Below are 57,549 nucleotides of genomic sequence, written 5' to 3' on the forward strand. Positions count from 1 at the left end.
GGTTCGTGCCTGGCTGTGGAAATCCGCTGTGGCGGCGGCGGTGGTTGTTACTTATGCATGCAAATTGAATCCAGTTGATTTCAGCACCTCCACCAACACCTCCAATGATTACAATCTCGTGCCTTGGCCCTACTGTACTCACGTAGTCGGCCGGAAAATTGAACCACCAGCAACAGCAGCACCGGAAACAGAATCCTTGACAACATGGTGATGATGATGATGCTGAGGCTGATGTCTGCCGTAGGTAGAGCCCAGATCCCGGATGAAGGTGTACGCTTACACACAGGAACGCTAGATTAGATGTGGTGCGGGATAGATAGGAAGTCGCAGAGTTCTTCCACCCTGCGAGTAGGATTCAATTAAAAACACCAGCTATCGGTCGGTTCACATCTCACAATCACTCTCGGCTTCATCAACGTACTACTCGATAGAACAGCCACACACGCATACACAGAGACACGCTAAACACTCGCTTTATCCTATAGTAAACACATCAACTAGTGAACACACTACTGCGCCTGCTACTTGGAAGACCAGGACCAGAAATACGGCAGACGACACCGCGCGCGCGTCCTCACCGCCTGCTGTTCTTCAGGTTTTGGGCAAGCAGGTTTTCAGGTCATCAGACTCTCCCCGGTCCATCGATACAACAAAACAGTGCCCCGAGAGTGCCTCCACCAGGCTAGGTCATTTTCCCGCACGCGATACGCATAATCGATACTGGCAGGCAGGTTCTGGCAAGGTCCCTGGGTCTGGGAATCCTGGGGGTTAGGATGCTCCCAACAACAACAAAAAAGCGTTTATCACATTAGCACGCCTCACAAACCACAGCTCCGACTAGTGCACTAAAGCCGTCGTCCACACGGGGTGGTGATAAATTTTCATCTTATCCTTGTGCACCGCGTTGCCGTTCCTCTTCAAGTGTGTGCTTTTTCATCGTTATCCTCCACTCTCACTCACACACGGCAGGCAACACCAAAGGAATGGGCCCGACCGCCCCACAAAACGTTTTGCACCGACGTTAACGCGAGCGACCGCTTCGCTACCCGTACGATTGCCGACTGTTCTTCTGCTCCGTTCGGGACCGACGATGAGTTCCCTCCCAGTGCTTTTGCTTTTGCTGACTAACTGAACATACTTCCGGTTTTCCGTTCGCACACAACCAATGTGAGGTGCGCTCTTGTAGTGGTGTAAAGGATGTAGTACATACACACACACACTCAGTACTCACTGGAGCAGGCTGCCACCAGCCAGAAACCATGCGTCTCCATCGCAACCGCGACCAGTGCCAATCGGGCGCGCGTGAGCACTCTTCCCCCACGGAGTGCGAGCAGCGAGCGGTGGTGAGCGACTCACACACAGCGACACTCACAGACCGGTACCGTGTCCGATAAGAGTTACAGTGCGTGATGCAAAAAAGTCCACAGTGGTGGACTTTTAATATTCCTCCAAAATTTTCTTTTGAATCTTAATTACAGCGCAGTATCAAAAGAGCAAACTGTTCTTCATTTATGCTATTTGATTTATTAACTTTGAAAACATTTTTTTATATAATACAATAGGCCTCTCAACACACTTTGTTTGTGTGTTTTGTTTCGTAAAGTACCTCGAAGAGGAGGAAAAAAGCACTATCTAAACAACCCATAAATAACAATTAAAAAAAAAAAACAACCTTCCGCTACTCCAAAAACAACATCGTTGCCGTAACAAACAAATCTACGCTAATTCTGCTGCCACATTGGAATCTAGCTCGTTTCTAGCTAATAATGTACGTCTGCCTCTGACTGGTTTGCGGTTATCACTATTAATATCTAAAGATCGCGCGTCCCTGCTACCCCTCCCTCCCTCCCACATTAAGCACACGTTTTGGAATATATATGTGTCGATTGTTGAGCGAATCATTTGTCACAGCAACCTACTGTGTCTCTCTGTTACTTTCTTACCCACTGAGTGAGTGGGTACACGTTAAAGTACATTCTACGGAACAAAAGGGATGTCAAAAGTAGCACCTTTTGAGAACGGGCTTTGTTTTGCCATACAAACTTTTTCCTGAGTAGCTTTCAACAACAGCAGCAACGATTTGCAAGTTCGTTGCAGCATCTAAGCTAGCTATAGCACCTGGGCACGCGCTTTGGCCATTGTGGCCCTGTCTTTTATCGCGACGAATGTGTACGGAACGTATCCGAAACTGGATTGTTAACGGGTTTAACAGACTAGTTGAAAGCAGGTCGACATACGCCTGCTCGTTGTATGTCGCCTTTGTGCCGGTCGATGCACCTAATCACCGCCGTTGCGAGTGAACCAACATCAGGAAGGTCGCGGCCAGGAACAGACCGGCCGGTATCGAGGCAAGCAAGCTGTAGCGTTCGTCTGCAAATTTAAAAGAAAGAATCCACAAATTAGTGACCACCATTGATGCCGAAAACTGCCCGCCAATTGTCCACTTACCCGTCATTGCTTCACTCTTCTTCGAAACTGCCCAGCCCAAACTTCGCTGAACTGCCATTTTCCACTTGGTGTACCGAGCGTTCCGTTCCTCCTCGGTGGTGGTTGGAAGGAATGTTTCATGGTGCGATTGAACACCTGCGTAGCCACTGCCAAAAGAACACAAAAAAACACACGCGCATAATGCCGCTCATTATCTAGCTCAAGTGTTGTTGCCAAAAAAGAAAGAAAGAGGGAAAACAGCAGCAACAAAGCACGCAACTATCGGGAAACTCAATAACAATTCCATCACTAAGGTTTTATCTTTATCGAGCAGTAGGCAGTGATGGTGGGAAAATAATTATTCCGCTTTACTTAGATAAACGCACACACACGCAGTCATTCACTTACCGGATTTCCGCCTCCAGCTTGTACAGATCCACCCCGTTCGCCTGTGCAGCGGCCATCGCCGTCCCGAGAGCAGCCGGTTCGTGCACCTCCGTCCTCACTGCCGGTTACAAACAAAATGATAGAGCGTTGAGCGATGGTAGTGCGCCGATCGTTCGTGGAGGGCGGCGGCACACGACAGATAATACGTAACAACCCGTCGTGTCCCGCGAGAGCTTGCTCGCTCGTCTACTTACACACAGGAATGCCGCTCAGATCCGCCTGCAGCTGCATTAGAAGGCTGTTGCTCGCCATGATACCGTCCGTGTGGAGCTTGTTAAGGTTTATGCTGTAAAATAGGCAACGAAAGGAACATTCATAAGACGGTGGTAATGCAGCACTTTGCTCCTCGAACGCACACACTTACCCGCAGTCCTTCTTCATCGCCTCGATAATGTCGCGCGTCTGGAAGCAGACCGCCTCCAAGGCGGCCCGCACGAAATGATGCTTGGTAGTGAAACTGGTCAAACCACAAAATATGCTGCAAATATGGGAACCACCGACCAAAGCAACCATCAGATATTGAGCGAATCGTGATCGTAATAATGAACGAGTATGAGAGAGTGAGCACTAGTAAAAAGTGGGCAGCACGAGCGACTGTGTACATGAAAGCTATCATTAAGCTGACTTAAGAAGAGCAAAAACAAAAATCCCCCACTACAACCCGACAAAGGGCACACAGCACGATCAAGTCGTGTAGAAAAACCCACGACTCAACACCCGTGGGGGGGAACCACACATACATAGGGGCTGTGGGGCCCTGTGCTAATCGATCGGCGTTGGTTTGGTGTGGTTTGGTCTCGTGACGGTTTCGTTTACGGAAGCACGAAACGTGTCTGGGGCTTGGCTTCGAAGCACCGAGCGCAACCTTTAGTAGCCAACCGCCCTCCCCTGTTGCACCTCCGGCGCTGTCACCAACGTTCGCTTTAAGATCGCTTTAACCTTAAGCAGGAATAAAAATAGTCAATCACGAAACGGGGAAAACATCACGCAATCCTGCGCTAGCGTCATCTCACCCTCATCGGACGTGCGCGACTACATCGTTAGCGCAAGGTTTTGTGTGCGCGATCGTTACAGTCTGTCGCTAACATACATTAAATTGTAACGAAATTCTTGCTTCTTCATGCGTCACATATTTTAATACACACAAAACCAAAAAAAATCCCCAAAAAAACGGTCTAACATCTTGCGCTTTTCCCAACGGTAATTATTATCTTCCGCGTGTCTTGCCCGCGGTATTGCTGGTGCTGCTATCTTAATAAGAGAGTGGTACCGCATTTACAACCTAACACTGTGGGCAATATATTGATGGTTCGTGCGATTGACACTTGACGGCGTCAATTTGCCAAGCCCAACATCACCCTCTCTCCTCCTTCTTCTTCCGGAGCTCATCATTCGCTTTTAATCTAACTCAACCTTTAATGCGCTTGATAACGGGGAACGTGAATTTATGAGTGGAACGTGGGGTGAGAACGAACGAACGGAAAAAAACAAAAAAAACAAACAAACAAAACGACACACGACGACACCTACCCTCGCGCGTCCTTTCGCCAGTAGGGGGCGTACAGGCCGGTGAATGCAGGTACAAAGTAGACATCGCCCGTCGATGACACGCTGCCAGCGATCTGCAAAAAAAGGGACAAAGTCGTTAGAAATCACACAAGTCGTAATTATTAGAGCACGAGGAGTGGAATATTTCATCAAACATTTTGCTAACACACGTACACAATTGTCTTACAAATAATAGGGAAAGATGCAAAACAGCGCACTGGTTTGCTATACGACCTATTGCACATTGTAAAGCTGTAATCACACTGATAACTCCCCGATAGAACGACATCAAAGGCACACCACAAATTACTTTACCAACGTCTTTTGATCTTGGTGCTGTACTCAGTGTACTCAGCACTAAATTAACATGGTCTAATAAGCGCTCGCTTCATCCATCTTGAAATTGTCTTTGTCACACTAATAAAGCACGATCGTTGGACGAACACCATCACCACCATCATCACCAGAACACCACCACTCACAGAAGCGTCGCCTACTGTTACTGCACCAACATCACTCGCGCGTCACACACTTACCTCTTCGGAATCTTTAATGTCCTTGATGATTTTCAGGTTGTCGCGCAGCCAGTTCATGGCCACGCCGGCGACCGCTACCGAACCTTCCAGCGCGTAGATCGGTGGCGCGTTTCGTCCCATCTGGTACGCCACCGTCGTCACCAGGCCGTGTGTGGATTGAACGCACTACAGAAGAAAAAAGGGAACGAAACCAACGTTATCACATTATCAGCCACACCTCAACCGTGGGACCAGCCATCGCAACCTACCCTAGTGCCCGTGTTGTACAGCAGAAAGCATCCCTTGCGGTACGTGTTCTTCGCCTGGCCCTCCTTCAAGCACCGCTGCCCGACCAAGCTCGCCTGCTGGTTGCCCAGGATCGCGCTGATCGGTATGCCGTCCAGCACGCTGCTATCCTTCACCTTGCCGTAAATCTCGGACGAGCTGCGTATCTCCGGCAGCATGTCCGGATGCACCGAGAACGTTTTTGTCAGCAGCGGATCCCAGTGCAGCGTCTCGATGTTCATCAGCAGCGTGCGCGACGCGTTCGTTACGTCCGTCACGAACGCGCCGCCCTGCGGCCCACCGGTCAGATTCCACACCAGCCACGTGTCGATCGTGCCGGCATAGCAGCGCCGCTCCCGGCACGCCTTCCGCACCGCCACCACGTTGTCCTTCAGCCAGTTCAGCTTGAGGGCGGAGAAGTACGGCGAGATCGGCAGCCCGGACAGCGCACGGAAGTGGTTGTGGTTTTGCTCCGGCAGGCGGGCCAACACCCGGTCCACCGTTTTGTCCGTGCGTATATCGTTCCATACTGCAACGAAAAGGGGGATTTGAAATGAAATCGTTGCTTTATTGGTGCGCCTTCCTTCGCCTCTTACCGATGGCATTGTAAAGCGGTTCGCCCGTGTTCTTGTCCCACACGACGGTCGTCTCGCGCTGGTTCGTGATACCGATGGCAGCGATATCCTTCACGAGAAAGCCGAGCTTTTCCACCTGATGGCATGCCTCGACCGCGCAGAGCCGTACCGCTTCCAACACCTCCACCGGGTTGTGCTCCGTCCAGCCATCGCGCGGCACTATCTGCGTAATGCGGATCTGGTGCGATGCAATCTCCTCGAACTCGGGCAATTTGAAGATCTGCAGAAGGAGGGGAAAGCAAATGTAATCGCAGAACGTGTCTCAAGAGATGTTGAATGGATTGAGGTTCGGCGCTCTTCTGCTTACCACAAATCGCACACTGTTGGTGCCCGCATCGATCACACCGATCAGCTTGCTGCGCTCCAAGGAGGCCATGCCGTCGTCGCTGTTTGTGTCCGAATCACTACTGTCTAGTGTGCCGCTTCTTTCGCCTTCTCTCTGTCTCTCTCTCTCTCTCTCTTTCTCTCGGTAGAGCTGTGTCTCGTCCGGTCGGTCACCTCGCACACCGTATCGGCAGTTCTAGCACACACAAACGCGTTATGTATCGACCACCGCTTCTGCTCGTCTGTGCGCACGTTGCATAATGTCACTCTCCGACGACGACGACGGCGACGTTGCTCCTCCGCGTGCTGCACGTGCCGTGTTGTGCCGAAGAACCCTGCCAAGAAGGTGTGTCTGTCGAGTGTAGGAAACTTATCATCACCTCGTCCACATTATCATGATGATGCACCGCACTGCTCAACCGAGGCGACCGTGCCGCATGTCCGCGCTAGACTGAGCTGAGTCAGCTTGCTCGCGAAAACGACATTCCTTCAGTGCAAAAACCGGCCGCGTAATCGAAACAAACACATGTCACCCGTACCTTCCCCTTCTACCGTCTGCACTGATCGGCCGTCGCACTAGCGGCAACCCAAATCCCAAACCGGCTTGGCGCGCTCAACCGAAGATCGTGACGGTTTTATCACCTTTCCTCCCCTCCCTAAGCAAACACTAACACACACACACAGTTTTGGCGGTGCGACGGTACAGACACACTGCAATGACGTGTTGACCACCACCGACATCACCGATTATCGCAGCAGCCGCCGTCGCCGGTTCCGGTTTTTGCCGCAATAATGCCGACGGCCAGACAAGCAGGCAGGCAGGCAGAGAGCGGGCGCCGGATCTCGGTTCCGGGCAAATTGGTTCGGGTTCCACCAGAATCGCACCACGCACGTTGACAGCCACGTTGAGAAAGCCGTGGAAAAGCCCGAAGAAAAACACGCACATACATCACACTCACTGACGCACGCATGTCAAGTACGGGCCAACACAACGGGCCAAGGGCCCGTGTTTGTATGGTGCGTTAAATCATTGAATTGTATTTTTCAATTGTGGAAAAAAAGGAAATAAGAAGAGAGTGATGCAAACAATGACGTGACTTTTTCATTGTTATTGGTAAGAAAAGTAACATTTGTTCTGCATCACTCAGATTTGCTGTACGCTTTACAGTTCAGCTGTACCTTCGACGTCACTGCGGTGGTGGTGCGGACCCAGCTGACAAAAGAAGGTTGTATGGCGCTGTTAAGGCCGTAACAAGACGTAAGCGTTGAAATCGAATCATTTTGATGCACGAAGCTTGAAACATTTTTTGATGAAAATAAATCAACATGATCATTGAGAGACCCACTTTTGAAATGGGAGCCAAACAAAAGCAACATTTTGTTATGGACCTGTCAATGCCTTAACAGCAGTCTGAACAGTGGCTTTGTACACTGGGCATACTACACACTTGCATACGTCATTTACACCGGCGCAAAACAAACACATCCAAAGCGAGGACGAGCCTCCAAAACGCAAATCGACGACGTGTGGCGAATCACGGCGGCCACTGAATTAAAAAGTAAAAAGCTCTCACAAGGGGGAGTGGTATGACCTAGTTCACGTCATACGAACATTCACTCACAGCGCTACTTTCTTGTCGAGGATGTCCAAAAAAAAGTGCACTATGCAGGTTTCAACCTTCTCTTCCACCCGGCTGTTACACGTGTTCTTTCGGTTTTGCATAAAAAAGGGGGCAAAGTTTACGCACGCGACGTGCCACCAGAGCTTAATGCCGGCACAGCTGCAAAGATAATGCAAGTTTTAAAATTCAACTCCCCACCGATAAGATAAGACGCAAACCAATCGGACACGCCTATATATATTGGCGCCGCATAGGAAATGGTACGGGGGCAAAGAGGGCAAAGTACACGCTTAATGACCGGATACGTCCCACTGAGACACACACACATACGCGCAGATTGTCGACGCCACTTTTCGACGGTTTAAATATTTACATACCGAAAGAGCTAATTAAATAACACGCACCACGGGTGGTCTCTGTCTGGCGTCTTATGCGACGATGGCGGCGACGGCGCTTCGTCGTATCGACAAGCCGGAGAGTAATGAGTTTAAATTGTAGCGATTACTTCGTCCCCAGCCGAACCGACACGCACGGGCGACACTCAACAACTGAAGGGAGTAGTAATCGAAGATTGGCTGTAAAGCTGGCCTAATCTTACACAGTGTGTGCTTGTCGACCTTGCCGTCGCTCGCCACATATTCCACCGGTGGTTTTGGGTGCGCGATAAAACATTGTACCCTGGGTATCGGTTTTGGTGCCCATCGGTCAAAGCGCGCGGCTGGCTAATGATGTGAAGGGATCGGCGTCGAGAACGATCACACACCAGGTACGCGTATCAAAGATGCCCTTGACGTCAGTATCAAAGTTCAAACTGCGTGTTCGCGGAAATTATCTCGGCCAACTTTGGGCCAACGCGCGGAACACGAAACCCATTAACACTTGCGCGCATCTTCCAGTTTCTTTTCTTGGGAGGAAAGAATGAAACAACTGAAACAACAGTAATATTCCTTTCCATTTGGCATTTTAGTGCCATAACGGGATTTTTTTTTTGTAATCGTCGTTGGTTTTTTTTTTTATTTTTATTTTCATCGCATTCCTGTTCCATCATTCTCATTCGGTATATGTACACGTTTTGCCTTACGGTATGTATCTAAAGGTATTTTTACTTTACACATAAATTATGGTGCATCTTTGTACTCAAAATGACTGGGTTTTTTTTAACTGTTGTTTGTTGGTTGTGTTTGTCGTTTTCGCTTGCTGTCCCCTAGTTTTGCTCGCTGCACACGCTACAGATTTACGATTTTTAGTAGATGTCTTCTTGGCGTCTTATATCGGGTTTGGGAGCGGATGGCCGCATCGATCGATCTTGTGCACTCTTGCTTAGTAGTGGTGGTGGTGGTGTTGTTTTTTTTTTTTTTTTTTGGGATCCTTTATGTGTCTACAATCTGTTACTAGCTATGAAACGGAGCTGGCGGAGGGTTACGACCGAACTGTCGCTAAAAACGTTCATAACGAAACGGGATGATCATTCTTCGCATTGGCAACACAGGTTGCTTGCTTACTCGGCAGCTACAAAAGGGGGGAAAGAAAACCGGGCATTTTGCGAGGAACGATGGATATCATTCCATCCTAAACACTACTACTTTTCCTACTCATAATCACTGCGCTATTTGGGATGGGGGGTTGTTTCCGCACACAACCGCACCATGATCACCTTTTGCCGTTTCTCTGAGCACTATATGTTGGGTACGCGTATGATCGTTTTTTTTTTTTCGTTTTTCTTCCTTTGATCATTATGATAACTACACTAAACCATAACGCACGCGTGCCTGTACGAGTTGTGTTGTCTGTGTGTTTTGTGTAAACCTAAAGGTTGATGGAACTTTTATTGCCTTTTCTACCACACTAGCACGTGTTGCTCCACGTGCGTATAAAAAACAGCATTTCCAGTTCCCTTTCCTAGCTTATGATTTTCATTCATTGCGAACATATTTGTGATTTCTATAAGTATTGTAAATGCTTTTGCCAGGAGATTGAAACACACTCCCCTCTTTTGCTTTCAACTTCGTTCAAGTAGCAACAACAAACCCTTACACACACACACACACCGACGACTACAAGTGGCAGTTTGATGATCGTTCAGCATGCTCACGGTGATCACGTGTGAGAGAGGTTCACTGTTACGTATATGTTTTGATTGCAACCTTGTTGATATTGGAACGCGTGGTTTGATGATTCTATCATTATTCTCTCTCTCTCTCTCTTATCCTTCCCTCCTTCGTATCAATGCTAAAATTTACGCACTACTACTAAAAGGATAGGCAGAAGAGATGGAGTGTTTGTTTCGCTTCTTTTCTTCTGTTGTGGTGTGTGAGTGGGTTTGTAATTGAGAATGATCATTCTTGGTGAGAGAGTTTGATTCAATGCATCCAGTGTATGTTGTAACAATGTAGCTCTCTCTCGACTGCCTTCTGCTTCCCAGTTTCGACTATTATCAGCAATGCATAGTAGCACACGGAGGAGGACGCACAAACACGCACACACACATACCGACACACCCTGAACGCAAAGTAGGAGCCGCCGAACAGAAGGCTAAACAATCTCAAACAACGATGCATGAAAACAATTTCCGAATAATTCTATATGTATATGTACAGATCAACAGCTCTTGCAGGTGAAGATAGTTGAATGATGTTGATTTTTTTTAGTGAAAATAAACATACAGTTTCAAGCTTCACGGGGCCGTATCGGAACACGTTCCACAGCGCACGGTGAAGGATTAAACTCAGGGGGTTTTGGTTTATCTCCTCTACCTAGGCCGGGGGGAGGGGGAGGGGGGGAGGGGGGTCGTTGATATAAAGCGATAAAGGTTTGCTTCAGAAGCACATCGGTAGGATTATTAGCGATAGTAGCGCTTCTACAGTAGTTGATCCTTGTCCTAGGCGCGATAGTAGTAGTGGTAGTAGTAGTAGTAGTAATAGAAGCAATAGTACTTGCACGCAACTAGTAGTGGTTGTGGTAGCCGAATATGCAAGAGCCTAAATATTACTCTGGCCAAGCACCTTATGCACCGTCCACACGCCGTGGAATATATCTCATATTTACATACAACACTCGCAAAATCAAATAGCAAAACTTTACAAACTGCTGCTGCCCTCGATTCGACCACTAACGACGCGTACCCCATCGTTCACGGCATAATGGTGGCAAATGATTTATCAACGTAACGTTTAACCAAAAAAAAAAAAAAACCTTCCGCCATACAGGCTTCCGTTGCCCTTTTTTCCGTAAGGTTCATTTTACGCGTGATTCTGTACGTTTGCGCTCCTCGAAAGATATACCTTTCTACCTACAACGATCCGTAACAGTAACAGTCAGAGACAATCGATAGAAAACGTAGTTCTCATGCACACGCAAACACACACACACACACACACACACACACACAAGCATATACAAAACTTTGTAAGATTGGATTGTGGGATCACAACGTCTGGCAACGCTAGAGCTTATCATCATTATCATCATCGAACAATAATAGGGACAAAACAAAACAGTTCCAAAAATCTTTGCTCATTATATAGTCCTACAGTAAGCACTAATTGCATGATTTCACTGTATTTTTACGCCTTACTTACGCCTACAAGAACTTGGTTTTGTGTTCGAGTTTTATGCCGGTTCTCGGTTCTACTACTTATGCCTAGGTTAGTGTAGCTGTATCTCTGCCGGATGTTGCTCGCAAACACGTTGCACATGTAAATTTAAACATGCGAGGACTCTAAGCCTGACCTCAATACGGAACATAATTGTTACGGTCCGGTTGTTACGGTATGCCCGAAAGAATCATTCCACGTCGCTGTACACAGAAATAGAACAACTTTGCGTGAGGTAAAGCAAGCAAAAAGTACACCATTTTCCAACACAAAACACAAAGTGAACGTGAAGCGTTGATTGAAATACGGTCAGTTAAATCATCGAACGGCCAGGGATATGGGCGATTGAATGACAGGAGGAAAGGAGACTCGTAAATATCAATCATGCGTAAAAATTGAAATCCAACGGTCAAAGTGATCGGCGCACAACACACGGACCAGCAGCACAACAACACGGGAAGATCGGCAGCACTAGCAAACCAGCGGCAACTATCCGTCGCAATGGCAGCCAGAATAACATCAGTAATAATATATACGATTAAAAATAAGTAATGTAGCTTGGCTAGTGGTGTGAGTGAATGTAAAGAGTTGCGCTGCTAATCTCTCTTGTCCAGGCATCGCGCCGTAGTAGTAGATACAATGGCCTGCCGAAGGCCATCGGACAACGAACCGACACGCGCTTTTCGCTGCTTTTGCTCCTTTTTTTACTGTTTCCCTACCATTTTCGATATAACTACACTATTTAATCCCTCGCACATCACATTCTTGCATATCGCGTTCTGCTGCCGTGCCTAGCGTGGCAGCAATGAACATTCGCTCCTCTTCTGACTGTCTCTCTCGCTCTCTCTCTCGGTTCACACTAAAATTGGAAGGCGCCTAAGTGGAGGGATGGAGGGAACGCTGCGCACCCAACACACAACTGTTTAATAGTGATAGTAGCGGAACCTTTGCAGGTACCCCCCTACCACGGATGGCTATCATCGGCTGTCCAGGCTGGCCGGTACCGGGCCGTTGGACACACTGCCGGCCGCACCGGCCATCGTCAACCCGTAGCTAATGGCCGTCGCTGACGGTGGTCCTCCCGCCGCCATTGGGCCGCCACGGTCCTTCTTCTCCCCGGGCGAGACGGTCTTCTTGCGCTTCGAGGAGTTTGTACCACTGTGGGAGGACTTTTTGCCGCTACTGCTAGAGGAGTTGGTGTTGCTGCTGATGGTGCTACCAGCGCCACCGGCACTACCACCACCACCACCACCACCGACGCCCGTCATGATGACCCCATTATTGCCCGCGAGCGCATTCGATGGTAGCAGCGGTAGCCCGCCAGCGACGGTCGCTTTCGGGCTTGCCGATCGGTGGTAGTGCAGATTGTTTTCATCATTTATAACCATCCCGGCGGCGACTAGGTTGCTACTGCTACTGTTATTGCTCGCAAGACCGCTTATTACTACATCGGGGGAAGGATAGGACGAGGGGGACGAGTTGCTGCTGGGTGGCATTTTCAGCATGCCGCCGGTGGTGGTGATCAACCGGCGGCTTTTGCTATTGTGACGCACCAGCCCGTTGCTGTTACTGACCGCGGACGGCTGGTGGTGCTGCTGCTGCTGATGTGACTGCATGCTGTACGCACTATTGGTGCTGTTGTTACCGGTCGCACCGCTCGGAAGCATGCGCTCCGAGCTGTTGCGACTGTACAGGGTGTTCTTGCCAACGATCTGCTGCTGCTGCTGCAGATGGTGGTGATGGTGCTGTTGCTGTTGTTGCTGATTCGGTGACGGTACGATGCGCCGATTGTTCATCTACCGAGAGGTAAAACAACATTGGGATCGTGCATCTTTGCGCAAATGCTTTATTATCGTATTGCGCGTGGCCGGCCGCTTGTTACTTACGTTGTTGTAGCTGATCACCTGTGGCGCATCGACGATACCGTTTGGGTCCGCCGACAGTTGCTGCTGCTGCTGCTGCTGGTGCTGATGCTGATGGTGCGTCATGTTTAGCATATTGTTCTCCTCTATTAGCAGATCGTGCGGATGGTGCGGGCCCGCCGTCGATATCATCATGATCGTAGCCGTGGGGCCTCCGTTCTGCTGCTGCTGCTGCTGCAGCTCGTGCAGCTCGATCGGTGGCGAACGGGTCGTGAGGCCGGCTGCCGACGCTGACGGCGAGATATCACGGCCGGTCGCCGACGGGAGACAGTGGAAATCCCCACTAGCGCCGCCCCCGTCGCTATCCATGCTTTCTTCCGACAGCTCCACGCTCGACGTACTGGGCCGCCTGTGAATCACCTGCCGCGGGTACTGCTGCTGGTGGATGTGATGGATGGCCTGTTGCTGAGGTAAGTGACGTGCCTGCTGCTGCTGCTGCTGCTGCTGTAGTGGAAGGTAATGGTCGCTCAGCAGTACCGTCGTTGTGGTAAGCGGCTGTTGTAAGCTCGGCTGCCGGATCAGCTTGTCCTCGAACGTATCCTTTATCCATTTGCGGTACTCGATCACTTCGTCCGTCACGCGAATTATTCGCCCCAGTATGCTTTGGCGGTTGCAGTCGTTCAGATTCTTGTCCAGCGGTAGCACCGCTTGGACCAGCACGATGTAAGCGTACTCGAACGCTTGCTTCACGTGTAACGCACCTGTACCGAAAACATGGAACAAATGGATATTAATAACAATTGGACAAACAAAAAATCGGACAAATAAAAAGCTAATTAAACAGTCCCCGGGAAGCCTACCATAGGAAGAACGTCCAATATCATTGCCCGGTGTTAGCGGATCCTCTATGCACAGCAAGCTTGGCCGATGCCCGTCAATCATTTCCCGCTGCAACTCTTCCTTCGGTATGTATCGTCCCGATTTTACACTAATGCCTGCAAAGCGAAGAAAAAGACCGTCCCCCATTAGCACCACACTCTGCCAATCTACAATCCCGGGGCCGTTTCCCATCACTTACCAATCTTCATGTAGTTAAACTTGCGACCGTACAGCTCGAAGAACTCGATCAGCAGCACGCCCAGATTGGAACAGGCGTTTGGCTTTTGGTGGTGCTGCTGCAGGAAGCTAATGCACATCAGTATCAGCGAGTAGGAGGAAATGCCACCGGTAAACACCTCGTTCAGGTCGCGCTGCAGCAGGAACTGCTTCAGCACCAGCACCAGCTTCTCCAGCACCGGATACTCGCGCTTGAAGCCTTTGATCAGCTTGGCCGACTGGACGCCCGACTCCATGTTGAAGGAAATGTCCACCTTGACCTGCGTCTGCCGGTCCGTCAGCTTCACGATCGGCACCGACGCCTTGTCGAGCACGCGGACCGAGTTCGGCTCCGCAATGCCCTGGCTGATCAGCTCCATCTCGAGCGTTCGCAGCGGCAGCATCGTCCATTGCCCGATCACAACCAAATCTGGAGGACGGGAGAGAGCGAGAGAGAGAGAAGCGCCGGTTGAATATGCCATTTTTTCAGTCTGCCACCACAATTGATGCGAAGACGGTACTTACCGATATCGCTGGTTGGTAGGTACAGCCCGGTACGGAACGAACCGAACATTTCCACCCTTGCCGATGGCCAGAGATTCTGCACGATCTTCTCTATCCGGCTGACCACCATGACGCGCAGCGCGTGCTCGGTTGGAGTGGCGATCATGTGCGCATAGAATTGCTCTATCTCCTGGTGCAGTCTGTGAGTTGGTAAAGGAAGAGACACAACACTTTTAGTAACATACGATCGTATTAAATAGTAAGAATTCGTACAAAGAAAACCGCATTCAAGCGTTATGTCACACATCTGCACAATCTCATCGGACGGCCTTGAAAAGAAAATTCCAAACTCTTCTCTGCTTACGTCTCGAGGTCACACACATATACACCCACTTGTTGATAAACGACCGGATGATGATGACCGCATTGTGCTCTGTCCACACACACACACACATGTGGGGAAGCAGCTCGTCTTTCGCATAACCGGAGCACACAGTTACGTTTACAATAAGAAAGCCGCACGCCTCGACACGTCGACGTGTGCAAAGAAAATGTCTGCTTCTTCCCATTATTGTAATACCGTACTGTTGTGGACCCAAAAACACGTGGGATTTGGGTAGCGGTGGTATGGGGGGGGGGGGGGGGATCGTTATTTAACACCGGATGATTCATAAACAAATGGCCAACACCAAATTCCCCGCGCGCATCCTTGGCGTATGGTTATGGACTTTTTAATTTTTTTTCTTGTTGTTGTGCCTGTATTTGGCCACCTGTTCAATGCTTGGAAAATGGAAAAATTCACCACAGCGAGTGATTCCTACAACGTTCCAAAACGGAGGGGAAAAGCAGAGAGAAAATCATCTCGATTTGGCCCTGGCAAGAAGCGCAGTTCGATTATCACGTGATCATCATCTTTTTGCAATATTTATTATGAAAGTTGAGATTAGCATATTAAGTCCAACTCATTCAGCCCAAACGAATGGTTCAAGCTTTATACTTTTAAAATGGCTTGAAAATTTTAATATCTTAATCTCAAAGCAATTTCGCCTATCGACTGGAATAGCGAATTAATTGTACAAAGGGGTGAGAGATTGATAACGATAACAACCCTTTTTCCTTACAAGCTTTATCAACGAAATTTGCGAACTTTCCAAAACGCAAACCCTCTAGTACCATACGACCTCGACAGTGATCGAGAGAGTGTTTGTGTGTGTGCGTTCCGACCACCTGTTGCAATAATTAATCGTGCACGGAATTTGCGGATCAATGATAGCAGCGCATAATCTTGCCCGAATGCCCAAGCAACCCAACGTACGAATGAAACGGGGGGAAGCGGAAGGATGGAGGAGAAGCAAGAGATTTCATTTCATTAGATCGTTTCAAATGCGATTGCTACAGCTCCAATCCAATCACGCGCTCCCGCGTATAGTAATGAATCTTTTAATCGAAGAAAATGGATATCGTCTTCGGTTCTGTTGTTTGCGTTGTTTGTTCATCTTTTTTCTTCGGCTGTGCGGCACTGTGTTCGGCTACATTCATTTCCTTTCCATTTGGTTGTTTGGGGGGGAAGAGGGTTTATAATTTTCCAATTTTACTCTTCTCGATTGATTGTTACCACTGTTTACAATCCACCCATAATAAGGCAAAAGCGCGCACATCAACTTGATCGCCATCCATTTGATCGCCTTCTCGATCCTATTTCGTGGAAAGATTCGTGTTAATGAAATACAGCTGAAACGATCTTTTTTTTTTTGTTTTCTTTACACAATTCATTATATACCACTCCCTCTCCTCGAAACACCACAATTCTCCTTCGCAATGGAGAAAGCGCAACTGGGCCCTCACACCCAAAAAACGAAAAACCATTTACGGTAAGCGTCTTCCGAACGTGACCGTTTCCCTGCCTTTCTCTTCCCCGATGTGCCACACACACACATACACAGCAGCACTAGCGATATAATAAAATTGCTATTTTGGTGAGGAAAACTAAGTTAATAAGTTACGGCGCTGCACCTTAAGCGCACAACACCAACAGGGTGTGATAATGGTTGAGCGCTGTGAACCCTCTTAAGCACACACACACACACAGACACAGACGTATTATAAAATAAAGTAGCGAACGCTTCAGTGATTAGAGACGACGGTACCGCGCAACTGCATAACTGGCTGCACCGGCGATGCGTTTCCGGCCGGACTCCAGCCAGAGCACAATAGCAGCGCAACGCGACACGCACGAAACATGCGCGGCGGCAGAGCACATGGTGAAAGGGTGCGCGCGCGCCGCCCATCGTCAGGCGCATTAACTAGCCGACCGAATTGGACGAATTATGTGCGCGATGGTGAATGGGGCTCCCGGCCATCTCCACCTCTACCACCACACACACACACATGTGCTCTGTTAGTCTGCGCGCATGCTTTGCTGCCCTTTTCCGGCACCTTGCAGCACGCGCGCTTTGAGGTGCGTTTCTCGTTTGGATTCACAATGATATCTCCTCGCCCGGGCTACAATTAGGGGTAAACCACCCTTTTTTCAACCCTTTTGTTGCCCAATTAACTCATGCTCAGTAAGTTTGTGGCAGTTGTGTGGCTTTCGTTTTCGAAGGGAGGAAAGAACCCGCGCAATCGACAAGCATGAGGCGACGCTTAAGCCATCTCCGTTCGTACGTTTCTTCGGGAGATCTCCCTAAAAATTAAAACAAAAAAATTATCAGCTTGGGAATTGACGAGAGCTAAAGTTCGATGAAACCCATCCGAGACGTAACAGTAATTGTGTGCATCATCTCTCGTCTGGGTTGTTTTACTTGTACAACTGTGTTACACCCCCCACCCCCCCACCCCCGTACAACGTACACTTTTTGCTGGCACAGGATGGCAAACAAATTAATTCTAGAACGGGCAATTAGAACCTGCAAACGAAACGGAATGAATTGTACACCTTCTGACAAATAAGGAAGAGCACATACAGAGCAAACCAAAATCGTGTTGTTTTCCAACAACTGACAAAACATTCATACACACACATACACAGACAGCACAAGCGCACAAGCTCCTCACTTCCGGTTACGCGTGAATAATGCGTGCACGAAACGCGAGCATAGAATACCCATAACGCTCCCTCTTCGCTAACAAGATCATGACGATCATTTGCCATTCTACATGACGGCCACACTCGCGTCACAGCATCGTGCCGATCTTTGGACAAACAACAACAACAACAACACTGTTTGAGCAAAAAGGTGAAATACAAGTAAAAACAGCGCACACAAACACACACATCCAACACTATGCAGTGCGCGAACAAACAACAACTGGATAAACAAAGTACACAGACACACGAATGTATGTCTGGGCTAGCTTCCCAGCAACCTCCAACCCATTCCTGGGGCCCTGGACGGACGGACGGATGGCTCCAGTAGCTCTCGTACATTCCGCACACATTTCCAACCCCTTGAGCAGGAGTAGGATGGTGGTTGATTAGTTGGTTGGTTGTTCTTACGTCTGCACTTGCCTGAACCACAACAAGGCTTCCCTTTGACGTACATTCGCCGTCCGCACGGACGCTTGCTTGGATTTGGGAGCCCTCCTGGTTGGGTGTTCGCTTTTTAAAACAACCCACCACACACACACAACCATCTGTTGCAATCGTAGCCTGCTAAGGTGCATTATTATTTTCACCGTCATCATTGACGCAAGGAAGAGGCGTTTGTTTGGGGCCAATGGTCCAATACGACAGCACTGCTATTTACTTTGCAGAAAATAACTACACACGCCGCAGGTTTGCAGGTTCTCACACACTGGGGCTTGCTACAACAATTGCAAATTACATCGACAATCATCGATGGGGAGTTTTTTTTTGCTTCTTTTTCTTCTTATTTTGGTGATGTTAATATTCAGAGAGGTTCAGGGAGATCGTCCGCTACGATCGGAGGATGAGATCAATCATCTGCATCCGTCGCACCGGGGGACGACACCTTTCGCGCATCACCAGCAACAAACGGGACAATGCTGCATTTAAAACAGATAAATTAATCTCGATTGCTTGAATGCATTATTGCATGTGGACGTCGTACGTAAACAAACAAACAAACACTCCGTACTTTACTATCGTTTCAAATCGTTAAAGAGCTTTTAACGCCCAGCAAAAAAAGGGCACCACACAATCATTCATAACACAACGGGGTTCATCTCCATTCATGATTACAGCAACCGAGCCCGCCGCCGACCATTCTAGCAACAATACTACACCACGTGACGTCACATTGTCATCCGGAAGCCTCTTCCCTCGCCTCGGCTACCGTGAGACGTCTCTGTGGCCGACACTTTCGCACAGCGATGTAGTAGTAGTAGTAGTAGCAGTAGGCCGTATCGTTTCCGGTTCATCAGCATGACAAGGACGGGCGGAACTGTCAAGAGCACGGTGAACGGTTTTTTTTTGGTTTTTGTTGCTTCTCAATAGACACGCAAACGTGCTGGCTATTATTACGGGCACGGGTCGGTACATGCGTTTTTCAAGTGTAAGCCAACACACACACTTGTTCGGGTTCGAGTAGCTCTTTGAGAAGGTTTTGATGTTTTGAATACAATTTTGAAAAATATGTCATCCGGAGTTAAATGTGTAATTAATTCTCCCTGAAGGTGGTGTGCTAAACCTCTGTTCGTTGTACGTCCGCCTGTCAGGTGTAACTTGTCGAGTTAATTGTGATTTTTGGTACGGTTCCTTTGCTTGCCAGTTTGCTATCGGTTTCAGCTATCGACCGATCAGTGCGTACAAGTGAGAAGAACACGCTCGACATAGTGGCAGGCACTCGACCCGCATGTGTTTTTTACACACCAGGGTGGAAGAAAATAGGTCAACACAGATTATGCGTTAATTCTTTGCTCCTTCTTTTGTAACATCATCTTCAAAACCAACACTGAGAGAGGGAGAGAAAGACAGGGAGCTAACATGGGCAGTTTAAATGTCTAACCGTGTCTCTTTCTGTTACATCCGACATTCATTTTGTCTGATGGCTGTTCCATGTTTTATTCTTCTATTTTATAAAAGGCAAGCGCAGGAACAGGAACAGGCAGTAGTGCGCTATATGAAAATGACCATGAAGTTTTGCCGATATCCTGCGATAATGTGGATTCAATGACAATGACGACGATATTTGCCTGACTGATTATCTGACCTGTTCGAGACCAACTCCCTAATAAAAGCGACATCCGCGACAGCTGAGGGTCACCGGACCCGATTTCTTCTGCAGCCCGAGTCGACATCCTTGACTTGCTAACTGGCTCTCGCCTGACGCGCGCGCGCGTTTGTGTGTGTGTGATTGGCCACCCCGCCCCATCATTGCACGTCACCGAAGGGAAAGGAAAGGCCATCGCACGGTGTACAGGTTTTTAAATATGAACTTATCGCTCGTACCGACCACTTTTAATGGAAGCCAATACACGAAAGGCAACGAAAAGTCGGGGGGTTGAAGAACTGTTCTGCTAAAGCGTTGATAACTTTTTGATGACATTGGCAAAACAACAGCCACTCCAGGGGAGGGTTCGGTTTTTCAGTATGTTTCAAAATCAGTTTTACAGCAATCTTATCGGCTTCTTGCTTGTTGCCCCGGCGTAAAGCAGTACCACATATTTGTGTTTCGATTTTTCTCTCCCTGCGCTACTCACTCTACTACGTCAGAGGGGAGCTTGTGTGTAATAGGGTAGCAGCAAACTACAGAGAGTAAGGTAAACTATAAGGTCAGCATTAGCTACCACATGCTAATGATAAGAGTGCACACACGAATGGGCACTGCTTTGCTCGAATTTCGAAACCGTTTGTACACTGTAACGTATGCTGCTGCTGCTGCTGCTGCTATCTCAGACCCATATCTAAGGTGTGTGCTTTGGTGAGAGGGGGTGGTCCGGACGGTCTTGCTGCCTGATTGTCAACTAAGCATCACATCCCGTGTAGGGAAAAAAGGGGGAAAGGTAGGGCAGTAGCAGTGTACAACCGGGCCCGGAAGCGCAACGCCACCAAACGGACGGAAGGTGCTAAAATGATCGACCAAAACATACACCCACCCACCCACCCACTCTTGTGCATAATCGACAGCGATACCGTGGTGTGTCGTCTGCCGCCAGCAAACCGACCGCGCGTAACAACGTTTGCGCACCCATCAGGCAAAGAAAAGAGTGAAACTAGAGCAAAGGAGCAGAGAGCGTTACCGGGTCACATACACACATTATACTCTTTCTCTATAGCCAGTGGCCACGGCCGCGCATCGTCAGTAATGAACAGCGAACAGGTTGTAAATCGCCAAACAGTGCGAACGTACGCCACGACCGACCGACCAACCGACCGACCGCGTTCTTCCCCGGCTGATTATAGAATCGCGCAAAATAATCCGCGTGCGCAGTGAGGTGTTGGGCGTGATACGCGGGGACCCCGGGGGGTGGTTGTTCGGTTGGTAATCTTTTACATATTTTTCTTCCCTGACCTCTTCTTGCGCGCTTTGCGGTATGCGGATGGTAGCAGCAGCAGCAGCAGCAGCACGAGACAAACCAGTCAGTCAACGACAACGCCAAGAAGATTGGGGTAGCAACAAGGGAATTTACAGCACGGATTGAATGAAACTCGCCTGTCCGTGTCGCGTGTGTGTGTGCGTGTTTCCTTTTTCTTCCGAGCGCCATCGAGCGGCAGCAGCAGAGCTTAATATTGGAAAACGAAAAAATCAAACTATATACATCTAGATGACATTTGCGGACAACAGTGCAAGGCGCAGGAGCCTTGAGCGGGTTGAACTTCAGGAAATGGATGGCGTGTGATTGAGTGAGGGCGATACTGACGTGCAATTATAATCTGCATGTTTTTTTGGGGGTAGTAATCGTTGGGATCGATCTTGTAGTGTCATACGTCACCAGTACAAATTATACACAGGGCCTTATTGTGTTGACTTTGTGCTTAAAATCGTTCCCAAACACGACTCTAAATATCAAAATTAACAATTCCGTACCTAAAGCTGAATCCTTTCCCCAACCAATAGGCCTCAAGCTACAACAAGCTACTAAGAAACGACACCCTCTGTGTCTTCCATTTACTCAAGCGATGTTGATACAACTGCATAAAAAAGAAGCGATGCAAGACAACAGTTTCAGCTGATACTGCCTTGTGGAGATGCTTTCGACCACAATTTGAACACACTACCCACTCTCCCACCCATTGATGACAATCGTACATTCAGTGTCACATGCAGCAGCAGAGATAGGCTCGCCCGTGTTATCAAGACACACACGCGGAAGGTGGTAGGTAGTAGATACAGCAGTAGTAGACGAAACGCAATGGGCTGGTGTAAAAGCATTACGCCAAATTTCCTACTCTCACACAAACACACACGGCGCCGGCCATTACACCACAGCGGGCAAAATTGTATAATAACAATCAGGTGTGTGTCTCTTATCGTGGGCCAGCGAGTAGTAAAACGCACACAACACCACACACACACGCACAGAGTTTTCGATCGTGAACCTCCGAAAACGGGAAGTGCGCACAAACTGGACGCTTGTCATTTGAACGTTCGCTTGCGCTTATCGAGTGCGCGCGTTCACGGGTTCGGAGGGTTCGGCGGACCTGCGTTCCAGTCCTTTCCAGCCACCTGGGGAAGAAGTGCAAATCATCACGCATCCTTTCCGACTTTCCTTACTGCGTCATCATTACTCTCCGGCCCCTCTTGTTTTCTGATTCTGTTTTGCACACTGTTTGCCGATAATCGTTTATCACCGATTGGTGGCGGTCGTTTACAGGCTGACACTTAATTGCGTTGTTTTTCGATGCCCACACTTTTACGCTAACCGAAAAACCACTTCCCGTGTTACCCAGTGTATCAAAACATCCGGCGACGAGAACGATAACAGCAACTCAGCTGATCGGGAATTGAACAGCCATCCTTAAAGTATCTTACTTCTTATTCTGCCACTACAATGTAACGAAAAAAAGATTAACCACCTTTTTTGTTTGGCTTTCCCATTGCGTGCTAAGGCCCGAAGAGCGGAGCAGATTCGTGAGCCGATGCTAGCGCGGCATATAAGAGGAGAGCAAGGCAAAAAAAAAACAACAAACCACCCATTCCTCGCGCAGTGCCGCGAGATACTTATGGTCGCGAACGAAGGTCATCGAGTTCCTTTTGTTTGTCTTTTTGGCCCCTTTTTCTGTTCGCTCGTTTTCGCCTCCCCTCCCCCTTCCTAAGCTCTCTATCTCTTTCCCATTTGCCATAGTTGTTCTGGAATATGCGCCTTTGGCTCGCGAAGTGTGGAAACAATCATCATTCGCCTGCCAGCGTCCGAAAAACTGCGCCGCAACTTTTTTCGACACTTTGTATCCGCGTTGCGCCATGTTCGCCATGTTTCGCGCGAGATGGCGTTGGTGTTGGTGTTGGTGTGCTGTGTTCTGCATCATCTCTTTGGGAATCATTGACACGTATGCAATTGCATACACGATCACTCTACTTGGGCGTGGTAAAGGTACGATCGATTGCAAATCGTCACCCCAACATTTGCTGATCTTCAAAGTAACAAATTTGTTTCAACCGCACTGAATTCGGTTAGATGACGGCTTCTAGCGCTGCCTAAAACGACAACAAAAGCTTAAAAGCAAATTTTTTAAAGCAAGAAAAACCCCAAACGCACCAAATATCAGCCCACCAACCGTCCTTCCGACTCCGATCGGGCGACTACTACTACTAAACGCGCCAAGATAAGATAAAAGCACGCTAACGTAATATGTATTATTGCCCCTCCCCCTCCCCCCTTGCTCTGCCCACCCCTCATCACCACTCACCCAATAATGCCTCGACCGTACTTAAAGTTGGGCGGACGCCAGGGACATCCACCGTGGACGCCGGTCAGCCGCTGCTGCTGCTTGTTCATGTTGAACGTGCTGGCCTTATTTTCCGTCATCATGCTGCCCAGTTTCTTGCGCACCGGGTTGTAGTTCTTCTCGCTGCTACTGACTAGACCACCGCCGGTTCCGGTTCCGCCGCCGCCACCGCCCGCCTTGGTGCAACCGTTGGTACCGCCGCCCGTCGTCAACTCGCCTCCGCCGTTCGTCGTACCATTGTTATTAGTATTGCTGCTAACGTGGTTATTACAGCTGCTGCTAGAATTACTATTATTATTATTATTGCTTCCCCCGTTGCCGTTGCCCGGGTTAGTCGGGGTGGTAGTGGTGGTGGTGGTGGCGCTGCCGCTATTACTTCCGTTCAGTACACTACTATTTGACAGTGCGGCGTTACTACTGCCACTGTTGACAGTTGCACCGGCGTTAGAGCCGTTGTTGTTGTTGTTGTTATTGTTCGTTTTCCCCGTGCCTTCGTTCACAGGGGACGGTTGTTGCTGGTGATTGCCGACACCGTTGTTGTTGTTGTTGTTCCCACTGTTACCGGTATTGCCCAGCGGCAGGTCGAATTGCTTCAGCTCACCGCGCGCGCCTCCCGGACCCTTCAGCCCTTCCTGGCCGTTATTGCTGCCCGGACCGTAGTTGGCGTGCAGTGGGCCGTACAGATCGGAATTGCTCTCCCAAATGCGCATCCAGGTGTGCTTTGCCGGACCGTCCTGTTCCTCCTGATACCAAGCCACAGCAGGGTCCATCGTGTGCGCAAATGGCTGTGCACTTTCGCTTCGCGTTTGCGCGACTTTGCGTGTGAACTGATCTTGCTTTATCGTACTACACACACGCACACCAGAGCGCTATCCCAAAACGGGGTTACACATTGACTTTGTGGAGCAAACACACACACACACAGTTTTCACGTGCACATACACAAACACACACACACTTTCAAACGCGTGAAAAAATGACACTTTACGTTGATGCGTTGTGGAAAACGACTTACGCTGCGCTTAAAACCGCACTACACACGTACACCACTTTGCAGTTCGCTACTTAAACACTACTGTAAAATCGATCTCCACTCGTGAAAACAAACAGGATATCCGGTTGAAGATCACACCCCACTACTGCCTAGTACACTATTAAAGGTAATGTTTTTACACTAAGTTAACCAACGAAGGATAACGCACGCGATATACACACTATTCTTATGCTGCTTGGAATCACTCGCTCGCTCGACACACGTGTGATGAGACTTGCCCACGACACGACACACAAACGAATTAGGTGGAGAAAAAATATGTTCGCTTATCACATGATTTTGAATATACGATTTTGACACGCCTTTTGCGTCACGGTAGAACCTTTTCTTACTTTTGAAGAGAAACCATCCAAAACGATGGCAAAGTTCCACTGCATCCAACTCTTTCACTGCACCTTTTTGCGCACAAAATATCACACACACACGACGTGCTTTCGTGCGTGCGTGCGTGCGTGTTTGCAGGCGCTATATTACACTATTCAAGGGCGGGAACGTTTTGGGAGGGGGTTGGTAAGCTAGCCCCGAATCGCGCCTCAATGATGATCTTGCTATCTCAACAGAGGACGAGATCACGCTTTAATTATGCCCGCGCACAGACACTCACACACTTTTTCCCTTTCTTGCACACACACACACGTGCTCACTGGGTCGACAATGCAAGGTCGATGAAGGGTTTTTGGCTGGGCCAGAGAGAGCTTTAGTGTGTCTGTCACTCTCTATCTCTCTCTTACTGCGGGCGCTTTTTTTTTTAATTCGTCTGGCTGGCAGTTTTGTTTAACCTTTACCACACACACTAAAGGGCACTCTACTACCCCCGTTTTTCCGTACGTTCGATCGTTCTTACGATTGGGCCACGAGACACGGCGCGTCAAAGGAGAAACAGAACCATCTCCCTGCAGGTGCGACAGCACACTAAGGCTGTACGTACGATTGCGTACGACGCGACCACGGCCGCCCTGTTGCGCTGCTTCCTCGCGCGCGCGACAGGTGCTGCCGCTGTGCTCGCTGCTGATGTGCGATGTGCGTGTATGCGCGTACGCCCCAACAACCCTCCAATGGAAAGGGTGGCAGCTCGCCCCCCGGTCGGTCAGTTGGGTTTTCCTAGGCGCCTTCGGCTTACTGCGCGCTGCTCAGTACGATATGTGTGTGTGTAACTGCGCTGTATTGCTGCGTTGCGCGCCTGTCGACGTGCTTGTGTTGGTGATGTGTTTTTCGAAGGGATTCCACACTCCCTCTCCCTTTCTATCTCTTTCTCTTGCAATGCACTCCCAAGATGATTGCACCGTCGTCTCGTGCACCGCTTTCAGGGTCGTTTCGTGTGTACACTACACCTCACTCTCGGTGCGCTTGCCTCGGACCAAATCCTTTCGGAAATGCGGGGGCGGGGGGAATGCACGTTTAGCACAAACGGTCCTCGCGCGATCAGCAGGCTCTTACGCACTTGGGGGGTGGGGAGCACCTTCTTTTCCCCTTTCTTCTGGTTGCCCCGTTGTCAGCACCACAGACGTCAGAGTTTACCTCGCTTGAGCGGTATCGGTATCTGAGGAGGAAAGAAAAGATGGCAAAGCATGAGACACGATTGTAGAGAACTAGAACTCCACACGGACCAGCGAGCACCGTCGCCGCCCCGTTGCATGAAAAGTGAATGTCGGTGGTAAAGAGATTCTTCATGTATCGGGGTGTGTGTGTGTGTGTGTGCTTGTGTGCAGCACAAATATGGGGAACAACTGCTGCCGGCATGATTTTCGGTCGGGTTAGTAGTTGGTTAATGCGGCGCTGTACACACTTGAACGATTCTGTTGCTGAGCGATCCGTGACAAACAGGTTCTACGCTTTTTCTCAATGCCAACTACTACTGCTGCTGCTGCTGCTCCTTCTCTACCAAAACCTTTCGGTGCTATATTTTGTGCATTGTTTCCCACCAACTTCTCCCCTCCGACAAACTGGTGTCAAATCCGAATCGAATTTGTTCATAACAAAGTTTTCTAACATTCGGCCATTTTTATCCACATGTCAGAATTAGACCGAAACCAACACTACTACAACCTCTACCCGGCACGTGCTCGCTCAGTAGCACACACTACCACTACTACACCACTACACGCACAGGGACTGCACCCCATGGCAGTGTGGTGTTCCACTTGCCGTAACACTTCGGTACGTGTCTAGACGGCGCTTGAGCTGCTTCTCGTGTTGGTGTGCGTGTGTGCGTGTGTGCGTGTGTGCGTGTGTGCGTGCACAGCAAGCAGCGAGATCAGCAAATCGCCTGGAAATTTCCGCTATCTCCCTTGCACACACACGCACGCACACCAGCAACAGCATCGAAAACGCACGTCGATGTCGTCGATCGTGGTGTGTCGTGCGGAGATTTCGGGAGCAGATTGCACATCCAAATGACAGCTAAATACAATTAGAGGAGAACAAAACCCGTCCTTGTATTAGCTGAATTACGCTCACGTTGACACTTGGCAGCCGGATTTTGGCCTCCGTTCCGTTCTACACACTCCTTTCTCCTTCCTCCTTCTTCTTCTTTCCTTTCACCCACAAACTGTTTGCTGCTGCTGCACCTCTTCATTGCCTTTTTCACACACACACACACACACACACACACACCTTCTTTTCAAAAACCTGGTTTGTTCTAAATGAAATGCACCGCTCCGGCACACAAAAGTACACTCTTTTCGTAATGCACAACTTGCGGTAGGTGTTAATTTCTTCCCCGTTCTGCTAGCTCCACATCGCAAGGCACAACGCGACGTGTAATGTTCGCCTAATCTCTCGGACAGCGCGGAGATAGAACACCACCACCACCCCTGCTGCAGCCACACACATACACGCACGCACACACACGTGAAGAAGAATCGACTAACGACAAAAAAGGAATACAATTGCGAAAATTTTCTCACCTCCACCCGCAGCTTCACCCTCTCTCTTTGCACCACTTCGCGAAATCACTAACACACACCCTCACACGCACTCCGTTCCGCTTATAAAGTCCTGCTCTGATTGTCTAATGTTAGAAATATCAGGTGGTAAAGATTCGGCCACACAGTGGGTGTAGAAGAAAAAAGAATCCACCGAATCCCCCGTTCCCAAAAACCGAACTTTTCTCTTCTTCTGTGTTGCCTTCTGACACACACACAGCGGGTCGGCTCTTTCCTTCCTGAAGTCTCCTCTCGCGGGTACACACGCTTGGCAGCCGTACCAGGCTGCTGTGAACTATTATTTCACACACGCCAGCCCAGCCGGAAACGCCAACAAAAGGGGATGGCCCTGCCGAATAACAGCCGCCGCCACCGCCGCCGATAGTATGCTTTTATCACGCCAGCCCAACCGCACACGGTGCCCGTTTTTTCCTGCTGGTATTTTATCACAAATTCGGTGCTACTTTGCGAAATGGTTTTACCATGCGACCCGATGGAAGGCGAAAAAATATGGCATGGCAGACGGGCACTTTCCTCAGAATGCGAGATCAAGGTTGCTGTGGGCTAAGGGATGACAAGGGAGCGCAGGTTTTGAAGGGCAGGGCTCGTGGCCGGTTTTAATGCTGCGCATAACAAATGGAATATTATTCTGAGTGAAGATTATGATACAAGCAGATCCATTTTTCATGCTCAGAAATCGTATTTTGCATGTGAATTTCAATTGATCCCAGCTTTTTGGCATGCCAAACAGAAACGTTCTCTTTGTTTGTCAGTTCCCCAGCCGGGCATAGCTGTCATGCAGCAACCTTGGCAACACGGAACGCCTTGCTAATGTCAAACCGAAGGTTTGGGCGGATTGTTTACAAAGAGAAAAGTTGTTTACGGAACCAGGCAAGCGGCATAAGCTTTACTTCTAATTTTTAGCAGCAAATACAGCCATTACCCTAACTAGCCTGTGCCGAATGGCTGCCACACGGGAACGCCGCTCAAATGCCGGCCGACGGATGGCCACCCTGCTGAACGAGGAGGAAGAGGACGAATTTTACAAAACTTCCTACGGCGGCTTCAGCGAGACGGCGGACGATGGCGACTACGTGTAGGTGAAGCCAAACGGCCAAAGCCAGTGTACAATGGTTCTCATTTGTCTTCATGCCCCCCTCTGTTTTTGCGCAGTCAAAAGAATGACGACGAGGAAGATATCGTCGATTCCGACTTCAGCATTGACGAAAACGATGAGCCCATTTCCGACGCGGAGGAGGAACCGGCGAAAGGTAGCAAACGCCGGAAGGTGGGCACGGTGACGAAGGCATATCGGGAACCGGCCCCCAAGAAGCAGGCCCCCGCCAAAGCGAAGGAACCGAAGGCAAAAGCCGAACGACAGTCGACGCTGCGCAAGCGGCCCAAGTTTACCGTGATCGACTCGGGGCGCAAATCGTTCCGCAAGTCGACGGCGGCCAAAACGGCCGCCACGCAGAGCCGGCTCAAGCAGCGGTTCGAGGCGGAACGGAAGCGGACGCGCGTCATCCGAACGGAGGAGTACATCCCGACGCAGGAGGAGCTGCTGGAGGAGGCGGAAATTACCGAGCGGGAAAATATTAAATCTTTGGGTAGGTTCAAAGAGCGAGTTTTCCGGTTCATTTTTTGTATAAAACTCTAAGCCTGGTGGCATGCTATTTTTAGAACGCTTCCGAAGGATGGAGCTAGAAAAGCAGAAAATTAGACCGACGAAAAAGAAGTTCACCGGACCGACGATTCGCTACTTCTCCACCGCCATGCCCATCATCGAGGAGGTGTACGATAGCAACACCGAGGTGGACCCACTCAGCATAAGCGACCCGAAGGAGGCGGAGGATACGAACGACAAAACGTAAGCTAGTTGGATCATCCCATCCCAAAAAATCACAAAATAATCCCGTTTTGCTCCCCCGCTGCAGCGCGAGAGAAAAGACTGTAAAACGAAGCAGAAGCAAGAAAACCACCCTGATGGAGGTAACCGGCCAGTACGAGCGCACGTTCATCACGTTCGAGAACGACATCGACAACAAGCTGTTCGAGTCGTACTTCCCCACGCCGGACGCGGCCCGCAAGCACCGGCAGATCTGTGCCGTCACGCGGCTACCGGCCCGCTACTACGACCCGATCACGCAGCTACCCTACCGCAACATGCAGGCGTTTAAAATCCTGCGCGAAGCGTACTACCAGCAGCTAGAGGAGCGCGGCAACACGGACAATCCGGACGTGGCGCGATGGTTGGAGTGGCGCAAAAAGATCAAGGAGTATCGGATGACCGCAATGAAGAAGCTGCAGCCTCCGAAACCTCCGACGACGGTGGCGGCGGCAGCGGCAACGACGGCGGTAAGTGCAACCGGGAGTGTGGGAAAATGAATCTTCTTTCCTTGTTTTTTTTTTTATTTTAGAGATAATTTTTAAAAACGAAAAACACCCGATGCGATAGTATAATAAAGTGGCTGTAACGAGAGAGAAACTGTACGCTTCACATTCACTAAGCTAAATTGGCAATTTATTTGTTTAAATATGTGTGTGTGCGGTGTGTTCCCCATTTTTCCAGGGGGCCTTTTGCGCCACTTACGATCGACGATATTAAAAAGCCACACAAAACCGAAAAACAAAACACACAATGCAACTATCACATTCACATCAGACTATCTCCTTTTGCCTAGGGTGCTGGCTGGTTGGCTGGCGTTCACTCTCTAGTGCGAATGGAGGGAGGGGTGAAACACCCACTCTGTCTACCCTCCACGAACCCTAGCCCTAGCCCTATCTCAACACTATCTATCTATTAATCAACGACACATCAACGGCAACAAGTTACACACAGGATAGGCGGTGTTTATATTGGTTGTTTTTGCTAGACAAAAGTGCTGCATGGGCTGTGTGCTGAATGCAGCTGCCCTTTTGGCGGCTTTAGCATTAAAATGCGCAAATATGTTTCTATGTTTTTTAAATATGGTATCATCATAGAGTCGGTCTGTGACAATCCTTTCCAAAGTTGATAGTTTGTTTTTACTTTTCATCAACAGCGCTAATAATACAATTCTTTTGGTTATGGCACATCTAAAACACATCTTCCTCCATCATGGCATTTTAAAACACGGTAATCATATAATGTGTAACACTTGTCCATTTGGTATATATAGTAATATATATAAAAAAAACAACACGAAAATCATTTCCCCATTATTCTACCCACAAAGTTAACTATTTGCTTCTGTTCTATTCCGGTGGCTGGGTGTAGTAGCTAGCTAGCTGCTAATCGATGTATGATTTCCTTTTATTTCTTGTTTTGGACTAAAAACTGGTGCCGTCTGGTGCAGTTTGAAAAGTCGTTTAGATGGATTTGTTTTTTTTCTGTTCTATTAAAACGCTCTATTTTCAATGCAACAACACATCAACTGGAGCGAGCGCGGGAGAGTTTGGACCTAGCCAAAAAAAAAGAATGGTAATAAATCATCCACAGAGAAAACAAGGTTTTCCCGTTTTGGACGGAAACCGAGACACACGGTTCAAATCAACAACAGCGTATGCGTAACAATTAACAGTAATTTCTAAACATTTGTTTGTAACATTGAGGAAAAATACTTATCAAACCAATATTTAGTCAAAACTCTCCAGTGATGTCCGCTATTTATCTCTCTCTCTCTCTCTCTCTCATTGTTTCAAGTGTTCCTGCTGAATTGATTGTTTTTGGTTCGGTTTATCTATTGCCTTTCTTCCGGTTGTCACTAACTCACTCCACAAAAAACTGCTACTATCTACTGTAAAAACAAACAAACCAACAACCACCAAAGACTTCATTACTACCAACCACAATTAACGGACAACAGATAGCGGCTAACACGTGCTCACCAACATCAACTCTAAGTATAACACACCCACCCTAAGATTTGTATATGTATAAATCTCGTACCTTGTACAAAATAACGCACGAAAAAACAAACCTATCAAACTTGTTGTTACATCGGAGGTGTTTCAATCTTATCATCGGAACAACATCTTCAGCCGGCGAGTCGAGTGTGTACTAAAAAAACCCTCCTGTGTACTGGCCTCCGTACACCACTCAATGCTCCATCGATGCTCTATCGGGTGGGATGTTATGGTATGATGGCAAACGGAGGGAAGTACCATTGGCTCTATCTATTTCCGTTACTATTGGTTATGTGTGTTGTTAGTTTCGTTAAAATCTAACCCTCGCTCGTCCCTATAAAAACCCGGCGGAAATCCAGCACCGGTTCTAAAATGTAACTAAGTAAAACCTTCGTTCGTTCCTCATTCGCTCTATAGTCGCGCCAAATGGCGCGATGGTGGACAAGGTTCTTTTTTTGCTATTTTATCATGTCGGTTATCGTTCGTTTTCGCATTTTGCAGTTGTTTAAAATACTGATTGAGTGTGTACTACTGTGTGTGTGTGTGTGTAACACTTCTCTAAACATCTGGCTATCAACATGAAATATGTTTTTCGTTACACTACACTAACCACTTAGTCAGGCGTTTTTAATACTGAATACAATACTTCCGGCGACATCCATACACTAAACAACGACGCTTTTACACAAACGCACGCACACACATTTGTTCTCTTTTTCCTACTTTTACTAACATTTCCTACACCACAAAAATCCAGTGTTCCAGTGTGTCCAAATTCTTCAAACAAACAACGCTTTTCTCCCAAAACTACAAAAAACGTTAACGTCGTGTCATTGAACGGTGTGGCGTTGTTCTAAGTGGACAGACGCCTACCGCTACTAACCCTATTTGGACGTACACTTTCGTCGCACAAAATGTGTCGTGTTGTAAGTAGTAGTATTGGTGGAGTCTGTAAGTGCATTGATTATTAAAAAGTTATTCGTTTCACTTTGTTAACGCTTGTGTGTTCATCAATCAATCTCTGTCCACTATTCGGTGTGTCGCCACTTACTCCTCTGCTTGGCTGGATAAAATTCCGAAGATATCGATCGTTAAGTAGAGAGTGAAAGAGTGCCCATAGTAAAACCAAAACAATTGGGCTGTCCACATCAAATGACAGGGTCCACATCCCTCGTACTTTTGTGGTGGGCTCAAAATGGGGTTGACGAATCACTTAAATCAGTGTATCTTCGTCCTGTGTTTCGAACAGCATCAGCAGCGAATGCTGGGACGAGGAGCGACCTCCCATCGCATTGCCGGAAAGGGAACCGTCCGGCGAGAGCAGCCCCGTCTGCAGGCTGTAATTGTCCCGGTAGCCGGACGTGGAAGACGTTTGCGATACCGAATCCCAGCTCAGATCGCCCAGCGTGGCGATCGCACGGTTCAGTGGCTCCACGTACGGCGGCTCATTAACGATCGGTGGCATTGCCGAAGGGGCACCACCACTGGCAGCGGCGGCCGGTAGGCCCGATCCTGGCACAACAGCAACTCCTGGCACTCCTCCCGCCCCCGGCGCCGTTGAACCACCGGCGCCAACCATCGCCAGCCCAGCGCCACCGGCAACGGTGGGAATGGCGTAGCTCGGTTCGCTGAAGTTGTTCGACCGCATGCCACGCCGATTGCGGAACGTTTTGCGGCTCTGGGCTCGTGACCGTTGCAGCCGGTGCTTGTTGTGGTTTTCGCCCGAACTGTCGTCCGCCAGGCTGTCGGGGGACAGGGGCGTGGTGGACGTTTCCCCAGACGACGTTTTAAACTCGACCGAGGAGACGAAGCGCAGTCGGGGTGGTTGCGTTTTGACGGACGCTTGCAGCGAGACGGAGTGGGATAGGTGGGGAATGCTACCACCGATGCCGGAACCTTCGCGACCTACTGGCGTTGCCGGCGGTTGCAGATCGACCGAGCCTGCGTCGGCCAGCGTGCAGGAGGTTAGCGTCAGGTCGGCACTTTGCGAGTCAGCAATCAGACCGCCGTCCCGGTTGTTGGTAGTGGTTGTGGTGGAGCTGGACAGAGACTCACCCTTCGGCGCTTGGAGTGTCTGCTGGGACAGGGTGTCGCTGGAGGTGCAGATACCGGTGCTGCTGCGGGCATCTTGCTGTTGCTGTTGCTGCTGCAGCGAGCCGGGGAATCCGCCCGGCGGCTGGACACCGGTCAGCATCGATATCAGCGATGGGCGCTGCTGATGACGTACGGGCTGTTGCTCGGGTGCCGGTGGGATATTGGGAATGTCTCGCTTGGACGTTTCCGTGGACATGTCGCGATCTGTGGAAGGGAGGACCGAAAAAGCAGGTGAGACACATGTGGTCATCTGGATAATGGGGCAATCATACCATATCGTCTTGCTTCAAGCTCTTCCCGGAGCTCACGCAACTCCCGCGACAGTTCCAGCAGGATGGCACCGCGTGACTTAGTCCCTCCGATGGGTTGAGTGCCGCGCATTCGCTCACGTATCAGGAACTGCATGTGCCGCTCGTGATCTCCAATCGGTGGTTGTGAGATCTGAAAAGAAGCGAATGGCATGAAAGATAACTCCCAAAAAACGGGACCAGGAAGCTCCCACTACCTTATGCATAATGAACGGCATCAGCACGATGTACAGCGGAGTGCGCTGCGTGACGACAAACTCCAGGAAACTCCACAGCTCCGGCGCAGCCTCATTCCGGCGGCCCAGATCGCGCATTACCCGCGCAATCCGTGGCCACTCGTTGGACAGTCGCGTCTCGAAGCAGATGCAAAGTACACGCAGCGCCAAAAATGTGGCCTGATACAGGGAGCTGGAGATCTTCGACGGTCGCTTCGCATCTCTGCTGCCAGTGAACGTTAAGGAACCGGCCCGCAAGTCCGCCCCGGTACGGTTTGTCTGCATGCCCATCTGCGTGGTTCGTCCAGCGACGGGGCTCATGGCGTTCAGCACAGCCGTCACGAGGAACGAAATGTCCGACTGTTTCAGCTCTCCCACGTCAAAGATACCGCGCCCACTGCACACCTTCAGACAGAGCGGCATCAGCAGATGCATCAGGAAGTTTTCCGCCTTCTCCTGCGACGGGAAATCGGCACTTCCGCCACAGATTTGCTCCAACCCGTGGGAGATGGAATCGATCGGGCTGACCACCTGCAGCGCGACCAGCCGCACCACGTTGGAGCAGAAAAAGGCGGGCGGACTTTTGGACATCAGGGCGGCACCCGCACCGGACACACCTTCCGGGAAGTTGCCCGGCTCGTTCACGATCAGGTTCTGCACGTTCGTGAGCAGGGCCTTCATTTCGCGCCAGTGCAGTATGTGCGGGTAGCGGATGATGGCTTCCGATACGCCCTTCAACAAACCGGCCGCTGCCTCCCAGTTGGTGTTCCGCCGGACAGACGACTTTTTCGAGATCTTCAGAAACACCTTGTCGAGCCGGCGCAGGATGGTTACGAGCGTCGGCTTCATGCCGTGATCGTCGGCCCACTCGGCACGCGGGAAGATGCACTGCATGTACCGCTGCAGGCCCCGGCAGGCCATCGACTCACGGTCGTACGGGGACACTTTCAGCAGGGAGTGGGCAATCTCTGCCAGCCGGACGTGACACTTGACGTCGAGCAGTTCCATCGGTTTCGGTTCGCCCTGCTTGCGCGCCAGCTCGGCTAGCCGGGTCGAGGCCTGGATGATAAACTCCCCAACCACCGAGAGCAGCACATCGCGCGGACGGCGGTATTCGCGGATCGTTTCCGAATCATCGACCGATTCGTTCAGCATCTTCGAGCGGCCTATGTCGCTGACGTACTTGGCGTGTGACTCGTCGTCATAATCGAGCCCTGGCGAGCAGGGCGGACCGCGGGAACAGTTGCGCTGGCTGGATCCTTTATGCTCCGGGCTGTTACGGAACGGTCCATTGTAGCTCCTGAAGAGTGAAGAGCGAGGATTAATATCAAGAAGCTTAAGCAAGCTGTAAGATACATACTTGGACAAACCTTCACAGTTGTGCACCATGGTGCGAATCGTTACGGCCAGCTGCAGTATGATATCCCGTTCGCACTTTCCCTCCAGCGGGATGTAGGACGAGGATTGGATCTGCTGCATGTAGCATGGCAAAATGGCTTCCAAAATGATCTGCAAATGATCGGTGGTAAGGTGGGTAAGGCGATGGCTTATAAGTAGTGTTGTAATTCATAAATCTTTTTTGAAAGATTCATTCATAAAAATCTTCAGTGATGGGTGATTTGAATCCCGATAGATTGATGAATCTTTTCATTTTCAGCTTTACATTATCCATTACACGTGTAGATGCAACCTTCAGACGAATGGACCCGCTTAATTATGAATATTTGGAGATTCATGGACCTTTAGGGAACCATGAGCATTTAAATATTCATGAATCTTCAGAACCTCATAAATCTTCAGATTCCTGAATCTCAAGGCATGAGTTTCACATTCATAGAAAGACTTTGAAGATTAATTCTGATTTATGATTATGAATCAGTGGTACCCATCCCTAGTTACTAATGAATTTCCCCTAGTCCCCTTAACGCATCTTCACTTACCAGCATCTGATATCCCCGGGTACTCTCCGCCGAATATGAAACAACCATCACGCAAAGCGTAATGCAATCCAGCACCGTCACCATCTCGTCCTCATCGTGGTAGCAAAAATCGATCGCTTTCAGTGGTTTCGGCTCTTTCACCAACTCCGCTATGTTCAGTGGATCCGGCGATGGCGTCTCCAGACTGAGCAGCAAATTGAACAAACAGCTCGACTGCACCTTGTGCGCCTCGCCGTACGTCCCATTCTCATCCGTATCGAGAATGGCCGACACCGAGCCGAACATTTGCAGTATAAAAGGCTTCCGGTTGAGCAGATAGAACTGCTTCACCGCATACTCGATCGTGGTGGTGACCAGCTTGTTCGTTTGGTGCAGCGAGTACACCTGCAGCATCGCCGGCATGATCATGAAGTATCCGTTGGTGGAGAAAATGTTCTTAAAGTTGGACGCCGCGTTAATGAACGTGGCCGTCACGTAGCGCATGATGCACGAGTCTTCCGAGTGGAGCAATGCCGCCCCGGACAGCACGTTCAGGAAGAGCTGAATGTCGGCGGAGTAGGCAAAGTTGCCGGCCATCGCTTCGAACATGCGCGCTATCAACCGTACCCACATGAACTTGTGCAGCACGTCCAGCCCGAGCAGCTCCTTGCCCAGCTCGCCGCCCTGGTGCAGATCGAGATCCACCTCCAGCGCTTTGCGCGGAAAGGAGGGCAGCTTCATGAGCTCTTCGTGCAGGAACACGACCCGCTGGACGACCATGTCCACGTTCTTCAGGATGGCCCAGGTCAGGTGGACCTTACCGATCTCGACAAACTTCTTGCACAGCTCCTGGCGCTGGAGCGCATTGAACGACTCCTCCGGTTTCATCTCCACCAGCCGCAGCTGGGGGTACTGGGAGCGCTTGAAGAAGTACAAATCGCGCACGTACCAGTTGGGGTTCAGTATCTGGTGGCTCTTGTAGTCGACCAGCACGTGCTGGGCGTGCTTTTTCTCGTCGATGCCGAAGAAATCGAGCGACTCGCTGAGCAGCTGCGAGAACTGCGTGTCTTCCTGCACCGGGAACTGGGACGGTATGCCGCCCTCATCTGTGGGAACAGAGGCAAGCCGATGGAGGATGAAGGGTAAAGATAACCTTTTATTGTGGATGGAGTGTCCTACCTTCTGGTCCATGTACGATGATTTTCTTCGCCGAAGGAACGTTGGCTGTCAGCAGGATCGATGCATCACACTGCTCTTTGCGCAGGATCTGCTTCAAATCCTTAAACATAATGCCGTGCACACTGTGCACGACCATCCACAGCACCGACAATGCAGATCCTACCAGCTAGAAAGCAAATGTTTGTATTTAGTGTGTTTCTTCGTTCAAAAAAATCCCCCTGAAACACTTACCTGCTGGCTGCATTCATGCGTCGAGCGTACGTAAAACATCACGTACCCGATGATGTAGTTATACAGGGCGAACGCTGCCTGCTGGGGCAAGCGCGGCACGAACCGTATCAGGTGCCGCAGCAGCTTAAACATCTGATCCTGATGATCGCGCGTCAACCGCTCGAGCACGTAGCGCAGAAACAGCGCCGAATCCTCTACCAAACAGATCCAGATGACCTGGTACGCCACCTCGTACACGGCGCAACCGTCCGAGTTGACTGCAGCATCATCCAAGCAGGCCACGATCTGCATCACGGACGAACACAGACAGGAGGGGAAGAGAGAATGGGCCGCGTGCATGTGAATGGCCGAACGGGTACCGTCCTCTTCCTCCTCGACGTGATCTTCCGCTGGACCATGATCGAGACCCGGCTCGTGCGCAGCCTGCTGCGTGATGGGAATCGTGGTGATCAAGAAACTTTGACGCTCCGAGCGTTGCTTGTCCTCCTGCTGCAGCATAGCGTGGCGTATTGCTTCCGTTTGCTGCTTCTTGCGCGTTTTGGTCGCTGTTACCAACGAACGCTACATTGGAAAGGAATGGAGGATCATGAAGATGTTCCACTTCTAAACAGACAGTTTTCGTTTACTTACGTGCCGCTCCTGGTTCAGTGTAACCTCCATGTCCTTGTTCTGCTGACGAGGCATCCAGGGCGGATCAACAACGGGCAGACTTTCGATGCCGATCTTAGGTGACGGCAGCGTAAACTCGATACCGGGCGGTGGCACCTTGAATGAGAGGTGTGCGCCCTCCTCCATACGTGGCCACACCTGGAAGCGGTTCTTCCACAGCACCTGGTAGCGCAGAATCGCCTGAATGCGAGTGTTGGGACACTTGTTCTTGAGCGATCGCTGCATAATGTCGGTGGCAGTGTTGGGCGCCTTCACCGAGGCCAGTATGAAGAGGGCGGCGGAAGCTGCCGACACTTCCTGATCGGTTTCGAGCAGCAGCTCCCAGGCAATCGGAATGACCTCCACGAACTGTTCCTCGGTCAGCACGGCCGCACCCTTGACGAGCGAAGCGATGGGAGCGTGAAAAACATCCCGAACCTGATTTTTGATGTACTTCAGCACCGGTGGATCCTCCTGGTGATGTTTCGGCTCGTGGATGAACGTGGAGTACTGGGAGGTGTTTGGTTCGGACTCGTCTTGCAGTATGATTCTATATTTTGAAAAGATAAGAGAGAGTGTGTGTTAGATGGGAGGTAAGACAGGGAGTTTTGTGGAGCATCAAACCTACCTATCACGCTTCGTTACGCTGTCCTTGCGCTTGGAGGGTGAAGTTTGGGACGAACTTTGGTCCGACACTTTGCGGCCCTGCTTGGACCGTTCGCGACGTGTTGTTCCCTTGGCGGACTCGCTTGGCTGGGCGTAGGTAACCGGTGTGACACCAAACTCGTCGCCATAGATCTGCAAAAAGTAATGAAAACACACGTTCAATAGAGTGTACAGGGAGTTTCCACAAAAGTGAGAATGCTAAAAAAGTTTCTCAGAGCTGCCTCCTGTGAGGATTGAACTCACGACCGCTGGTTTACGAGACCAGCGCTCTACCACTGAGCTAAAGAGGCCCGATGAGAGAGGCACACTCATTACGCTATATAAACACAGCTACGTGAGCGCATGCGTCATTCACGCTTGCATGCTTTCTGGTCTGTTTCTGATTCTTCCCCTGCGCTTTGTTTACAGCGGTACCCGACCACTGTAAACATTTCGGCAAATATAGGAAAGAGAAGGGGAAAAACAACCACATTGGGATTGCGGTGGACAAAACATTTAAAAAAAATATAAAATGCACTTCTTATGCTAAAAATAAATTTGTAACTTTACGAAAACACTTTTTACATGCAAAATATGCATAGCAGTAGATTGTTTTAAAATAAAAATAAATTACCTTGCGAATTGCTCGGATCAGCTTGGTTGCAGCACGCATATGCCGTCGGTAGCAGTACGGGTGGCAAAAGTTCTGATGGTCGCAGTAATAGTTGAACGAGCCGAGGAAGTTCGACACCGACTTTAGCCACGGCAAGTTCTTGGTCGTTTCATCCGAATCGTTTGAATCGCATGGAGACTCCGGCGGTTGATCGTCACTGTGGAGAGTGTGTGAAATACATCACAGTAAATTGCTTTACATTGCCCCAAGTAAAAAGATGACAAATGGCTCAACCCACCTCAGAATGCCTGGCGACTCTTCTCCACCACTGATTTGTCCCGGTTCGGAGTTGTCGCTTCTGTCGGAGAGTGAAGACACCTTGCGTTTCGATTGTATGGAGTCAGTACGTCTTACCGGGTCTAGAAAAAAGGGGAAGAAAATGAACAATTATCATCCCAAACCATACCAAACCCTGCCACTGTAATTCTTACATTCATTCTCCACTTCCTTCAGATCTTTGGCACCGCGGCGTAGCTTCAGCGAGCGTCGCTTGAACGAACCACCGGCCGGTGTAGCGGAAGTTCCACGGCGCAACAGAAAGTTTCTCGATGTAGCCAACGTACGCTTCTGACCTTCTGCAATGAGACGAACGGAACAAAAAAACGGACTCCCAGTTAACCATCTATCACACGGAACGACCGTTGCCAACCACATACGCTGAACATTTTCCTCGCCCTGAATGGTAAGTGTGGTGTTGCTACTGTTCTCGGACTCGTTGTCCGGTTCCTGCAGTACGAAGGAGATCTTACGCTCCGTCTGGCCCGCTATCGACTGCAGGCTCTGAGCAGACGTCTGCGAATGGCCGCCCATCGAGCTGAGTGCCATAGACCAACGGCGATTGGTTTCTCCACTGCAAGGACAAGCAAAGGGCGGGCGTTAGGTAAGTGAACAAAAACAAATTGAAGCTTCTATTCAGGTTGCATTTCCTTACCGGCACACTTTATCCCACGGTGTGTGCTTCTCTTTGGTGGACAGTCGCGATGCTTTCGGCAGCGTTTGGTATGTTTCCCTCAAGAACGCAGTGATCTCGAGCAACAGCACACAGGCAATCAGTTTCAGTGCCGGTGGACAATCATTTCCGTGGGGATTAACACTTGCTGCAATCGAAAGTCCCGCATGAAATGACTTGCTTGTTGCTGACAAGCTCCACTCCCAACACTTACTCTCATCAAGAAAGTCTTCCTCTTCATCCTGCTGCAGCAGCTGCTTCTGCTTTTCGGGATCGGATAAAGTGGCCGCCATCTGCTCCGAGGTTAGCTTATCGTTGTTGACCATCTCGTTCAGCCGAGCGCCCAATGCTTCACCCCACTGGTGGAACATTTTGCCGGCTGACCGTTGCAGCACGTGTGCACGACGCGTCCCGGCTGCCATTGCCGTTCTGGGGCCCATTGCCGGCCCCGAAGGACGAAAGGTTGGTAGGTTTTGCTTCATCCACGACGGCCACTGGCCCCGATTGCACAGATGCACAAAGTGGGCACACTCGATCAGGAATGCCGCTCGGGCAACGATCGGAGCTTGAGGCTGTGGAAGAGGTGAATTTGTGTTGCAGTTGACGACTTCTTCGATCGCAAACTTCTGCAACATCACTTACCAGATCAAGAAGTGCAGTGATCAGTGCAGGATCGGGAACGGAACCAGGAGCGCACACTTCCAGCAGCAATGCAAACCGAGCCATTCCTTCCCGTACCGGTGTTATCGGAATGAGACGACGCTCCTTCAGCACCACCACCTCCGACTCGCGTGGTCCATCACTGACGTCAAGCGAACTTCTTCTGCTAAAATCTGTGGAAAACGTACCAATGATGTTCGCACTCTTCCCTCAGACTTACACCACTCAAACCACAACTTACAACTACCGCCAACATCCTCGGTGCCGCCCGTTTTCTTCTTGCCCTTGCCGAGCCCCAACCGGTTGAGCCGTCGCTTTGCCTTCTGTATCGACCGCCCGATGCCCTCCGTCGCCCGGTTGCGCGTCTGAAAGTTAAGTGAACCCTTGCGCATGAAGTTTGCCATCGAGTCCGACCCGCTCGCTGCCAGTATGCCCGACTCCAGGTCCACGGACTCGCGGTCCTTCGAGCGGCGGAACCATCGCACGATCCCCGTCAGCCGGCCGACCGAGTTGCGCTCTGAGCTGGAAGTAGAGTCAGAAAGTAAAGCCCGCTCGCTGTGGCGAGGGGTAAGGGTGGGCCGCACTTGCGGCCCCTTACGGCGCAGATTGCTTAACGGGCTCTGGCTGGCCCGGCTCGGCTCCTCAAACCCTTCCGTCTCTAACAGCTGCAACAGGAAAGGAACGATCTACGTGTTTAAGCAATTTACTTATTGAGAGTCACGTACACCAAGAGGACATTTAGCTCTACTTACGACACACGTCGAGGAGGTGCTCTTCTTCTTGAACAGCAGCTTGCGCTGCGCCTTCTCATCCTGCTGTATCAGCTGGATGTCGTTGGTCGGCAGGTGACTGTGGGAAGAATCGTGGAGAAAATTAGAGATAGAGCAAGAGCTGTCCAAAACTCATCGTCTTACCGTATCACCCGCGTCGTCTGCATGTTAGGCGCTTGCTTGTGCGGACGGGGAGTTACAGCCAAGATGCCGCTCAGCGCTACCACGCGGAACGGACCGCCGTGAGCTCCCTTGACGTACGTGATCAGCTGCCGAACGTCGCAGTAGAGCGAAAGGTTGTCCTGGGACTTGAGCTCCTTGAGCGACTGCACCAGCCGGGTGGCGAGCGTCTTGAAGATGGCCCCGATCAGCTGGCTCTCGGTGCCGCCGGTCAGCCCGCTGCCGAAGTTGGTCGCGTACCCGCCCTGGCCGCCTGATATACCGCCAAAGTCAGCGTTGAACGATTTTATGCCAGATGATCTCTTATGGTCTGAATCAGGTGAAGATGAAACACATATACGTGCAAGCTTTTCTACTTCGGACCAAGCAACAGGAAACAGTGGTATATATGTGTGTGTGTAACATATTAGTGAGCGTGTGTGTGTCTGTGTGTTAGGCGGATCAAATACACGATCAAATACAACGATGAGTATGATAGGTGTGTGTCTGTGTATGTTGTGTCTGTGAATTAAGGACTAACGAAATGCGATAGTTTCGCGCTTGAAAAAACAACAGAAACGGCAAAATGGATGATACCCAATCAATACAGACCAGATCAAGTGGCTACACTCTTACAGGCAGCACGTATTTCGCTCCAAATGCTACTGCAGCACGCACAGGAAGCAACAGAGGTTTTAATGGTGGAGCGTTTACATACGGCATAAGCATTCGTTTGCGACGTTTTTTAAGGGTGAATTTCGTAAAAAGCAGATGACATTGGATGGAACTCGAGCTATAAAACAAGTAAAGTAACACACCTAGATAATAAAAAATGGTACAGTGGAGGCGACAGTGGAGAATGGGTGTGTGTGTACAAAATTACGAACGAATACTTTAGCAATGCAGCAAACGGTATGGAAAAGAAACCACACACGGTACAACTTTCTCAACCTTCTTATAACGGCAAGAAGTGTGTACGACATCGAGCAGGAAAGAAGCAAAGGCTGGCGTGGCGCCAAGAGTTCCAAAGGCACCTCTTGCGCACGTGTTCAACACAGTTAATCACAGGTGCTCACACTACTAGCTCTACTTACTCAACGGTGACAGCAGCGAGCTGGGATCCACGCAAAAGCCCAGATACGCGTGGAAGAAGTCGGTGATTTCGTGCATCGGCGACTCCTTGATGAAGGCGCGCAGATTCGCTTTCAGAATTTTGCCATTCTGGCGCAGCAGCCGCGAGAGGATCGAGTTGCAGGTGGTTCGCAACACTTCGGCCGGTGGGCCACGGTTGGCTGGAATGGAATGGGTGTGCAATATTAGCCGTGGAATTGTTCTGGAAATTGTTTGGGTTTAGTTCAGCTTGCATACCATCGTTACACCCATGCGGACAGCCCAGATGCATGAAGGCACGCTTCACGATACCGATCGCAAGCGAGTGTGCATGATCGCCAAACTTCAGCACGCCCAAATCTAGCAAGATCTCGCAAATGTTCAGGCCCGCTTCCAGGACGCGCAGAGTGCAGACGCTCGAGTCACGCTTGAACACGCAGTGTACGGCAAGCAGGACAACCTCGTAGTCAATCGTACCTTCCTTGGTGATGTAGAAACACGACCCGGGTGCTTCCGTTTCATCCGAGATGCAAGTGTAACCTAAGCGGGAAAGCGTGCAAATGGTTAGCCGTGATCACGTCATCGCTCAACGCTAACCTACCGATGTGAGAGTCTGTATGGGAGCGTAACATCTGCGACTTGAACATCCCAGTACTACCACCAGCACTCAATGCATCTAGCTGAGAATCGATGGAACCCTACAAAGGAACGGGCATTGGATTAGTGTTTGGAACGTATTTTGGAGGTAAGTAGCCTACTTACCTGACGCTTCATGTAGTCCGGTGACGGTGTCGGCGTATGCTCTGTGACGGTAATGATCGGATACTTGGGCGTTGTGCTCGATTGTCTCGACGGCACAGTTGACTGGACGTTGCGTATAACCTTCGGCGGTGGTTCGATGTTTCGATGGCATCTGTGGAACGGAGCGAAACTTTGTTAACCTGACAACTACAATACGCCGCATACTATCGCTGAAGGATCAAGGGAAGGGGAACACAACACAAACCAACTATGCATAAAGGAATAACGGCCAGAAAGAAACAAGTATGAATTTAGAAAATGCATATCAAACATTCCAAAACCGGGGTCATTTCCAATGTGTCAACAAGCAGGTTGTGGGGATATTCCAATTAAAACGTGGACACAAACTGAAAACGTCAGCTATCCCGATGAAGGATGTGCACAATCAATGAACGGGAACGTCACACAAACAGGGGGTTGAGGTTTGATTTTTGGAGGATTCATTCTCGGTTCGAGTTTGTAAAGAAACTTACCCGCTATCAATGAGACAGCTGGGATAGATTTACAGATGGTTAAGGGAATAGATACGACAGATAGAATGCGTAAAGTAGAGATAGAAAATGGTTTTATATGTTGTGATCTTGCTACACACACACACTTCAGATGATCAATAGATGAGCTTCACAACTCACAACTTGACTCGGCTAGACAGACACTAACTAACCACAGATCTAGTAGATTACCCAATTGAGTAGTCTTAACCAATGTTCCACCAACCACTGATACATGCTCCGATGACGACAATGATGGTGAAGCAATGATATCGTCTTTCACAATACAATACATACCTTAAGCTAGGCATACTTTTGCCCTTCACCAGGTTCGTTGATGGAGCCCGCGATATCATTGACGCTGAGCGGGATAGCTGTCGCTCGCCCGTGTCCAAGCTACGGTGGCACTCCTGTCAAAGCAACGTCACGTTAGTGCACCTCAAGCTCAACTTATTTCTGCCCCCTTTCCCAAAACCATACCATCTGCTGTAGCCTCTTTCCGTTAGTGTTAGCATCGAGGCCAATCTTTTCCAGCCCCCGGTCCGACTTGGACAGGATGCGCGTCTCGATCAGTGTCCGAAGGTCGGCCATCTTGACACGGCGCTTCTTCTCGCTACCCTTCCGTTCGCTCAACGGCCCCAGAGAGGACTCATCCGAGGGCAGTTTCGAAACGTAGTACGGTGCATCGGCCAGCAGGGCAGGGATGGGTGGGTCCGGTATCTCGATGTAGTCCTTGTTGGCCGACCCGATGCTGGGACTGTCGCGGCTGCTGGTAGGACCTTGATAGAGCGATATCTCAATCTGCGGTATGGGCAACGAGTTGGAGCGTCGTCTCGGGTGCGATGGAAGGGCTGAAGTTTCTTCGCTTATGTCGCGCAAGCTGTAGGGTGGGGAAATAACAAGCACTTCTCAAAATAGCTGTGCCAAGATGACGTCGTCCTTAACTTTCTTACCGATTGTAGAGATAGTGTAGACTCCAGTAGACACCTTCCTCCTGCCAGTGTGAGATGAACAGACAACGCAGTACGGCAACGTCGAGAAAGGTGGCAGCGACCACATCACACTTGTGACCTTGGGACAGCTTGGGATCCGTGTCGAAGGACTCACGCTCCGTCGAGGAGCTGGTCTTTGGCTTAGAGTCCTTTTGCTAATGAAAAGAAACGTTGATTTCGGAACGAATTTCTTTGGCTTCAGTGCCACCAATACACTTACACTGTACGTGTCGATCCTGTCGAAATCAAAGCTGGTAGGTTCTGCGCGATGATCCGGTTGGTATAGTGGATGCGTCCTCGAGCCGATCCCACTGCTGGTCGGCGTTTGGTGTGCGGGTTTGTTAAACTTGGCACCATGATGCAGCAGACTAGCGTCGGCCGTATAGTACGACGGATCTGGTACGCCACCATCCATCGGCAGGCGAAATATGACGACACGCTCCTCCTCAACACTGGACGCCTCCTCCGGGATGGTTTCCGGAAAGACGGAATCCTTCGGCGACGACACAAACGACAGCTCGTCGTCGTGCTTGATGATGCCGGAGTAGATGCTCGGCGGAGATTCAATGTTTTCCATTTTCTCTACAAATTTATCAGAATGGTAGAATGATAAATAGTGCTTTACATGCTGCTGATTACTACAAGCGATCACTTCATCAGTTCAACATACTGGGCGAGAACACCTCCGGCGATGGAGTGGTGCTGACGGAGCTCAGCAGATTGCGTGCCTTCGGTTTGACCGGTGCGGTAAAGCAGGGCGCATTCGGGGCCCGATACTCCCACATACCCTGCCACATCTTCAACCCGTTCTCGAGACGAAAGTTTTGGAAATCGGACTCCTTCAGCATGTGTGCGATGGGAGCGAACAGAAAGACGAACAGCTGTGACAAAAAAGGGGAAAGCGGAATCATTTATCACACGGATCAATCGGAGGATGGTCGAGGATATCGTACCGATATGGTTGGTATCGAGAAGAGGTAATTGTTCGTCGTGTTATCCTTGTCCGTATCGGCATCGGCACACTCCTCGGCGGCAAACAGCAGTATCCAGTGCAGCGTGTAGAGTATTTTGGTTTCCGCCGACCCAAGCGCCTGGAGATCTTTCACACTTGGGAAGACCAAAGAGAAGTGCCAAGGTTAAGTCACATCCTACAGGGTAGCATTGGTAGGTTTTCCTCTTACCGATTGTGCATCAGCGCCCCGGCACAGTGTATGACGTGCGGTAAGGCAGCCTGCACGATGCGCCATCTTGGGATCGACTCCAGCGCGGACGTTAGTGAGGGCGACAGTCCGAACTGAATGTTCTGCACAAGCACTTTCTCGAAAGACTGTGAAAGAGAAAACCGAAAAGGGTTCAGTGAGTTGATGTGAGGCGTCGCTCACAGGTCACGCTTACCTTGCACGCTTCCTTCAGCTCCTGTGGATGAAAGCTTGAATTAGTAAACATGGCTTTGGACCAGTGTTGTTGGTTTTTTGGGATAGGGGGGGGGGCGTTGGGATCGAAGTTATCGATATACATATCGTTTTACCGGGGCTCTATTGTACGCTTGCAAGACGTAACAGGGTAACGTACACATGCATGCGTCGCTACAGGATAGAATGGTACTGACGCTGGCGATAGTTCAAGCAGTTTACAACACGATAATGCTAAAATTATTTCTAATATTCAATTCTACTTAAAGCAACGAATGCGCTTCACATATTTTAAAGACTAGAATACACAAGCGAGGATTGCATAACGTCAGGCGCTTTGTGACACGGAGTGCATACTTTGATGGCTCCTTTTGTATGTGCCCCTCAAAGTATGCAATCTCCAGCACAAGGTTACGGTTTTACGGCTTTATTGAGAATATATCATGCGGTATGAACAATTTTAGTAGGAAAAATGAAGCAGATTTACTTGTACAGCACTGCACTACGCTTACTAATCGCTACCATGAAGTTTATGTGGCGTGATGTTTGAAGAAATGGGAATTGGAAAACAGACCGTGTACGTAGATGTCTAATGTGTATGGAGCTATGAAGTGTGGGAAAGAAATACTGCAAATATCGTTAGTTCTATTGTGCTGTCTAACAACAACGCTCTTATCTACTGATGAAGGTGATGATGGCGATGGTATGAAACGCTCATTTAGATATGTGCTTTACTGACACAGGATGAAAGCTTCACATTACTGGACGTATTGGAAGAAAAATCCAACTGCTCTAATGGACGAGAGAGACAAACACAAACAAATGTGGTAATGATAAACTCAAGATAGCAACTACTTGTACACTCGTCAACGCTGTGGCTCTACCGGGCCCTACTAGGTGGATGTTTAATGGCAATCGACAAACAAAATCCAGCACTATCTATTTCCTAGTACCAGAAAGCTAAGAAGAAAAAAACTACAAAACGAAGATGTACAAAGCATAAGCTTTTTGCAGCACATTATCTGACATGTACTTATTTACACTTACATGGTGTCCTGGTGCGTGTTGACAGAACTATCGTACACAAAATTTTGTATTGCATCGTTCGAATTGAGTATTTAGCATTTGTTTTTTTTTTTGTTTTTTTTTTTTTAATGTTATTTTGGTTGTGTAGTTGTTTGTTGGATTACACCATGAGCACAAGGAGTGATTGTTTGTTTTATTTTGGAAGGACGCAAGGTGGTTGATGTTTTTGTATTTGTTTTAAGTGTCGGTTTCAGTTGTTCATGTTGTTTGTTGTTGTTTAGGGGTTTTTGGCACACATGATGACAATAGCGACACGCACACACACACAGAAAGAGAGAAAGAGATAAGGATATGGTGGTTTTTTTGGTTTCGTTTTTGTGTTTTGGTTTTGGCGGAAAGGAAAAAAGAAAAAAGAAGCAATAAAACCAACATCAATTCACACGGCTATATGTTCAATATGTTTGAGGGGTATGTTTTTTGTTTTGTTTGTAATATGAGCATGAAAAATGCGTTGTTTTTAATGTATATTTGTAATGCAATTTTGAACCTGTCCTGTCCGTCACCACCGCTTCGTTTTTTTCATATTATTTACACCGATTTGTCACACTGTTAACACACATATGGAACAATTAGAGAGCTTGAGAGCGCTATTTGTTTATGTTTGTTTGTTGGTAAAGAAACAAATACGTCGAAACACAAATAATTGACATAGAACAGAATGGAATGTTAAAGCAACTTTCAATATGGTTGATCGCTTTGTTTTATCAAATTAAAGCTCAAAACAAGAGGTGACGCTCGTTGCCACATGAAATACGAGAGCTCTCTCTCTCTATGTCGTCTCTCTGTCACTCTCTATCTCGTATGATTATTTACAATTTGCATTCTTCCACACCGGACGCAGATGGTGATGATAGTTAGTGATAATAATTCACTGTGGGAATGGCCTTCCCTTTTTTGCCAGATAGGAAGAACTGTGTTGGACCGTGTACGGCTACGTGTTACGTACCATGCAGCTAGCCTCGTGCAGTTTGCCCAGCTTCGGCCGGATGAAGGGCGCTATCTGTTGCCACAGGAACGTCTGCACCGGCACCGGGACGCCCAGGTCCTGCAGGCCCTCGTCGATGGGATTGGTGGACGAAGCGTTCGCCATGGTTTAGCGTATGCGTAGATAACGGGGATGACGAAGAGTTCTGTCGAACGAGGAAAAGGTCATAATTTATGTAGTTCAACCGAAAGCTCTCAAACAGCTCTCGATAGTAATGTTCTTCTACACTTAAAATCGGATTAAATTTCACACCCTCCTCCCCCTTTAATAGAGCTCCAATAAAGTACGCAAACATTGTTCCCACTAAAGCAGCCTCCAATAACGAGATAATTAACTTCTCGGTCCCCCGGACTCGATGATTGGCATCAAGTTTCAACTTGCGCAAATAAACACGGACGGCGTTTCGGTGCCATCGTGCGCCACAACGCCATCGTGCCACCGGAGCTCAAAGAATAACAAATTAATTTATCTTCAATCATGAAGCCGCCACCAACCGCGGTAATTGCATTCGGGCATGCTCTCATCCGGTGCCAAGTTTCCCAGGCCAAACATGCGCCGTACCGCGCTGCGACCGAAACCGCATTCATCAAGTAGTTGAAATGTCCAGCCGCTAGTTGACACACATGCATATACATTTTTTTCACACCATCCCCCACCCTCCCACTGTATACACTTGAACCTGTTGAGCTAGCAGTCGTACAACTCCAACCGAATGGTGGGGTATTTTACAAAACAAGCAAAAAGCAAAAGACACTCAGAAATTTTGGCACCCAACATAAAGCTTCATTTTTGTGTGTCTCGTTTTTTTTTCATTTTTTTTCTATGAGCAAATTGCCACACCACCACCAATACCCGCACAGCAACAGATGGGGCCGCATCGTTTATGCGCTCGCGCTCGTTCCGGGGGTAATGAAATGCGAGGGATTATCTGATTCGATTTTCATCGATTATGTCCCTCGCACATCCCTGGTTTATGGTTTTCTTCTCTCACCCCCCCCCCTCCTCCCCTCCAGATCGTAGCGTTTTATTCATCTCGGACAAAACTGGCACTGACAATTGCATTGAAAAGTAGTTGCTGCCCGTTGGTATTGGTTACCGTGGCACGGCCGCCTGTGCTGTTGCTGCTCGATGTTGTTATGCCGTACTGGGCGCCTCCACCATCAATGGAGAAGCCGAGTGTGGCGTGCAGTACGTGTGTGTATGTGTGTGTGCACAGTTGGAGCGAACCCGAGAGAGCGCTAGCAAGTGTCAAATTCAACAGCTGATTTTATCGATCCAGGTTGCTTTTATCATTTGCTGGCTGGAGATTTCGTCGTTTCCGTGAGCGTAACTGTGTGCGATGCTTGTGCTTGGGGTGTTTTTTTTTCCTCCCCTGGTGCTCAGTTTTCCTTCGCAGCACGGAAACGTTGCTGTGCGCGTGATGCGTTTTACATGCCACACACACACACACACACACATTCGTCCAGCAGAGCTGGTTTGGATGGACCGATAGATGGATGGATCTGGCCGTGTATGACCTGCCCCCCCCCCCCCCCCCCCCCCCCCCCGAAATGGGGTGAAATTGGGGCGAGAGAATGGGGCAAGAGCAACTCTTCTTCGGGGAGTGGTTCAATTTTTACTGTCTGTTGAGCATAAAAGTTTTATGTAACACACATGGCCTTCACGGGGCGCACTACTACTCGCTACTTCTAATCCCGTCGTTGTTTTTTTTTGATAGCGTGTGGGGGATGGGCGGTGGTTATTGTTTGCCAGCACTTTCACTTCCCAGCGGTCATTCACTTGGCAAATTCGATTTTTATCACCGCTTCACCCGCTCAAGGCTAATCAAATCTTCCAACATTCGCACGGATTTGGAAGCGTTTTGCGTGTAACTCTTTAACGCGTTAGCGCTGAAAGGAGGCGCTTTTTACAGATACGTCCCATCGCCATTACAACTTCCCGTCCGCCATATTAGAAAACACGGAAGTGATGGACAAGTGGGGGGGATGAAAATGGCTTGGGAAAATTTTCACCAGCATCACTGCACGATTTTCTCACACAGCATTTTCTGCACAATTTTTCGCGATTTTTCGCAACCACCCGTTCGCTCCAGTAAGGTAAGCAGCTGGAGAGAAATTATATAACCATTACACCGTGCAGATAAAATCGCTGCCACATACACACAAACACGCCCACAGCCTGACATGGCTGTGTGGATATTCGCTTGTAATTTTTATCACACAAGCACACACGCACACGCACACACACACACTTGACCACGTCCGCACATTTTCCCTGGCCAGCAAATTGCAACTTCACTCCGATCCAAAAGGGATTGAAACACTTACCGAAATGAGTGTGTGGACACGCGAAAACAGAAGCACGGTTACATGATGGAATGGAGAAGGAAACTGAAACCAGTAAACTGCACTACCAACGTTCCCCCTCTTTATAGGGAGTGGGGGGGGGGGGCTGAAAAAACGGTGAAACGGCAGAGTGAACCCGCAGCTAGAGCGTAGGGTAAAACACACCCCCGTCCCGGGACGATGTAATGGCTGCACTGTGTGCGCTGCACGGCTTGCTGGAAAAATTGTTGAATCTGTGCCCGAAAACGCTGAAACGTCGAACGTCGAGTTTCGCTCGCACGTTCGCTCGCTCGCGCGCGGTTCCGCTCGCTCGCAGTAAGTGGGTCCGCGCCGGCGCACGGCTGCCCCCCCGACTTGGCTCCCGATTTTGGAAGGGTTTTATTTACAAACAAATGCACGTGATTTCGGCCGATGCTGCCGTTGCCGTGGACTCGGTGCCGGCTGTTTGACGCTTCCCTGGCGGTCCTCGTGTCACGGGAGAGAGTGAGCGAGCGAAAAGAGAAGCTTTGCTCAGCCGGAAATATAGAGCAGTTGTGGGGAGGGGAGGGGAAGCACAGTGATTGAAGCGGGAATGACATTTTGCAGGGATAAGTCAGTTCGGAGATAACGATAAGCAGGCCAATTGACATACCCTCCAATCCAATGACAACACGTACCACATTACTTCGGGAGTAACTGTCAGTTTGAAATTGAAAAACAAACGGCCATTTTAAAATGGTGCATCACTTTCACGCTTTTCGTTGCAGCTTTATTACGAGCAGTAAAAAATTACACAAGAAATGGAATGTACGTTCAGACAACTTGCTTCGGGTCGTCGCCCGACGGCGTACTGGAACCGCCCTTGTCACTGCCCTCCTTTGGTTCGTCCTTCACGAGCGCTTCCAGCGCCTTCGGTGCATTGCGCTTCGGCAGCACGAGCGCCTTCTGCCGGGCCGGCAGCGCGTCCAGCAGCCCCTGCTCCATCAGCTTGTTGTGGATGGGGACGCGGGACAGCAGATGCTGGGGCAGCACGTCCGCCTCCTTAAAGTCGTGATAGTGCTCGCGCTTGTAGCTCTGCACCGTCTTGAGCAGCGGGAGGATCGGCCGGCCCTTCACCTTCGCGTCGCTGATCAGATCCTGCGCGTACTGCAGAAAGTGGCGGTTCTCCTTGTCCGCGTGCTCCTTCGCGTACCGCAGCTCGGCCGCCGTGTCCGCCTCGCGCCGCTCGCGCACCTCCTTCTCCACCATCTGGCCGAGCAGCAGCTTGCGCTGGGCGTACGTTTTCACCGTCTTGTCCGCCACCTTGTGCCGGTCGAACCCGAACGTGACGTCGATGTTGCGCAGCCGCTCCTCGTACTCGCGGCGCGTCAGCACCGCCTCCTCCGCCTCCCGCTGCCGCTGCCACTCGATCTCGTCCAGGTGGGCCTGCATGCGGGCCGCCCGCAGCTGGCGCTGCTGCTCCGTCTGCTCCCGCTCCTTGATCGACGCGATGCGGTCCTTCTCCTCGGCCGCCCGGGCCTGGTTGCGCTCCTCTTGCGCGAGGGCCGCCCGCTGCCGCTCGAGCGCGTCCACCAGCTGGTGCGAGTTGTCCCGCAACCGGTGCTTGTTCACGTGTATCGCCTGCTTGAAGCTGGCAATGTTCTGCTGCCCCTCGCAGTAGATCTGCAGCAGCGCGTCCTCTATCTCCGACTCGCGGCGCAACCGGGTGCGCCTGTCCTCCGCCATCCGGATCGCTTCCAGCGCATTCTTGCGCCGCATCTCCTTGCTCGCCTCCAGGGCCGCCCGGTCCTGCTCCTGCTGCCGGCGCATCTCGCCCTCAATCGCCTCCAGGCTTTGCTGCTCCTCCGCGATCAGCTCCTGCTTGCGCTGGCGCTGCAGCTGCTGGTTGCGGATCATCGTTTCCTTCAGCTCGCGCTTGTAGTTGTCGAAGCGCTGCCGATCCTCGAGCAGCCGATCGCCGTGCGACTTCAGCCAGTGGTTCGCCTGCGACAGCGTTTGCGTGTCGACCGACTGCTTGCGCATCTGCTGGAGCTGCTCCTGCTCCAGCCGGAACTGGCGCTGCATCTCCCGGCCCTTCAGCACCTCGCAGAACTTGGCCGCACTCTCCAGCACCCGCGGGCCCACCTTGTCCTTCTGGATGAGATCCTCCGCCTTTTGTATCAGCTCCCGGCGCTTGATCTCGTCCGCCGCTTTCAGCTCACGGTAGTGTCGTTGGTCTGTTGGAATATTCATAACAACAAGAGCAAAAACACCATTCTTAGCATCACAATAGACCCCATCTTCCCTCCCCTATCTAACACACCTTCCTCCACCTTCGCCTTGTCGCGGCGCAACCGCTCCGCCTCCTTCTTGTCCCGTATGTTCTGCACCGTGTTCTCCCACGTGCTGGTCATCTTCTTCGACCCGTTCTTGAGGTACTCGCGGAACTCGCGCTCCTGCTGACACAGCACCTCCGTTTCCTTCTCCGCCGGGCTGACCACCTTCTTCCACATCTGCTCCCACTTGGCACTGCTCAGCAGGACCGCCTTGTTGGCGTAGCTCGGCCGGTGTGACTTCGGTTCCGTCTGCTGGTACAGCTCCTTTATCATTCTGGACCGCTGGTCGCTGCTCCGTCCGTGGCGTATACTGTGCCGAGACCCTGGTGCTGGAGAGCCTCGAGTGCTGTCGAGCCCCGAAACGATGCGCCGATACCGATTTGGCTCGATAAACAGGTTACCAATGGACACCGACCACACCACCGTTGCCATGCGGGCTCTGTTATGGCTCTGGAGGGGTGAAAGCGGCGGCATACTGGAAAGAGCAATAATATATTTCCCCCATCCTCTTCCAAAAACAGGGACACTTGATAGACAGAGGCATATATTCTTAGCCGTGGTGCATTGCCGTCGGTCGGTGTATGTTATGCCGTCGATTGTGGAGCTTCCTCGCAGCTGCATTCTGCACTCTGGCATCGATCTAGCGGCATACATGCAACATGCAACATCGATTGCTGTGCTTTGTTTGGTAATGAAATTGCAGTTGTGGAAATGCTTCTTGTGCTGTTGCATAAATCGGGCCTTTAACCTTGCTTCCGTTGGAGGTTGAAGTTGTTTTTGGCTTGCATACAGATTAAAGCTGACGAGTAAGTGATTGGTTTTGAGCGAAATGTTTCCTCAGCATTATGTTATTAATCCAAATGTTTTTGTAATGCGACAATGTGGACTCACTAAACAGGTTACATTAGGAATTTTTGGAATGGAAATAAAAGCAATTGGTTTCTAATTGGTTTGTCAAAAGCAATTGGAATTCTAATGGTGTAGAATGCATGAAAACCTAGCTCCAATCAAGATGGATGACATTTGGACATGTACTTTCGGTTGTCTGGCGCCATCGCCAATGACGTGCCTAAGCCCCCGTTTCTAATTGGTTTATTTAATGTACCATTCCTCCATAAATGGCTTGTAGTCTTTTTGCTTTATTCATCTTCATCATGCATCAAGCTTAAGTCCCTAACAAACGCAGTGCCATTACACGTACCAGCCGTAACTAAGGCTACACAGCGACGGAGTTGGGGCATTTCAATATTTCACTTAAATTTGTCATGTTTTCATGACAATTTTCAACCCCTCGCGTAACAAACTGGTAGTTTTCCGCTTTCCATTTTTGGATAGCACTCTCTCTCTCTCTCTTCGCTATGGGGGAGAGATGGATGGGAGGAGTCGTAGAAGTAAAAAAAAAAACAAAATCGATAATTTAGGTTGCGGACAAACTGTGTCATCGCAAAGCGCCAATCTGGTACGGACGGCTGGGGTCGTTACCGACGTAAGTCAGGTCTTTTTTTTGCGCGTGTGTGTGTGAGTGCTGGGTGGGTCTCTGCCGCGCTGATAAGAGCTGCCACGTCGCTGCTCAAGCCCTCCCGTGGTGTCAGTTTGGGAGGCCTTTCCCCGTCACTGCCTATTTCTATCGTTTGCTGCGTCGATGCGTCGTACGCGTGTGAGTGCGTAGTTGGTGGTTACTTTCTTCTACTTCCCACACCGTACCGAGGATCGAGCACCACTGCTTCTTCTTCTTCTTCCTTTGGTGTGTGCCGGACGACCTCCATTTTTTCGACCGGCTTCAAACCACTGTGCAACGGTGTGTCGACGCGCTCGCCCGATAGGGAAGGATTATTTATAGAATCTGTGCTACGCAATTTTTGCCTCAGCGTTTCACCGCAACCGCCTTTGCACACATACACACACGCACACCAAGATCGCCAAGGGGGAGCACAACACACGCCGGTGAATCACGGAGGTATTATTTTCGTACATTCCGTGCCACCGTGTAGACACCACCAGGGTGTGTGTTTGTATGCCCGTGCGTACTAAAACCGAGCATCAAAAATCCGCCCGGGTTCACATTGCGGCCAGAACTGAATGGGATTGGTCGGCAGGTTTTTGGATGAGGTTTGGGTGTGTGTGTGATGGGGGAGAGGGGTGCCCTTTTGCTTCTGTGCTCGGTATTTTCCGCTTTCCACCCAAGTGTGTGGGTGGATGTGCACAGCAGCATGCGTCCGTATTATTACATCGGTTACAGGTGTGTGGACGAGTCGACCAGCTCTACGTGACGTTGATCGCGGGTGTCTACGTAGAAGAAGGAGATGGCGATAGGAATTCTGTTGGGAAGCGAGTGAAGATGTCCAGCCGAAAGCAACTTCAGCTTTTTTTTTCGTCATTCGCTTCGATGTGATTTAATTTGTCTTCATATATCATCTTACCCGGTTAGGGCATGCGACAGCCTCACTAATGCTCGCACGACTTCTCATTAATGGGTGGACATTTATTTTTGCACCATCACACGATCGCGTTTCAACTGCATCCAAGCGCACTCGGGTCCATATTTCTTCCATCGAGCGGCAATTATGGCACCACTAATGGGGAGGACGACTCAGCAGTGTCCGAACCGAATGTGCAGAGAGTGCTGTAGGAAGCAACATTAATTAAATTACAGCTGACCAGCAGTGTGGAAAGCTTTGGTTTCGGTTTCTAAATATATTGTGTCCGAGGCGCATCGACTGTGGCGTGAGACTGGCTGCAATCGGTGCTGTTGTGATGCTTGGTTCAGCTTAGAACTGGTTGGAAACTGTTGCTTGCATTTCATTTTGTATAATTTACATCTTTACGTTCGTTGCCATTAAATGTGTCCCTCTCTCAAGTGTCAGTTTTGGTCTCGTTGCCATCAATTTGCTTCCAAAATTAGTGAATTTAAGTCCAAATAAATAAACACACACGAAAATAGTACGATTAACATTGAGAATTTGAACCTTTCAGTGGAGTCCGCTATGTTGATGTGCATTTAAGCACTATAAATCTCCATCGATATGAGCTAATAATAATAATAATAATAATAATAATAATAATAATAATAATAATAATAATAATAATAATAATAATAATAATAATAATAGTAATAATAATAATAATAATAATAATAATAATAATAATAATAATAATAATAATAATAATAATAATAATAATAATAATAATAATAATAATAATAATAATAATAATAATAATAATAATAATAATAATAATAATAATAATAATAATAATAATAATAATAATAATAATAATAATAATAATAATAATAATAATAATATTTTTTATAAATTCTTTATGAATCCATCACGATTTCTACTAAATTCAAATCCAACAGAAAAAATATGAGCATAAGACATTGATGCATCCGTCAAGAATTTGTACTTTAGAGTCAACATTTAGCCGCAAACGTTTGTATATATGTTTGTCCGTGTAATACGGCTTTTAAGGACGTTCTTTTCGAATAATATGTGTCTGTTTAAGAACTGTTGAATATCATAAATAATTAAAACATAAATCCAATAACTCATCATGTAAGTTCTAAATTCACACACCTAAAACTACTCGAGGGTCTTTTCATGTAGAGGTGGAAAACCATCAGCAACTTGTTTACGTTTCGCACATTTTTCAAAGTGATTTCTGTTCCACCTTGTTTTTTTAATGCCTCTGCCATGCCCAACACCAAGGCCAAATGTCTCACTATGTGCGTTTGTTTTTCTCCCGACCAACCATCGTTCCCACCGTTGAAGAAGTATTATAATGCTACTTATTCTTGATCAGCAAATAACTGAAATTTCCAAAAAAAACGCCATCATCCATCATAACGCCCTTTACCCCCGAATAATGCGGTTGCACTTTGCCATCCGAGCGACGATCGCAGTACATTCCGATGCAGCCAATCATCTTCATTCCGGGCAGATGGCCCAACATAGCTACTTGCTGCTGCTGTTGCCCGATGCCGATGCCAAGGATGCGATCGTCATCCATCCTCCTC

At 49.4% G+C, this 57,549-nt stretch overlaps 6 protein-coding genes and 1 non-coding gene across 16 annotated transcripts in view; 1 reads left to right on the forward strand and 6 right to left on the reverse strand.

Annotated features, from left to right (window-relative positions):
* LOC1281606 (uncharacterized) overlaps positions 1-1,083 on the reverse strand; it is a 7,006-nt gene extending 5,923 nt beyond the window's left edge. Inside the window, exon 1 of the mRNA XM_321550.2 lies at positions 143-1,083. Within this exon, the coding sequence (XP_321550.2) occupies positions 143-206 (64 nt within the window). The 5' untranslated portion in view covers positions 207-1,083. The remainder of the gene's footprint in view (positions 1-142) is intronic.
* A 418-nt stretch (positions 1,084-1,501) lies between these two features.
* Positions 1,502-7,185, reverse strand: LOC1281605 (glycerol kinase). Of its 2 annotated transcripts, XM_061649657.1 has the most exons (11): positions 7,067-7,179; positions 6,165-6,533; positions 5,819-6,077; positions 5,207-5,751; positions 4,959-5,123; positions 4,405-4,496; positions 3,239-3,352; positions 3,069-3,160; positions 2,836-2,932; positions 2,449-2,594; positions 1,502-2,370 (listed from the first exon to the last, which is right to left on the reverse strand). In XM_061649657.1, the coding sequence occupies exons 2-11, from the start codon at positions 6,231-6,233 to the stop codon at positions 2,282-2,284; spliced, it is 1,668 nt and encodes a 555-aa protein (XP_061505641.1). In that variant the 5' UTR covers positions 6,234-6,533; positions 7,067-7,179; the 3' UTR covers positions 1,502-2,281. The 2 variants fall into 2 exon arrangements, with proteins under 2 accessions (XP_061505641.1, XP_321549.2); XM_321549.4 differs by having other exon boundaries at positions 6,165-7,185.
* A 1,944-nt stretch (positions 7,186-9,129) lies between these two features.
* On the reverse strand, positions 9,130-28,228 carry LOC1281604 (non-canonical poly(A) RNA polymerase protein Trf4-1). 3 transcript variants are annotated; one of them, XM_321547.4, is made up of 7 exons: positions 27,666-28,228; positions 23,667-26,299; positions 14,879-15,057; positions 14,337-14,783; positions 14,119-14,253; positions 13,283-14,019; positions 9,130-13,192 (listed from the first exon to the last, which is right to left on the reverse strand). In XM_321547.4, exons 2-7 carry the CDS (start codon positions 24,473-24,475, stop codon positions 12,374-12,376), a joined length of 3,126 nt encoding a protein of 1,041 aa, XP_321547.4. In that variant the 5' UTR covers positions 24,476-26,299; positions 27,666-28,228; the 3' UTR covers positions 9,130-12,373. The 3 variants fall into 3 exon arrangements, with proteins under 3 accessions (XP_321547.4, XP_061505638.1, XP_061505637.1); XM_061649654.1 differs by having other exon boundaries at positions 28,166-28,202; XM_061649653.1 differs by lacking the exon at positions 27,666-28,228 and adding an exon at positions 27,373-27,567.
* A 277-nt stretch (positions 28,229-28,505) lies between these two features.
* LOC1281603 (vacuolar protein sorting-associated protein 72 homolog) lies at positions 28,506-30,168 on the forward strand. Its single transcript, XM_061648581.1, has 4 exons — positions 28,506-28,779; positions 28,857-29,290; positions 29,364-29,550; positions 29,618-30,168. The coding sequence occupies exons 1-4, from the start codon at positions 28,646-28,648 to the stop codon at positions 30,066-30,068; spliced, it is 1,206 nt and encodes a 401-aa protein (XP_061504565.1). The 5' UTR covers positions 28,506-28,645; the 3' UTR covers positions 30,069-30,168.
* Positions 30,169-30,182: 14 nt separating this feature from the next.
* On the reverse strand, positions 30,183-51,537 carry LOC1281602 (protein unc-80 homolog). Of its 7 annotated transcripts, none has more exons than XM_061648579.1 (35): positions 51,223-51,537; positions 48,857-49,040; positions 47,872-47,898; positions 46,808-46,828; positions 46,594-46,739; positions 46,366-46,519; positions 46,083-46,293; positions 45,633-45,994; positions 45,374-45,567; positions 44,901-45,300; positions 44,718-44,830; positions 44,403-44,420; positions 43,891-44,041; positions 43,730-43,826; positions 43,387-43,668; positions 43,113-43,310; positions 42,004-42,292; positions 41,842-41,938; positions 41,331-41,754; positions 41,072-41,262; positions 40,644-41,001; positions 40,412-40,577; positions 40,137-40,330; positions 39,912-40,055; positions 39,719-39,839; positions 39,442-39,637; positions 38,791-38,960; positions 38,145-38,712; positions 37,515-38,075; positions 37,284-37,449; positions 36,126-37,210; positions 35,546-35,694; positions 34,168-35,485; positions 33,935-34,103; positions 30,183-33,866 (listed from the first exon to the last, which is right to left on the reverse strand). In XM_061648579.1, exons 2-35 carry the CDS (start codon positions 48,998-49,000, stop codon positions 32,782-32,784), a joined length of 9,969 nt encoding a protein of 3,322 aa, XP_061504563.1. In that variant the 5' UTR covers positions 49,001-49,040; positions 51,223-51,537; the 3' UTR covers positions 30,183-32,781. The 7 variants fall into 7 exon arrangements, with proteins under 7 accessions (XP_061504563.1, XP_061504562.1, XP_061504560.1 ...); XM_061648578.1 differs by having other exon boundaries at positions 41,331-41,775; XM_061648576.1 differs by having other exon boundaries at positions 42,004-42,349.
* Positions 39,047-39,118, reverse strand: Trnat-cgu (transfer RNA threonine (anticodon CGU)). The gene has a single exon. It is a non-coding gene; the product is annotated as a tRNA-Thr (tRNA).
* A 495-nt stretch (positions 51,538-52,032) lies between the features above and the next one.
* LOC1281601 (trichohyalin) lies at positions 52,033-54,248 on the reverse strand. The gene is made up of 2 exons (XM_321543.2): positions 53,522-54,248; positions 52,033-53,435 (listed from the first exon to the last, which is right to left on the reverse strand). Exons 1-2 carry the CDS (start codon positions 54,186-54,188, stop codon positions 52,033-52,035), a joined length of 2,070 nt encoding a protein of 689 aa, XP_321543.2. The 5' UTR covers positions 54,189-54,248.
* Between the last annotated feature and the right edge of the window lie 3,301 nt (positions 54,249-57,549).

Source organism: Anopheles gambiae, chromosome 2 (assembly GCF_943734735.2).
Source record: "Anopheles gambiae chromosome 2, idAnoGambNW_F1_1, whole genome shotgun sequence".
NCBI classification, from domain to species: Eukaryota; Metazoa; Arthropoda; class Insecta; order Diptera; family Culicidae; genus Anopheles; species Anopheles gambiae.

Excerpts from the sequence above, each read along its gene's own strand:
- LOC1281603 (XM_061648581.1), top strand. The coding sequence starts at position 28,646 with ATGGCTGCCACACGGGAACGCCGCTCAAATGCCGGCCGACGGATGGCC. Across the intron at positions 28,780-28,856 it reads GCGGACGATGGCGACTACGT|TCAAAAGAATGACGACGAGG; the intron begins GTAGGTGAAGCC and ends GTTTTTGCGCAG. Across the intron at positions 29,291-29,363 it reads GGAAAATATTAAATCTTTGG|AACGCTTCCGAAGGATGGAG; the intron begins GTAGGTTCAAAG and ends TGCTATTTTTAG.
- LOC1281602 (XM_061648574.1), bottom strand. The coding sequence starts at position 49,000 with ATGGCGAACGCTTCGTCCACCAATCCCATCGACGAGGGCCTGCAGGAC. Across the intron at positions 45,301-45,373 it reads CTACACTATCTCTACAATCG|CTTGCGCGACATAAGCGAAG; the intron begins GTAAGAAAGTTA and ends CCCACCCTACAG. Across the intron at positions 38,961-39,441 it reads TGATCCGAGCAATTCGCAAG|ATCTATGGCGACGAGTTTGG; the intron begins GTAATTTATTTT and ends TACTTTTTGCAG.
- LOC1281604 (XM_321547.4), bottom strand. The coding sequence starts at position 24,475 with ATGGACCCTGCTGTGGCTTGGTATCAGGAGGAACAGGACGGTCCGGCA. Across the intron at positions 14,020-14,118 it reads TATTGGACGTTCTTCCTATG|GTGCGTTACACGTGAAGCAA; the intron begins GTAGGCTTCCCG and ends TTTTCGGTACAG. Across the intron at positions 13,193-13,282 it reads AGGTGATCAGCTACAACAAC|ATGAACAATCGGCGCATCGT; the intron begins GTAAGTAACAAG and ends ACCTCTCGGTAG.
- LOC1281605 (XM_321549.4), bottom strand. The coding sequence starts at position 6,233 with ATGGCCTCCTTGGAGCGCAGCAAGCTGATCGGTGTGATCGATGCGGGC. Across the intron at positions 3,353-4,404 it reads TGGCGAAAGGACGCGCGAGG|CATATTTTGTGGTTTGACCA; the intron begins GTAGGTGTCGTC and ends CCATATTTGCAG. Across the intron at positions 2,595-2,835 it reads AAGCTGGAGGCGGAAATCCG|TGGCTACGCAGGTGTTCAAT; the intron begins GTAAGTGAATGA and ends TTCTTTTGGCAG.
- LOC1281601 (XM_321543.2), bottom strand. The coding sequence starts at position 54,188 with ATGTATGCCGCTAGATCGATGCCAGAGTGCAGAATGCAGCTGCGAGGA. Across the intron at positions 53,436-53,521 it reads CAAGGCGAAGGTGGAGGAAG|ACCAACGACACTACCGTGAG; the intron begins GTGTGTTAGATA and ends ATATTCCAACAG.